We start from the raw sequence: 72,089 nt of genomic DNA, 5'->3' as shown, positions 1-72,089 counted from the left end.
GCCTCAGTGTGGCGCTACACCTGCTATTGCTGAAATTCTGTCTTGTCCCCATGTTAATTGCCTGATGAAGCGGGCTGGGCCTGCGAAACGCATTGCACTGTTTTGGGGTACTAATTAATAAATGTGACTACTATTCAGACAGTCTTTCGTGTCGGCTTTATGGAGGTAAGTCCACCGCTTCCTCCCAGCAAATTTTAAAGTTTTTATCCACTTTTATCCTGCTGGCCCCTCTGTTCTCCTACTGCCAAAATGTATAAGAGAGTGCGAGCTATGAAATGAACAACAAAATACGTTTTGGTCTCAATACCATGTACTGTATCACTGTTCTTTATGGCTCACACTATGTATGGTAGGCTTTATGTTGTTAGTCTTGATGTCTTTTTGTACTGCTTATAAAAAATTTCAAAATAAAAGAATCTTTAAAAAAAAAAAAAATACAAGACACAAAAGGGTGAGAGAACCCTGGCCTTGTGAGCTAACAATCTAAAGGGATGAGGAGAAACGAGGTGGGGAAGTATGCAGTATACATACAGGCGGTGCTTGTTTAGGTTATCTAGTAAGCAGCACTGTTTCTAGGGACGGGCCAGGAGGGCGACCGCACTGAGCACTGTGAGGGAGGGGCGAATGATGGAGGGGAGGAGCTGCAGCCTCACTGGTACTCGGCCGCGGGAAGGGGAGCCTGACTTCTCCCTCCACCCCTCCATGGTGCAGAGTAAGTGCAGCAGAAAGCCACATATCAGCAACTCATCTCCCATCCTGCACCGATCACCGATCGCTTGCCACTGGACTCCTCCATCTGCAAAGCCGCTTGTTTTTTGTGCTGCATCTGCATAGGCTTCCTATTCTTGGGGCACCCATACCTGACTACATAGACTGGGGGCGTAGTATGGGTTCAGGAGTCCACATGGAGTGGGGGGGGAACAATTTGTACACCCTCGCCCTGGGTATGATTTAGCCTAGAAACTGCCAAGCTAATGTGGAGTAAAAGTTGACAAGAGGTCAGAGGGGTAATGGCCTAAGTTATAGCATATGTTTGTCGGGAAAAGTGAGTTTTGAGGGAGCGTTTAAAGATTTGAAAGGTTGGAGAGTGACAGATGTTCTGTGGAAGGGCATTCCCAAGGAAGGGTGAGGCAGGTGAGAACATGTCATTTGAGGACATTAAATGAAGCAGAGTAAATTGTTGGGTGTTGTGTGATCATTCCAAATCGGGGGGGGGGGGGGGGGTCAGTGGAGGAAATCAAACCACACTGGCCCTTTCTATCCTGGTTCATTTTCCTTCATATTCACTTTTTAAAATTAGTCATAATATATCAATTTGAAGAATGGGAATAAAGTTTAGAGTCAATCAAACACATTTTTTACTAGAAATATAAATATTTACATAGAAAGAGGGACAAATGAGGAGGAAAGAGGGACAAAGGGACAGGGTTCCCAAAGAGGGCCTGTCCCTCCAAAAGAGGGACAGTTGGGAGGTATGCTAATAGTGCACCTCTGTGCGTTCATACATTTTTGGTCTCACTGTAGTGGTGCTCAAATACCCCTTTTCAAAATTCGAGTTAGGTCGAATTCGAATAGTAAATTATTCGAGATCAGTCGAATATTCGAGTCGAATAATTTTTACTATTCGATTCGACCTCGGAATTCGAGCTCACTATTCGAGTCGGTATTCGAGCTCATTATTCGAGCTGACTATTCGAAATGGCCTTAAATAGCTTCCAACACTTGTTTTGAGGGTGAATGATGCAAGAAACCTCTTTTTTTCCAAGTAACAACAGCAAGTGATTATGTGGGGATGTTCCTTTAAAAAAAAAAAGTTGAAAAGAGAAGTTGTGTCCAGAAATTTGTTCAGTACTGTATATACTTCTTCTTCTTCTTCTTTATCTTCTATATCTTCTTCTTCTTCTTCTTCTTCTTCTTCTTCTTCTATATCTTCTTCTTCTATATCTTCTTCTTCTATATCTTCTTCTTCTATATCTTCTTCTTCTATATCTTCTTCTATATCTTCTTCTTCTTTTATATTGTCTTCTTCTTCTTCTTCTTCTTCATCTTCTTCATCATCATCTTCTTCTTTTTCATCTTCTTTTTCATCATCTTCTTCATCTTCTTCTTCATCTTCTTCTTCATCTTCTTCTTCATCTTCTTCTTCATCTTCTTCTTCATCTTCTTCTTCATCTTCTTCATCTTCAACTTCTTCATCTTCTTCTTCTTCTTCATTTTCTTCATCTTCTTCATCTTCTTCTTCTTCTTCTTCTTCTTCATCTTCTTCATCATCATCTTCTTCTTCTTCATCTTCTTTTTCTTCATCTTCTTCATCTTCTTCTTCTTCATCTTCTTCATCTTCTTCTTCTTCATCTTCTTCATCTTCTTCATCTTCATCTTCTTCATCTTCTTCTTCTTCATCATCTTCATCTTCTTCATCTTCTTCTTCATCTTCTTCATCTTCATCTTCTTCATCTTCTTCATCTTCTTCATCTTCTTCATCTTCTTCTTCTTCATCTTCTTCATCTTCTTCTTCTTCATCTTCTTCATCTTCTTCATCTTCTTCATCTTCTTCTTCTTCATCTTCTTCATCTTCTTCATCTTCTTCATCTTCTTCTTCATCTTCTTCTTCATCTTCTTCTTCATCTTCTTCATCTTCTTCTTCTTCTTCTTCTTCATCTTCTTCATCTTCTTCATCTTCAACTTCTTCATCTTCTTCTTCTTCTTCATTTTCTTCATCTTCTTCATCTTCTTCTTCTTCTTCTTCATCTTCTTCATCATCATCTTCTTCTTCTTCATCTTCTTTTTCTTCATCTTCATCTTCTTCATCTTCTTCATCTTCTTCTTCTTCATCTTCTTCATCTTCTTCATCTTCATCTTCTTCATCTTCTTCTTCTTCATCATCTTCATCTTCATCTTCTTCATCTTCTTCTTCTTCTTCTTCATCTTCTTCTTCTTCATCTTCATCTTCTTCTCCTTCTTCTTCTTCATCTTCTTCTTCTTCATCTTCTTCTTCATCTTCATCTTCTTCATCTTCTTCTATATCGTCTTCTTCTTCACTTATTTCTCTTTTCAAATTTTTTTTTTTAAAGAAATGCAGCTATTTTTGAGCGTAACAAATAGCTGGTGGCGCACGCATGTTGGAAGCGCCATTGTATGTGCTCCCTGGCAGTGGAAACACACAGACAGCAGGAGGTAAATTCAGCAGCAGGAGGAGGAGGATGAGTGTGTGGCAGCAGGCAGTCAATGAGGCAGGCAGCGTGACATAATAGCCCTGGTACCTAGCGGTGATACCAGGGCTGTAAATAAACACAGCAGGCAGGAGGTCCCAGACAGCGGTCGTGCAGCCCACATTGTGTCCAATACACAACTGGGACAACACAGTTTTCAACCCGGGCACCTCAGAAAAATTAAACCTTTTTTTTTTTTTTTTTTATGGTTTTGTAGTTTTGGTTTTACAACCAATTACACAGACAGATATAGCTATTTTTTGACGTAATAGCTGGTGGCAGAGTGGCAGCAGAAGGTAAATCTGTGTACCCTGGCGTTGGGAAACACAGACAGACAGACAGCAGCAGCAGCAGCAGGAGGAATGGAGGAGTAATGTGAGCAGCTATTGTTTGACGTAATAGCTGGTGGCAGAGTGGCAGCAGAAGGTAAATCTGTGTACCCTGGCGTTGGGAAACACAGACAGACAGCAGCATCAGCAGGAGGAATGGAGGAGTAGTGTGAGTGTGGCAGCAGGCAGGCAGCGTGACATAATAGCCCTGGTACCTAGCGGTGATACCAGGCCGTAAATGAACACAACAGGAGGTCCCAGACAGCGGTCGTGCAGCCCACATTGTGTCCAATACACAACTGGGACAACACAGTTTTCAACCCGGGCACCTCAGAAAAATTAAACCTTTTTTTTTTTTTTTTATGGTTTTTTGGTTTTGTTTGTAAAACAAATTACACAGATATATAGCTATTGTTTGACGTAATAGCTGGTGGCAGAGTGGCAGCAGAAGGTAAATCTGTGTACCCTGGCGTTGGGAAACACAGACAGACAGCAGCATCAGCAGGAGGAATGGAGGAGTAGTGTGAGTGTGGCAGCAGGCAGGCAGCGTGACATAATAGCCCTGGTACCTAGCGGTGATACCAGGCCGTAAATGAACACAACAGGAGGTCCCAGACAGCGGTCGTGCAGCCCACATTGTGTCCAATACACAACTGGGACAACACAGTTTTCAACCCGGGCACCTCAGTCAAATTAAACCTTTTTTTTTTTTTTTTTATGGTTTTGTAGTTTTGGTTTTACAACCAATTACACAGACAGATATAGCTATTTTTTGACGTAATAGCTGGTGGCAGAGTGGCAGCAGAAGGTAAATCTGTGTACCCTGGCGTTGGGAAACACAGACAGACAGACAGCAGCAGCAGCAGCAGGAGGAATGGAGGAGTAATGTGAGCAGCTATTGTTTGACGTAATAGCTGGTGGCAGAGTGGCAGCAGAAGGTAAATCTGTGTACCCTGGCAGTGGGAAACACAGACAGACAGCAGCATCAGCAGGAGGAATGGAGGAGTAGTGTGAGTGTGGCAGCAGGCAGGCAGCGTGACATAATAGCCCTGGTACCTAGCGGTGATACCAGGCCGTAAATGAACACAACAGGAGGTCCCAGACAGCGGTCGTGCAGCCCACATTGTGTCCAATACACAACTGGGACAACACAGTTTTCAACCCGGGCACCTCAGAAAAATTAAACCTTTTTTTTTTTTTTTTTATGGTTTTTTGGTTTTGTTTGTAAAACAAATTACACAGATATATAGCTATTGTTTGACGTAATAGCTGGTGGCAGAGTGGCAGCAGAAGGTAAATCTGTGTACCCTGGCAGTGGGAAACACAGACAGACAGCAGAAGGGCAGTACACAGCAGCCCACTGTAGGTGTAAAATGTGTGGCTGCAGGCGACGTAATAGTCAAAGTGAACCAGGCTGGCTTAGTGAGCAGGAGCCAGGAGGTGGTAAAGGGTGGTAAGGCACATTAACGATGGTTCTTAGCCAGTTCATGTCCCCCTCTCGCCGACAACAGGGGCCAGGAACTCGCCTTCCACCCACGCCTGGTTCATCTTGAGAAACGTCAGTCTGTCCACAGACTTGTGAGACAGACGTGAGCGTTTCTCGGTGACCACACCACCAGCTGCACTGAAGCAGCGCTCGGACAGCACGCTGGAAGGGGGGCAGGACAGCACTTCCAGGGCGTACTGCGCCAGCTCGCTCCAGATCTCCAGGCGCTTGACCCAATACTCCATGGGATCAACAGGGGCATCGCTGTCAAGCCCGCTGTAGGACCCTATGTAGTCAGCCACCATGCGGGTCAGGCGCTGGCTGTGACCGGTGGAGGATGCTGCTGCATGCACCTCCTCTCTAGTCACTGCTGCCGGAGCCTCTACAGTCCTGTAGAGCTCGTGGCTGAGAGACAGCAGGTCTGTGGGGCGCTTGCTGCTGGATGCAGGCACCTGCTGCTGCCTCTGTGCTGGCTGCTGGACAGTGGGGGTGGAAGGCTGGGGGAAGGCTCCCTCCAAGCGCTCAACAAGGGCCTGCTGCAAGCTCCTTATTTGTTGCGCTGGGTCTCCTCCTGCAGGCGGCAGGAACTGGCTCAACTTCCCCTTGAGGCGTGGGTCCAACATCATGCTGATCCAGATGTCCTCCCTCTGCTTCATCTGGATCACCCTGGGGTCTCTGCGCAGGCACGTCAGCATGTGCGCTGCCATTGGGAAGAGGCTGGCCACGTCTGCTGGCACATCGACGGCAGTGCTGCTGTCCTCATCCTCCTCCTCTGCCTCGTCAGCCTCATCCTCTCTCCACCCCCGCACCAACTCAGCTGCACTGTGCTGCTCCCCCTCATCAGCAGCAAGGTCAGGGACCTCCACCAAGTCCTCCTCCTCCTCCCCCTCAGAGGTGGACTGTGCAGCTGCTTGCCGCTCCTGCTGGTCCAAGGCTGCCGTTCCCTGTTCCAGCAAAGCATCGAGGGCCCTGTTCAGCAGACAAACCAGGGGCACCCACTCGCAGACCATAGCATGGTCCCTGCTCACCATGTTAGTGGCCTGCAGAAAGGGAGCCAGCACTAAGCACACCTGCTGCATGTGCCTCCAGTCATCATCGGGGACGATGGACGGGATGTTGCTGGTCTTGTCCCTTCTCTGAGCGGCGGAAACAGTGGCCAGGGCAAGGTACTGTTTCGCCAGGGTGGAGTTCCAGCGAGTCGGAACGTCAAGGATCAGCCGATGGCGTGGCAGATCCAGCTCCTTTTGCACGTCTTCCAGGCTCGCACAGGCTGCAGCCGAGCGCCGGAAGTGACGCACAACGTTCCTTGCCGTTTCCAGCAGTTCGCCCATCCCCTGGTAGGTGCGCAAGAACTTCTGCACCACCAGGTTCAGCACGTGGGCAAGACAGGGGATGTGGGTCAGGTTTCCCCTGTCTATTGCGGCAACCAGATTGGCCCCATTGTCGGCCACCACCTCTCCGACTCTGAGGCCTCTGGGGGTCAGCCAAATCCTCTCCTGCTCCTGGAGTTTGGCCAACACATGGGTTGCCGTCAGCTTGGTCTTCCCAAGGCTGACCAAGTGCAGCAGCGCTTGGCAGTGGCGGGCCTTCACGCTGCTGCTGAGGCGGGGGGTTTGGCCAGGTGTGCCGGAGGATGGCAGAGGATCGGAGGAACCTGCTGCAGTTCCCCTGACCCTGCGGGGTGGCACCACCCACTGTGTTGCTGCTGCTGCTGTGCCCGCTGCTGCTCTCCCATCCTCACCCCCTTCCACCAAGCTGACCCAGTGGACAGTGAAGGACAGGTAGCGGCCTGTCCCGAAGCGGCTGCTCCAGGAGTCCATGGTGACGTGGACCCTTTCACCAACCGCGTGCTCCAGCCCTCGCTCCACATTGGCCATCACAAAGCGGTGCAGTGCAGGAATGGCCTTGCGGGAGAAAAAGTGTCTGCTGGGGAGCTGCCAGTCTGGGGCTGCGCAAGCAAGCAGCGCACGAATGTCGCTCCCCTCCTGCACGAGCGTGTACGGCAGGAGTTGGGAGCACATGGCCCACGCCAGCAAGCCGTTCAGCTGCCGCACGCGACGGCTGCTGGGAGGCAGAGCCCTAACCACCCCCTGGAAGGACTCGCTCAAAAGGCTCTGGCGTGGCCTTTTGCTGGCACGGGAATCAGCAGACACAGCGGAGGAGGCCACTGAGGACTGGCTGCCAGAACAGGCCTCAGTGTCGGCGGCAGGAGTTGCAGAGGGGGGAGGAGCAGTGCAATTCCGCACTCCTGCTGGTGCTGCTGGAGGAGCAGGAGGGCGGGTGGCTGCTGTTGCTGCTGCTGCTGAAGGCTGTGCAGTGATGGGTGTGGTGCCACTGCCAGCACCAGATGCCTTCAGCCTCTGGAACTCCTGATGCTGGTGTAAATGTTTCGCAGCAAGGTGGTTGATGAGCGAGCTGGTGCAGAACTTTAAGGGGTCTGCACCTCTGCTCAACTTCCGCTGACAGTGGTTGCAAGTGGCGTACTTGCTGTACACTGTGGGCATGGTGAAAAAGCGCCAGATTGGTGACAGAAACATCCCCCTACGGCATGGAAGCGCTGCTGCCTGTCTCCCTGTGGTGGTTGGGGGGGGGGCTTTGGGGGCTTGGGTGCGGCTGGTGGTGGTACTGGCAGATGCTGCTGCTGCTGCTGCTGCTGAGCCTGAGACACCAGCAGGCTGTGGGACCTGCCTACTGCTGCTGCCAATGCTTGCAATGATGCGCCTCCTTGCAAGGCCCACAAGAGCATCCTCCTCCTCAGAGCTGCTGAGGACGACATCCCCTGGAGGTGGTGGCACCCAGTCTCTGTCTGTCACCGGGTCATCAACATCCTCCCCCTCCTGAAACATGTCCTGCTGGGATGAGGACCCCCCAAACTCTCTCCTGATGCATGGATGGGCTGCTTGACTGTCGCCACAGTCTTGCTGTCCAATCCCTCATCCCCCAAAGTGCCCATCAGCATCTCCTCCTCAAGATCGCCAACAACAGCAGACAATTTACTCATGATGCCTGGGGTCAAAAGACTGCTGAATGACAGGTCGGCGAGTGACGGTGAACTGGCCTCCTCCCCAGACCCTGCTGGGCGGCTGCTGCGAACAGGGGTGGTGGTGGTGGTGGTGAGGGTGGAGGCCTCAGATGCAGAGCTGATGGCGGGCTGCTCATCCTCCGTCATGAGTTGCACCACAGTGTCTGCATGCTTTTCCTCAATGGGACGTTTCCGACCCGGCTGGAGGAAAATCGGAGCAGGTGCTACATGCTGCTGCTGCTGTGTCTCTGCAGCGTGAGTTGCAGATGCTCCTGCTGGGCGGCGCCCAAGGCGTCCACGGCCAGTGGCTATGGGAGGAATGTTAGCCACTGACGCTGCTGCTGCTGCTGTGGAACTGTGCATGGTGGCGCGCCCGCGCCCGCGGCTTGCCACAATGCTGCTCCCTCTCCTCCTGATTCCCTTGCTGCCCTTCCCCTTGCCCAAACCGCGCTGGCTGCCACTTCCAGACATCTTCGATGTTTTGGGCGTATAGACAAAAGTTTTTTAAAAGGGCGGGTGAAAAGTGGGGTACTTTAATGGAGTGGGTTGGTGGGTGAGGTGACTGAGTGAGTGTCCCTAGTACAGTAAGTAAGTAGTAACAGTCAGGAAGTACAACTAGCAGTTACAATAATCAGTAGTAATCACAAGTAAATTTAGTGTGTGTACACTACAGACAGTGAGTGCACGCACGCGCAAACACGCGCAGGAGCTAGCCTATGAACAGTGACTGAGTGAGTGTCCCTAGTACAGTAAGTAAGTAGTAACAGTCAGTAAGTACAACTAACTAATTACAATAATCAATCAGTTATCAGAAGGAAATAGAGTGTGTGTAGTGTGTACACAGACAGTGAGTGCACACACGCAGGAGCTAGTAGCCTATGAACAGTGACTGAGTGTCCTAGACTCCTAGTACAGTAAGTAGTAACAGTAAGTACAACTAACTAATTACAATAATCAATCAGTTATCAGAAGGAAATAGAGTGTGTGTAGTGTGTACACAGACAGTGAGTGCACACACGCAGGAGCTAGTAGCCTATGAACAGTGACTGAGTGTCCTAGACTCCTAGTACAGTAAGTAGTAACAGTAAGTACAACTAACTAATTACAATAATCAATCAGTTATCAGAAGGAAATAGAGTGTGTGTAGTGTGTACACAGACAGTGAGTGCACACACGCAGGAGCTAGTAGCCTATGAACAGTGACTGAGTGTCCTAGACTCCTAGTACAGTAAGTAGTAACAGTGAGTACAACTAACTAATTACAATATTCAATTACAATAATCAATCAGTTATCAGAACTTGGAAATAGAGTGTGTGTAGTGTGTACACAGACAGTGAGTGCACACACGCAGGAGCAGCTAGTAGCCTATGAACAGTGACAGTGAGTGTCCTAGTACAGTTACAGTATATAACTACAATACTAATACAATCAGTAGTAAAGGACAGCAGAAATACTGGTATAGAATAGAGAGAAATAAACAGAGGACAGGAGGACAGCTGCCCACACAGGCAGGCCCTGAGGCCTAAAGCTGTAAGCCTGCAGCAGCTGGCCTGTCTCTATGTAACACAAAAGCTACTAACTAAAATACAATGTCTAACTAACTAACAACAATATAGGTGTGTATAGGAGGTGTATGTGAGCAAAAACGCTAGGTAAATGACCACAATAAAGCTCTTGCTAAGCCAAAGCACAAAGGAGCAACTCTCTCTCTATGCAAGTCTCAGGCAAGGACGGAGAAACGTAACATGGCGGCCGCTATTTATAGGGTAGGGGCTGGCCAGGGTCCCCCTCTGTGATTGGCTGCCGTCAGAGGGCCTGGGAGCCCTCTGATTGGCTCTAAGGACATCAATCTGGGCTATGACGCTATTCGAGCTCGGTACCGAGCTCGAATAGCGCCGTTTGCTCGAATAGCTCGAATAGTGAATGGGCTATTCGAGTGTACGCGAATAGCCCATTCGAATAGCTACAGCTATTCGGAGCTCGAATACCGAGCTCGAATAGCTGGAAAAGAGCTCGAATATTCGAGCTACTCGAATATTCGAGCTCTGCTGAGCACCACTGTCTCACTTCCATCATTTCCCATGTGAGTGAGAGAACTACTAAATCTACAGATATCTATGTCTATAAAGCCCCATCTACACGATACGATTCTTTGTACGGTTCGATTACGATTCTATTTACGATTCGATTAAATCCGACATGTCCGATCGGGATTTGATTTGATTCAGTTCGATTTGCAATTGCAAAACAATGGCAAATCGAATTGCATCGAATCGAATCCCGATCGGACATGTCGGATTTAATCGAATCGTAAATAGAATCGTAATTGAACCGTACAAAGAATCGTATCGTGTAGATTGGGTTTTAAGTCCCATCTACACCATACAATTTTTTGTCTGATTTGATTAAATCCGATTCAATTCATTGATTCGATTCAATTCAATCCAACAATCGGGATTCAATTAAACTCGATTCAATTTCCCATTGTTTTGCAATGGCAAATTGAATTGAATCCCGATCGGACATGTCAGATTGAATCAAATCGAATCATTAAATCAAATCGAATTGAATCGAATCGGACAAAAAATTGTATGGTGTAGATGGGGCTTAAGAGAAAAGTTATTGCCGACAACCTGACTAGAAATATCAGTATAGCAATATAACAATCTGGTAATATCTACAAAAAACTAGAAACTGTGGAAACAAAGCGGAGAACTCATCTCTCCGCTTTCAATAAACTATAAACTAATCGCTGTGCAAACAAGTGTGCAAACAAAGTGGAAAAAGTCCTCTCTCCCTCCCTCTACCCCCCCCCCCCCCCCCCTCAGGGGGTTCCTTTCATCCTGGGTACAGCAGAGGCCTTTCTGCATTGTAAAGATCAGTACACTTCAACACAATGGCCTCAATTATGGTAGTGTTAAGGTACATAAACACGTCTGATATTTCTGAATAAAAAAAAAAAAAATCTATTAACCCTTCACACTCTCGCATGCAAATGTTCAAACAAATGCATTCACAGATTCACTCATCCAGGCACAACTGTTATCCCTACAGCTAAGTTAAAAGCCGGGGTTTTAGTTCACAGAAGAATGCATTCTTATGCTTAGTCACCTATACTGCGCAGAAGTACCCAGGTAAACATAGGTGTCCTAACTCTGGCCCTGTAACATGCATAGTGCAGACATGCAAACACATTCATTGCATGAAACCTATCAATGGATTAGGAGCACACATCCTGACGTCCTCTCCTGGGACAGACAGTGCATCTTACCAATCGCACAAGGGAGCTAACGTAATGTATCCATGCGCACCATGCACATACACCATTTATATAATGTCCTAACTAGAGGCGATGTGCCTGGATATATGTATTTTTTCTTGTTACTGACCCCTGTGGCTAGGGTCTAATTTAGAGCACTCCCTCCTTCCCCTGTATATGTTTGTCAGCATGCACACAGCTTATGCTGGTGTATGTGCATGGTGCACATGGACACATAACGTTAGCTCCCTTGTGCGATTGGTAAGATGCACCATCTGTCCCAGGAGAGGACGTCAGGATGTGTGCTCCTAATCCATTGATAGGTTTGATGCAATGAATGTGTTTGCATGTCTGCACTATGCATGTTACAGGGCCAGAGTTAGGACACCTATGTTTACCTGCGTACTTCTGCACAGTGTAGGTGACTAAGCATAAGAATGCATTCTTCTGTGAACTAAGACCCCGGCTTTTAACTTAGCTGTAGGGATAACAGTTGTGCCTGGATGAGTGAATCTGTGAATGCATTTGTTTGAACATTTGCATGCATGAGTGTGAGGGGTTAATATATTTTTTGCTGTTTTCTAGCCACACCCCCTTCAGCACCTCCCTTTCCTTAATAACTTATATAATGTCCTAACTAGAGGCGATGTGCCTGGATATATGTATTTTTTCTTGATATTTCTGAATGACTTGCCGTTCAAACCGGTCGTTTGAAGCACAGTTTGGGGTGTGTATGAATCATCGTTAGACTGATAGCAGCAGTTTTGACTGATCCGCTTGGCGGATCCGTGAACTAACTGTCATTCAAATGACAGTTAGGTCAGTACATGTGTACAAACGACTTGTTGTTTGAAAGTCTATTTGTTTGACACTATTCAAACAACAAGTCGTTTGATCAGTCATTTAATCTAGTCCATTGTTCTATCCAGTCCATTGTCCATTATCAAGTACATTAAACGACATGTAAATTAGGTAAATTAGCATATCAACAGACTTGTTGTTCAGTGTGTACATGATGTCAAATGATAAGTTGTTCGGAAATATCAGACATGCGTACGCACCTTTAGGCCTGATACACAATGTGAGCGCTTTTCAGATAATCAGCGCTGTCTGGGCGATTTTTAAAAAAATGCTCCCATTGTCTTGGATTAAAATCGTGGTAAAATAACTTCACAATTCTGATTTTTTAAAAATCGCGATCACAACGATTTTACCACAATTTTACCATGATTTTAGTGCAAGTCAATTGGAGCGTTTTTTTTTTAAAAAAAACACTCAGACAGCGCCGGTGGTCAGAAAAGCATTCAGAAAGAGCTCACAGTGTGTCTCAGGCCTAAGTATCCGTTTTACCGCATTTACGGTAATGCAGTGTGCAATGCTGATATTAGTCATAAATTACCTAATGCGATAAATCAGGTCAAAAAACGTATTTTGCATTATTTTACCGATAATCGATAACTCTCATGAAAAATAGGGGGCATTTTAGCAAATAATTTACCAATCTGTTTAAGACCCGCCTGTGCCTGGTGGTAAAGTCAGTTTGTAGGCATCTTGCAGTTTTTAGTGGAGTTCCTATTCCTGTTTTAGGGCGGGTGCACACCAGAGCGGTTCTGAACTGTTTTTTAAAACGCTTGCAGGGGGAAAACCGCTTGGCCAATGGAAGTGAATAGCATGGTGCACACCAGAGCGGGTTGTTTTTTCCACAAAAACTGCTGACGTTTTTAGATTTCTGAGGCGTTTCTGCCTCAATGTTAAAGTATAGGAAAGTGGAAAACCGCTCTGAAAAACGCTAGATCAGAGCGGTTTTCCAGGCGTTTTTGTCACAGAAACTGTTCAGTAACAGCTCTACTGTAACAATATATGTAATCTGCTACACAAAAACACTCCCAAAACGCTAGGCATGTTAGAAAATGTCTCTAAACATGCCTAGAATCGCTCTGAAATCTGCATCAAAAACCTCTAGCATTTTGCGGATCTGCTAGAGGTTTTTGGTGTGCACTGGGCCCAGGGCCGGATTTACCATAAGGCACAGTAGGCACGTGCCTAGAGGCGGACCTTATGAGGCAGGGGCGGGTCCTCGAATGTCCCCCTGTATGTCGAAAGCGGGGAGTGCAATTTCATGCGGTTGGTTCTCCTGGGCTCCCCTGTACTTGGCAGCGGCGCAGCAAGTGTCCTCGGCGGCTGCCATAGAAACCCACATGGCTTGCTATTGCACGCTGCTGTATAGCGTGTTACACCACAAACCCCTCCATCTCTCCCGCCCCCACGCACGAGTGTACACTCGCAGCGGCATCCCTGCACTGCAGTGTGCAGATAGGGGTCCCATAAAACTCCTGAATTGTGACCGCGGGAGGAGCCGGAGAAGTACTCACAGTACGGTGGCTCAGTGGCTGGAAGGCAGATCAGGCATGGAGAGAGCGAACTGCCTGTCTGCATAGACGCTGCAGCTGACGTCTTCCTGGGCTTGGCTCACAACTTCGGCGGTAGCATGTGGTAAAGTTTTTTCCTCTTTTCTTTCCTTTTGCTATCTGCGTGGTGTGGGTAATGGGTGTATTGAAGGGGAGGGGGCTGTGGCTGTGTGTTGGAGTTTGGGGGAAGGGGAGGAAGATCTGTTGCTGCTTGTTTAAAGTTTGGTGATTATTGAGGGGGGGGGGCTGTGCATTGGTGGTGTGAGTTTATTGGGGGAGGGAATTCTGTGGCTGTACATTGGTGGTGTGGGTTTATGGAGGGGGGGGGGGTTCTGTGGCTGTACATTGGTGGTATGGGTTTATGGAGGGGGGGAGTTATGTGGCTGTGCATTGGTGCTGTGGGTTTATGGAGGGGGGGGGGAGTTATGTGGCTGTGTATTGGTCGTGTGGGTTTATGGAGGTGGGGGGGGAGTTATGTGGCTGTGCATTGGTGCTGTGGGTTTATGGAGGGGGGGGGGGGAGTTATGTGGCTGTGTATTGGTCGTGTGGGTTTATGGAGGTGGGGGGGGAGTTATGTGGCTGTGCATTGGTGGTGTGGGTTTATGGAGGGGGGGAGTTATGTGGCTGTGCATTGGTGGTGTGGGTTTATGGAGGGGGGGAGTTATGTGGCTGTGCATTGGTGCTGTGGGTTTATGGAGGGGGGGGGGAGTTATGTGGCTGTGTATTGGTCGTGTGGGTTTATGGAGGGGGAGGGAGTTATGTGGCTGTGCATTGGTGGTGTGGGTTTATGGAGGGGGGGGGGGGGGTTCTGTGGCTGTACATTGGTGGTATGGGTTTATGGAGGGGGGGAGTTATGTGGCTGTACATTGGTGGTGAGGGTTTATGGAGGGGGGGAGTTATGTGGCTGTGCATTGGTGGTGTGGGTTTATGGAGGGGGGGGGGGAGTTATGTGGCTGTGTATTGATGGTATGGGTTTATGGAGGGGGGGAGTTATGTGGCTGTGCATTGGTGGTGTGGGTTTATGGAGGGGGGTGGAGTTATGTGGCTGTGCATTGGTGGTGTGGGTTTATGGAGGGGGGGGGTTCTGTGGCTGTACATTGATGGTATGGGTTTATGGAGGGGGGGAGTTATGTGGCCGTGCATTGGTGGTGTGGGTTTATGGAGGAGGGGGGGAGTTATGTGGCTGTGTATTGGTGGTGTGGGTTTATGGAGGGGGGGGGAGTTATGTCGCTGTGCATTGGTGGTGTGGGTTTATGGAGGGGGGGAGTTATGTGGCTGTGCATTGGTGGTGTGGGTTTATGGAGGGGGGGGGGGAGTTATGTGGCTGTGTATTGGTGGTGTGGGTTTATGGAGGTGGGGGGGGAGTTATGTGGCTGTGCATTGGTGGTGTGGGTTTATGGAGGGGGGGAGTTATGTGGCTGTGCATTGGTGGTGTGGGTTTATGGAGGGGGGGAGTTATGTGGCTGTGCATTGGTGGTGTGGGTTTATGGAGGGGGGGGGAGTTATGTGGCTGTGTATTGGTGGTGTGGGTTTATGGAGGTGGGGGGGGAGTTATGTGGCTGTGCATTGGTGGTGTGGGTTTATGGAGGGGGGGAGTTATGTGGCTGTGCATTGGTGGTGTGGGTTTATGGAGGGGGGGAGTTATGTGGCTGTGCATTGGTGGTGTGGGTTTATGGAGAGGGGGGAGTTATGTGGCTGTGTATTAATGGTGTGGGTTTATGGAGGGGGGGGGGAGTTATGTGGCTGTGCATTGGTGGTGTGGGTTTATGGAGGGGGGGGAGTTATGTGGCTGTGCATTGGTGGTGTGGGTTTATGTAGGGGGGGAGTTATGTGGCTGTGCATTGGTGCTGTGGGTTAATGGAGGTGGGAGGGGAGTTCTGTGGCTGTGCATTGGTGGTGTGGGGTTATTGGAGAGGGGGGTACTGTGGCTGTGCATTGGTGGTGTGGGTTTATTAGGGGGGGGGGAGTTCTGTGGCTGTGCATTGGAGGTGGGGGTTTATTGATGGTGTAGGTTTATTGGGGAAGAGGGTGGGTTCTGTGGCTGTGTATTGGGGTGGGTTCTTTGGCTGTGTACTGGTGGTGTGGGTTTATAGTGTAACTAGGAACAATCATTTATACTTACCTGTGACTTCCTCACCGTCCTTCCAAGCTTGTCTATTTCTCCCCTGTCTGGCATGGTTAAAGCCGCCATTGGGCGTAGTCGCTCTCCACTGTGCATGCGTAGTCAAGAGGTGTGCGCCCACAGCTCTGCATGCACAATATTCCCAAGCTACCAGGATGGACAGTGAAGGAACAGGATGGTGCTACAAGGGGCCCATAGCCTACAGAGGACTGGAGGAAGTCCCAGGTAAGTATAAATACTTGTAGTTAGAAAGTTTTAGTCTTCCTTTAAAAAGGCATGCTTTATGGGGGGAGGGTTGTATGGAATGATTATTGTGCAGACCGAAGTCTGCCTGAGGGGAGGGTGTTTCCTAGGCCAGGGGCTTCCCTGCCCTAAAAGTGCCTTAGTGGTGAATGGAGGAGTGGGGCCAAGTGAGCTTTGTGGGAGGGAGAGGTTCCTGTCTAGGCTTCAAGAGGACTTTATACAGGGTGGCGTGCAAAGGATCCCTGCTACCTGCCATGAGCACAAGTTTACATGCAGATTTTGGCTGGTCCCCATGCGCCTCTTGCTCAATCCCTGCTGCATGCGCCCTCTCCAGCTTTATTAAAGCCTGTCTGGCCTGTATTTGCTGCTCTATGGGTAACGCTCTCATATGCAAATGCAAGCGATACAGGCTTCAATAAACCCAGATAGGACACACACAGCAAGGAAAGAACTAGAGGCACATGAGGACCAGGGATGGTCGTAGTCGGCCAACTTCGCTACGCTAGAACTACGCGTATTTTTACGCAAATACGCTTTGCAAACTACGGCTACGAAATCAGAAACTTCGCTACGTTTGCATTCCGTAGACTACGCGTTAAAATACGCAAGCTTCGCGTAGTGCAAAGCGTAGTTGATGCGACCGCTTATGCCCTTATGCGGAAAAATTTCCGCAATAATCTGCTACCTATGTGCATATATAAGCGTACATTCCACCTTCCAATGCGGAATTGTATGCGTATAAAAGGGCAATAATATTTCTGCACATGAGCAATGGTCCATACAGATGCAGTTACCGCACGCGTAGTTGACTTCGCAATACATACGTAAACTACGCGTAGCGGGCGAAGCTTCGCATAGCGGGACTAAGACTACGTGGAAATGCGGATGTGTAGTTCTTAAACTTCGCCTACGAACTACGATGCGTAGTTGCGTACTGCGACGCGTAGATTCACGCTTGCGTAGTTTACGAGCAACCCTGATGAGGACAGGCTGGCCGGTGTTTTCCTTTATACTCGTGCTCATGACAGGCAGCTGCACCGGTCTTTTATGCGCTAACTTGTACTTACTTCATAAAGGCTGGGGGCGTGATTTGAGGGTGTGGCCTGACATGAGGGGCGGGGCTTAGGGCGCCAGAACTTTTGTGCCTATGGGCTCTTGAGCTGTAAATCCGGCCCTGACTGGGCCTCAGTGGAGTTCCAAATCAGGCTGTGTGATAGAGAAGAATAGTAGAAATAAAACTCCAAATATTTACTGGATTTCATTTTATACCAGTTGCCAGTAAATATATCTCCTCGCTTCCATAGAAAAAAAAAAAAAAAGAAAGAAAGGAAAAAAAAAACTTCCAAAGACTATCTTAACTTATGGAAGACAATTAAAGATTATTATTATTAACCGCATACATACCACTCAAGTGGAAAGAGGATGAAATCCGCACACCTCCGGGTTCAAAAGTCCAAAAGATATTTATATAGTTCTTAGACTTGTATAAGATGCAATAGTTACAAAAACACTTTTTAACTTTACTACAAAATATTCAGATACAAAAAAAGATAAAATAAGCTAAAACGATATCGGTATATAAAATGTAGGTCCCACCTCGCATTTAAACCTGCAGGGTTTCTAGTGCCCAACTGAAGGACTCCGGCACTTCCCTTGGGTGGGAGGTAGAGTGGTGGTTTTTTTTACTTATATACTTACCATTCAAATACCGCACTTTGACCGCATTTTCTGCACTTTTTACCGCACTTTTGGAAAATCAACTAAAAATGGTCGCATGCAGAAAAATCTTTCAGAATTGCCCCCAAAATCCGGAAAATACTGATTGCGATTTTCAACCCTCCCCCCCTCTCAAAAAAAATAAATACTGCACACAGCTACCAGAATTGAGGCCAATATAACGGCAATCGTATGAACCCTTCCAGTAACTTGAAGACTGATAATAAGGTCTTTCCTATTAGTTTCATGCTGTATTTAATGCTTTAGAGCATAGATGAAATTTGAGTTTCATGCCAATTAAACAGATGTTGTTTGCAATTAGTTAGATGCCTTTGTCATAAATTGTTATGTGTGTACATCCCTGCTAGGCCAGCACCACGTTAATGCTGCATACACACGTTGCGATTTCCCGCTTGATCCGCAGGATCGATCGGGATCGATCGATTATTTCCAGCATGTTTGATTCAGTTTCGTTTGATACAGCCTTCGATTTTGCATGATACGTATGCAAAATCGATGGATGTATCGAACGAAACCGAATCGAACATGCTGGAAATAATCGATCGATCCCGATCGATCCCGCGGATCAAGCAGGAAATCGCAACGTGTGTACCCAGCATAAGGCACACCGGAGTTAGTGTAAACAGATAACAAACACTCACACAATAACAACAACAACAAAACATTTGTAATGCGCTTTTCTCCCATAGGAACCAAAGCACATGAGCTTGTCTGAAATCAGAACATAGTAATGTGAAGCATGGTGGCGTGGTGGTTAGTGCTCTTGCCTTGCAGGCAGCGCTGGGTCCCTGGTTCGAAACCGCCCTTCTATTTACACTGTACAGCGCTGTGATCTATGGCAGCGCTGTACTGGGATCAGCTGTGTGACACGGCTGTCCCCCTGGGAGGCTCAGGAGCGATCGGCTCTCATAGGCTGATGTCGATGGCAGCCAATTGCTGTAATTGGCTGCTGGGAGAAGGGAGGGAGGGAGTAAAAAAAGACAAATAAATCTAAAAATACATAAACAGGCCGGCAGGTATCAGAGCCCACAACAGAAAACTCTGTTGGTGGGTAGAGAAGATGGGTGGATCACTTGTGCGCTGAGTTGTATGGCCCTGCAGCAAGGCCTTAAAGCTGCAGTGGCCTGAATTGCAAAAAATAGCCTGGTCACTAGGGGGGTGTAAGCCTTCGCCCTACGGTCCTGAAAAGGTTTAAATCACAACGCAGCATTACAATGCAACGCAAAAAAAAGTGGTAACGCACATTAATGCTGCATTAGTGTCACATACAGTAGGTACATTCATGCATACAGGCAATGAAAAGTATGCTTTACCTGTACCTGGTAACGTGTGGGTTTAGAGGTAACACACACTGCATCAGTGCCTTACCATAACACCACACGTTACAATACAACGCTAACGTGAACGCCCCATAGGATCATCATTGCAGTGCGGTAAGCTGCGTTCCACTGTGAAAGAAGCCTAAATTCTGAAACAAAAGGACTTTGAGTTTCTTAGATTTCCACACAAAAGAACATCTTCCCTCTAAACCTTTAAGTATTCATCTTTTGTTTTCCCGTTTATTTTACACTGTGCTACTGTCTCTATAATTGTTACTTTTAATAAATATATATATATATATATATATATATATATAATATATATATATATATATATATATATATATATATATATATATACATATATATATATACATATATATATATATATATATATAATATATATATATATATATATATATATATATATATACACATACATACATACATACATACATACATACATACATACATACATATATACATATATACATATATATATATATTATTGAAATTGCATTTACAATAAAAGACTTAAAGCGGATCCGAGATGAAAAACTAAATATAACAAGTGACTTGTCTAAATATCTTATCTAAAGTTTAGATAGTTTACACAGCAAATCTATCTTCAAACAGCTTCAACAGTATATTAATAATTTTTCCCTGTGATACAATGGGAGCAGACATGTTTTCTGCTTGTCACTATTACACAATCACACACACAGGCAAGCTTATCTGTATCTAGGCATGCTAATCTGCATATTCTGTGAAAACTCCACTCTTATCTTCTCCATTACACAGGCAACTGATCTGTATCTGCACTGCAGCTCTCAGATTGTGAAAACTCTGCCTCTGAAATCTATAGCTAGTAACACCTTTTTCACCTGCCCAGACTGAAATCCCACAATCCCTTGCAAGCGCCAAGGCACTCTGGAGAAGCTGTGGGTGTGGCTTGTTTAGTTTATAGGGAATTAGAGTATTAAAACAAAACAAAACAAGTATTTGGCTTGAGGAATGCCCTATAAACTATATGTAAGGAACACAATTATGCAAGGAGTAAAAGTTCATCTCGGATCCACTTTAAAGTAATTTTCTCAGATGCATACCAGCTTTCAGGGATGCTCGGATGTGCCTCATCCACGAATTCGGCAATCCGCGTGGTTGCAAAAAAAAATCCGCATTCGGCCCCGCCGCATGCGGATTTTCGTCCGCGTCCACGCAACCACGCGGATTTTTTCCCGTGAATGGCGTAATCACGCGTGGATTCCCGCCGGAGGCGGTTTTTCTTTTAACGTTAATAACAAAGCCCCCATACATGCTACAATCCCCCAAATTGCATGGATTATCGAGGTGATAAGGGGCAACATAACTTCAACATAAAAAATTCCAAAAGATTTTTTTTTTCTAGAGAAAATGGATTTTAAAGTGAAATCAACACTTTAAATGGGGCTATTAATTGGTAATAAGTGGTTTTAAAAAGGGATATACGCGTTAAGCAGTCAAAGAGGTGAAGGCGAGTTCCAATGGCACTTGGCGGTGAAGGTACCGCTGGAGGAGGATGAGTGGCTGACGGCAAAAAGGCCCCAGAGAGGTTTTTGTAATTTTTTTTGTTGTTTTTTCTGCAGCAATTAGCAATGACATCGCAGCAGAGTTGTCAGTGGACACAGGCAGTGTGAACGCAGAGTGCAGTGGTGGTAGCGACTGAGTCAGGAGAAGTTCAGCAGCACAGAAGGACCACGGCAACATACTGGTAGTAGTAGTAGCAGCACAGCGTCATAGTGCTGGCCAAAAAATTAAATGCACCCGGTGACCCGGGCAGTGATAACGCAGACAGAGTACATTGGTGGTACCGTGGTAGCGACTGAGTCAGGAGGAGGAGGAGGACAAAGCGGGCGTTCAGTTCAGCAGCACAGAAGGACCATGGCAACATACTGGTAGTAGTAGTAGCAGCACAGCGTCATAGTGCTGGCCAAAAAATTAAATGCACCCGGTGACCCGGGCAGTGATAACGCAGACAGAGTACATTGGTGGTACCGTGGTAGCGACTGAGTCAGGAGGAAGAGGAGGACAAAGCGGGCGTTCAGTTCAGCAGCAGCAGCAGCAGCACAGAAGGACCATGGCAACATACTGGTTGTAGTAGTAGCAGCACAGCGTCATAGTGCTGGCCAAAAAATTAAATGCACCCGGTGACCCGGGCAGTGATAACGCAGACAGAGTACATTGGTGGTACCGTGGTAGCGACTGAGTCAGGAGGAGGAGGAGGACAAAGCGGGCGTTCAGTTCAGCAGCACAGAAGGACCATGGCAACATACTGGTGGTAGTAGTAGTAGCACAGCGTCATAGTGCTGGCCAAAAAATTAAATGCACCCGGTGACCCGGGCAGTGATAACGCAGACAGAGTACATTGGTGGTACCGTGGTAGCGACTGAGTCAGGAGGAGGAGGAGGAAAAAGCGGGCGTTCAGTTCAGCAGCACAGAAGGACCATGGCAACATACTGGTGGTAGTAGTAGTAGCACAGCGTCATAGTGCTGGCCAAAAAATTAAATGCACCCGGTGATCCGGGCAGTGATAACGCAGACAGAGTACATTGGTGGTACCGTGGTAGCGACTGAGTCAGGAGGAGGAGGAGGACAAAGTGGGCGTTCAGTTCAGCAGCAGCAGCAGCACAGAAGGACCATGGCAACATACTGGTGGTAGTAGTAGCAGCACAGCGTCATAGTGCTGGCCAAAAAATTAAATGCACCCGGTGACCCGGGCAGTGTGAACGCAGAGTGTAGTAGCGGGAAGCGACTGAGTCAGGAGGAGGAGGACAATGCGGGCGGTCAGTTCAGCAGCACAGAAGGACCATGGCAACATACTGGTGGTAGTAGTAGTAGCACAGCGTCATAGTGCTGGCCAAAAAATTAAATGCACCCAGTGACCCGGGCAGTGTGAACGCAGAGTGTAGTAGCGACTGAGTCAGGAGGACAAAGCGGGCGGTCAGTTCAGCAGCTCAGAAGGAGGACCATGGCAACTTACTGGTAGTAGTACCATAACACCAAAAAATTAACCAAGGTAGGCACTAGGCAGGTAGTAACTGTCTTTATAAAGGCAGGCATAGTTAACAACAGCACATGCAGCAGCCACTTCATGTCCCCCTGTGTCCGACAATAGGGGCCAGGAACTCACCTTCCACCCAAGCCTGGTTGATTTTCAGGAAGGTGAGTTTGTCCACAGAGGCGTGGGAGAGCCGAGAGCGCTTCTCTGTGACCACGCCACCGGCCGCACTAAAGCATCTCTCTGAGAGGACACTGGAAGGAGGGCAGGATAGGAGTTCCAGGGCGTACTGGGAAAGCTCGCTCCAGATGTCCAGTCTCTTGACCCAGTACTCCAAGGGGTCCACGGGGCTGTCGTGTCATTGAGCCCGCTGGATGACCCCATATAGTCAGACACCATGGTGGTCAGTCGTTGCTTGTGCTGGTTGGTGGTGGATGCTGTGGCGGGCACCTCTGTTCTGGGCTGCTGCACTGCATACAGGCTCTTGCTTAGGCTCTTCAGGTCTCCGGGGCGCCAGTTGCTGCTGCTGCTGCTGGTGGTTGTTGTTGTGCTGCTAGTGGCAATGGCAGGCACCTCTTGCTGGCTTGGCAGAGCAGTTACAGTGGGGGTGGAAGGCTGGGGGAATGCTTCCAGTAGTCTGCGCACAAGGGCCTCCTTCAACTTCCTTGTGCGTTGCTCGGTGGTGGATGGCGTCATTAAGTCTCCCAGCTTCCCCTTCAGACGGGGATCAAGCATCAAGGTAATCCAGATGTCCTCCCTTGAACGCATCTGGATCACCCGGGGGTCCCTGCGAAGGCAGCGCAACATGTGCACAGCCATGGGAAACAAGTGGGCCCTGCCAGCAAGATCTTCCTCGTCCTCGCCATTGTCCCATAACGCATGCCTGTCCTCATCCTGTGCCGTGTCGTTGTCCTCCTCAAACCGCCATCCACGTACAACGCCTGCTGCACTCTGCTCCTCCTCCTCCTCAATCAGGTTAGGGACCTCCAACTCTTCCACTACCTGCTGTGAGCCCTCCTCTGAGCTGGACTGTGCTGCCATCTGCTCCTGTTCTTCCAACTGCCTCAGGGCTTCATCCCCACGCTCAATTAAATTGTCCATTGCCTGCTCCAGTAGACAAACCAAGGACACCCACTGGCACACAGAGGCCCGCTCCTCACTGACCATCTTGGTTGCCTCCAGGAAGGGACTCAGCACCAGGCATACTTGCTGCATCAGTGTCCACTGAGTGGCAGTAATCATGGGGACTTGCTGGTTGCTGGGGACACTTGGGTCTAGCATGTAGGCCCTAAGAGCCAGCCTGTGCTGACACAGCCACTCCAACATGGCCAGAGTCGAATTCCAGCAAACTGGCATGTCGATGATCATCCGGTGTTGTGGCCTTCCATACTGCTGCTGTAAGGTGGACAAGAGTGCAGAGGCAGTGGCTGACAGGCGGAAAAAGCGTACCACCCCCCGGGCATCCTGCAGCAGCTCGCTCATCCCCTGGTAGGTGCGCAAGAAGCGCTGCACCACAAGATTGAGCACGTGGGCCAAGTAGGGGATGTGCTGGAGGTTTCCCTGCTGCACTGCTGCCACCAGGTTGGCCCCGTTATCGGCTGCCACATACCCCACTTCCAGGCCTCTGGGGGTCAGCCACCTCCGCTCCTGCTTCCTGGGGGCGGCCAGGACGTTGGTGGCCGTAAGCCTCTCCTTCCCCAGGGTCACCAATTTTAAAAGGGCTTGGCAGTGCCGAGGCTTGGCGCTGCTGCTGCCGAGGCGGACTTGCTTTCCGGGTGCAGAGGGAGTGTCGTGACAGGACCCTTCTGCATCCCCCCTGATCCCGCGTGGTGGCACCACTAGCTGGGCTGATGCGCTCTTGTCCTGCCTCCCTTCCATCAGTGTCACCCAGTGGGCCGAAAGGACAGGTAGCGACCTGTCCCAAATCTGCTACTCCACGAGTCCATGGTCACGTGGACCCGCTTGCCCACAGAGTAGTCCAGGGAACGGGCCACGTTTTCCACCGCAAACTTGTGGAGTGCTGGGATCGCGCTCCTGCTGAAATAGTGGCGACTGGGGACTTGCCACTCGGGGATGCCAAATTGGAGCAGCGTCCGCATGGCGCTCCCCTCCTGCACCAGGGAGTAGGGAAGCAGCTGTGATGCCATGGCCCGGGCCAGCAAGCCATTTAGTTTCCGCCTGTGGCTTGGAGGCAGAGGCTTGGTCAGACCCTGAAAGGTGTCGCTCAGCAGGGTCTGACGACGCTGGGATGCAGGGGAGACAGAGGAGAGAGACGAACACTGGCTGCCAGCCTCAATGTCTGTGTCCTGAGTAACCGAGGTGGAAGAGCGCTTGCGTGCTACTACTGCTGCTGCTGTGGGGGATTCACGACCCTGAGGGAGGGATGATGCTGCTGCGCTGGTGGGCCTTCTGCTCTCAGGAACCCCTGCCAGCAGTGCCTGCTTCCTCTTAAAGTCCGCATACTCGCGGCAGTGGCGGCTTCTCAGGTGGCCCTGGAGGGATGAGGTACCCATCTTGCTCAGACTTTTCCCACGGCTCAATCTTTTGCTGAATAACCTGCACACCGCATACCTTTTGTCATCAGTACATTCCTCAAAGCAATCCCACACTGGTGACTTTAATTTACTGCGGCCCCCACTAGCAGAGGGTGCAGCGGAACAATGTGTGGTAGTAGTTGCCGGGGGTTGCATGGTGGTGGTGCCGGCTGAAGCAGTGTCCTGTCTACTTCCTCCACGCCCACTGCTGCCGATGCCCCTGCCTGACATATGGCGATATCCTTGCCTAGGCCGAGGTGACTCGTCATCCTGCTCTGACCATTCTTCCACGGACTCAGCAGGCTGCACATAGTTAGGGTCCACAACGTCGTCATCATCAGCAGCATCATCATAATCCAGCTCTTCCTCTGACTCCCCCGCCTCCTCTTCTGTCCCTACATCCCCAGACACAGACCCCTCTTCTTCATCACCAGAACTCAACAACGCTTGTGATTGTGGCCCGATCTCAATCTCTGCCACATCGGTCCCCAGTAAGTTCTGAGCTTCTTGCATCAGCAGGTTCCCAGAAGCCGGACTGAGGGACAGAACGCTGTCATCCTGGGAGGGCTGCTGACCAGTGGGTGCCGGGGTGGATGTCACAACAAGCGTGGGACGTTGGCTGCTGCTGCTGCTGCTGCTTGGAGTGGTGCTCACAGTCTGGGAGGAAGTCATGATGTCCATGAGTACGTCAGGTTCCATGTGCTCAACCACCACACGGGGACCAGAAACTTTAAAATATTTGGACAATGGCGTCCGCTGACTCGGCCCAGGCTTTGCTGCCCCCCTTTCTGCTGCATCACGACCACATACAGCTGGGCGTCCCCTCTCTGGACGTGGAGCAGTCCCAGAAGTGGCTGAGGCAATTGAACTCCCTTTCCTCTCACCCCGCGAAACCCTGCCAGACATGTAGCTAGTAATGAATCACTGGATGCAGTGGGCACAGTACAAGGTCACTGAAGGATGCACCAGGCACAGTACAACGGCACTGAAGGATGCAGTGGGCACAGTACAACGGCACTGAAGGATGCAGTGGGCACAGCAGTGGGCACTGGATATACAACTAGGTCACTGAAGGATGCAGTGGGCACAGTACAAGGTCACTGAAGGATGCAGTGGGCACAGCAGTAGGCACTGGATATACAACTAGGTCACTGAAGGATGCAGTGGGCACAGCATTGGGCACTGGATATACAACTAGGTCACTGAAGGATGCAGTGGGCACAGTACAAGGTCACTGAAGGATGCAGTGGGCACAGCAGTGGGCACTGGATATACAACTAGGTCACTGAAGGATGCAGTGGGCACAGTACAAGGTCACTGAAGAATGCAGTGGGCACAGCAGTGGGCACTGGATATACAACTAGGTCACTGAAGGATGCAGTGGGCACAGTACAAGGTCACTGAAGGATGCAGTGGGCACAGCAGTGGGCACTGGATATACAACTAGGTCACTGAAGGATGCAGTGGGCACACAAGGATGTCACACTGTGTAATGAGATGCTCATATGCCAGCGAGCGAGCAGTGGGCACTGGGCACGGCACAAGGTCACTGACAGAATGAATGAACAGCGCTGGCAGAGAGTGGCGGCGCCGGCGGTGTGACTGGCTGCCTGCAAATAGTACAAGTGTATAACTGTCACTGGAATATACAAGTGAACACTGCAGCTGCACTAACCTGCCTGCCTGCACTACACACAGATAATCCCCACTCCCACTACACTAACTACACTGCAGCACTGAACCTGCCTGCACTACACACAGTTAAATAATCACTAGACTCCCACACTCCCACTACACTACACTGACTACAACTAACTACAGCAATCACTGACTGACTAGCTAACTGTGTACAGTATAAGAGCAGTGTTAGCAAAAAAAACGCTTTGTTTTTAACACAATAAATGCACTTGCTCAAACAACAATGGCCTGGAGATAATCCTCTCAGCACCACAGTCTAGCAAGGACAGAGCTTTTCCATCATGGCCGCCGCTTTATATTCAGGAGGGGAGGGCATAGCTCCCCTCCTGTGATTGGTTGCTAGGGCCTGGCTGGGGCACTCTGCTTGGCCTGCAATGTGTCACTTCCGCATAGTTTGACGCATTTCCGCAAACCACGACTTCAGCGCCGGGTTTCACGAGCGTGAATGCGGATTTCTGTCCGCATTCTCGCGAAGCCCAAGTAGATTTTCGTGGTTGAAAATCTATTCACGGCTTAGCGTGTCCGAGGCGGAATGCGTCAAAATGGTCGTGAATCCACGCGTAAGCGTGATCACGACCTGGCGGTGAGCACCACTGCCAGCTTTAAGCAATGCAGAAAGAATCCTAGCCTTTCTGAAGATTCGCTACCGGAAGCATTGTATTGTTTTAGCCAGAGCAGAGTGATTAACAATTTTCATTAGCAGGTTTAGAATAGTCAGTCAGTAGACCCTCTGACCTTCTACAGAGGTGGTGGCAGCCCAGTACCTGAAATATTGTGTAGTAAAGTGTTTGTGTCGCTCGCACGCTCCCTCCTAGTCTGTCTGCTGCCCAATTCCAGCGGTTTCAGAGCACCGATTGCATCCACGAGGTTGAATAGTCTGTGTATTGAATTAGATTGGAAGATATTGAGCGGTCCAGCCAATAGGAGGCATGTATCAGTGTCATGTACTTCCTGCTTTCATGGAAGCAGACATAGGGGTAACATCCTGTGTTTACAAATGAGCTGCTCTGCCAAGGCAGCCAGCTGATACAGCTGAGAGATAAAATTACACTTGTGATTAGTTACAGATAAGGAGGGTCTGGGATTAGACAGGCTTAACTCTCTAAATACATACAGGGTGCATTTCTTCCTGTGCAAGTGTTGTACCATATAGCCTGTTTAAACATTAAAGATGAATGTCTTTTTCATCCTAACCTTTTCAAACTATTCATGTAACTGTGTTCAGAGCCGGGACAAGGTCCTCCAGCACCCAAGGCTGAGACACTAAAGTGCGCCCCCCATCCTTCCCACCCCAGCCATCACACTGATTGCTCTTAGACTAAGAGGCACCACAGGGCCCCCAACACCTTAATCTCTAGTTATCTGGCTTGTAGTCACTTCCGTGTATCTCCTTTTCTTATTTCTTTCTGCTTCAAACACAATTAGGAATGACAGCTGAATGAATTGTGCGCCCCCTCCTACACTGCGCCCTGAGGCTGGAGCCTCTCCAGCCTATGCCTCGGCCCGGCCCTGACTGTGTTGTAATGTAATAAAAGTCATTCTCTAAAGTGTACCAAAGACGATAAACAATAAAAGTTTTAGAGCTGCCGGAGAGATACGTAGATGGCGCTCTTCTCTTGCACAGACTGGCAGCGACTGGCCAAGGTTACGGGACCCGGTACCAGAGCAGGAGAGGGCTGAGGGTGGGGGAGTGATCTGTGCGGATGGGGCTGGGGGAAGCCTCAGGTATGTATCATCTCTGGTTTCCAATAAGCTTCTCTCTGGCCAGTTAATTTGTAACACCTGGAAGAAAGCGCTTAGTAGTAGTCTGAGAGCCAATGCCAGGAAACTGGGGCTTGTCATGCTCCTCATAACTCAAACAAGAGCACAAAGAAAACCAAAGCACTCCATAATTAATCGGAAAATGTTCCTGCACGGTAAACATGCGAAACACATGACTAAATCATTTCCTGATAGGCAAGACAAGGGAGAGACAGAAGCCCAACCGATGTTAGAGGGACGTATAATGCATACATGAGAATTGTAGGGACTGCTTGTTCTTAACATTTAACAAAATAGACTGAACAGCCAATGCATTTATTCCAAAAGCTGAGTAACACATTGTGGATCCGAGATGAAAAACTAACTATAACAATTAACGTGTCTATATATCGTATCTAAAGTTTAGATAGTTTACACAGAAAATCAAGCTGCAAATAGCTTCAATAGTATCTGATTACTTCTTCCTGTTAAACAATGACAGCAGCCACGTTCTGCTTGTAAACATTACACACAGGCAAGCTGATCTGCATCTTCACCTCTCAGCCCATGAAAACTTCATTCCCCTCTCCTCCTCCCTCCTCCCGTCTGCCTCTGAAATCTCTGACTAGTAACCTCCTCCTCTTCCTGCCCAGACTGAGCCTCTTGTATTTGTATCAGACCCTCCCAATTACCCCTCCTCCTGATCACTTTAAAGAACTCAGGGAACTTTTTGTCTCCTTTATCGCGAACCATAGCTCCCACACCCATTAAGTACCAAGTAGTGATGCTTCCTAAAGTTTAAAGAGACACTGTAACAAGAAAAACGTCCCCTGGGACGTACTCACCTCGGGAGGGGGAAGCCTCCGGACCCTAATGAGGCTTTCCCTGTCCTCCTCTGTCCCACGGGGGTCTCGCTGCAGCCCTTCAAAGCCGGCCCGACAGATCCGACAGCCTGTTCAATATTTACCTTTCCAGGCTCCAGCGGGGGCGCTGTTTCGACTCTTCTGACAGAGATAGGGCTTATGGGAGCTCATGAGTCTCAGAGTGCCTAGGCACTGGAGGAGCTGCGGGCGAGGCTTGTTTCGTTTTTAGGGAATTAGAGTATTAAAACAAAAAAAAAAGTATTTGGCTTGAGGAATCTATATATGTTACGGCCAGAACCTTGAAGTCTGGCCACTTCGGGTTCTGGCTGGTCAGAACGAGAAGTGGCCGCCTGATGCGGCCAATATGCAAAACGAGCGTTAATTGCGGACTTTGGCCGGCCAGAATGCGATGTGTCTAAATGTGGCCGGCCAAGTCCCGAAGTCCCGTGCAGCTGACTGCTTCCCGCCTCCTTCTACATGGCGGCTTCTGACTGCACCATGGCCAGTGCTCCAACAATCTAACCTACACTGTCCACCTGCCAAGTCCTGATCAGCTTACTGCTTCCAGCCTCCTTCTACCCGGCAGCTTCTTACTGTACGGCTTCCCATGGCCGGCCAAGTCGGGACGAGCAGCTCACCGCTTCCTGCCTCCATCTACTCGCCGGCTTCCGACAGCGCCGCTTGCCACCGCATCTGCCTTCTGACATTCCCCCTGCCTTCTGTCCGCACCGCTACCCGCTGCCTTCGGTCAGCTCTCCAGCTGCTCCCCAAGCAGATCGCCGCTCACCGCCGCCTCCCGTCTTGTCTCGCAGGGATCCAGGGATGCCTTTCCTGCTGCCGGCTGAAGCTGCTGTCTCCACCATGCCTTCTTTCTCCGGCTTCTTTCTTCTATCCATCTTCTCCCCGCCACCTTCTCTCCATCTTCTCTCCGCCGCCTTCCTTCTCTGCCTTCTGTCTTCTCTCTCAGGACCCGGGTCTGCCTGTCGGCTGCAGCTGCTTTCCCTGCACAGGACCTTACAGATTCGCCCAATTAAAGTGGACCTTAACTCTTGCACAGGACAGAAGTAAAACAAGAAATTCATGCCTGTATGTATTTAGAGAGTGTAGCATGTCTAATTAACCGCACCTGTAACTAATCACAAGTTGTAATTTGACCTCTCCCCTGTGTCACCTGACTGTCATGGCAGATACGCTTATTTGAAAGCAATGGATGTCAACACTTCAACACTACGCCTGCTTTCAAGGAACACTGCAGAATTATTGCAGGATTGGTAGAACTAAGAACTAAGAAATGCTATAACTGTAACTAATAAATGCTTTTCTTTATAAAGATTATTGTGCTGTATTTTTTAGAGCAGAGAGGAAGTTCCGAGTGCCATTCATGGTGCTGGACAGGACCCGGGATGTTCTGGGATTTGTGCGTTTTGCACTTTGGCCGACTGACTTTGGCCGTTTCTAGAACTGGCCGGCCAATGTCAGAAATTCCCAACATTTTGGACTTTGGCCGACGTCAAATCGGCCAGTTCTAGAAACGGCCGGCCAATTCTAGAATTGGCCGATTTTTGGTTTTGGCCTTAACATATATATAAAATCGGATGTATGTGTGTGTGTGTATGTGTGTATGTGCCGCGATCACGCGGAAACGGCTTGACCGATTTAAACGAAACTTGTTATACAGATCCTTTACTACCTGGGATGATATGTTCTGGGGGTCTCGCGTCCCCCCTGCACACCTGGGCGGAGCTACAACCAGCCAATCAGATTCCACCGATTCAAGTGAATGGAAAAAATGTAAAAGGCTGCCATTCTCACAGTAAACAAGCCAGAGTCCCCACACTTGGCACAGGTGGTCACTTGGTGACCGAGGTTACAAATCCAGGAAAAGTGGGTGGAGCATAAAACAGACAATTAAATTTCAGACATTCATTTTCAATGGAAAAATGTAAACTGCAGCCATTCTTAGACTGTTAATCGCAGGGTTCTCAAACTTGCCACACTTGGTCACTGGGTGAATGAGATTAATATTTAGGAAAGTGGGGGGAGCCTGCAACAGCCAATCAAAAGTCACCTATTGATTTTCAAGGGGAATATTAAAACTGCTGCCATTCTTACATTGTTAGTGGCAGAGGCTTCAAACTTGCTACAGTCGGTCATTGGGTGACTGGGGTCCAAATTCACTAAAGGGGCAGGGCCACATACAGCCAATCAGACTTTCTTAGTGGATAAACTGTTTCCATTCACACATTTTTGATGCCAGGAACCTGAAAGCTCACAAACTTGGTCATTGAGTGACTGTGTGTCAAGGTTACAAAAAGTGGGTAGAGCCAAAAATTAAGTTCACTAGGAAAATATAAACTGCAGCCATTCTTACACTGTTACTGGCAGGGTTCTCAAACTTTGCACAGTTGGTCACTGGGTGAATGGGATGAATATTCAAGAGAGTGGGTGGAGCCTACAACAGCCAATTAAAATTCACCTGTTGATTTTCATAGGGAATATTTACATTGCTGCCATTCTTACACTGTAAATAGCAGATGCTTCAAACCTGGTACTGTTAGTCACTGGGTGACTGGGGTTCAAATTCAGTAAGGCGGCGGAGCCACAATCAGATTTGTTTAATTTCAATGGGAATATACAAATTATTGATACCAAAAGCCCAAAACTCATAAACTTGCGTTATGTTACGGTTAGAAAAAGTGGGCGGAGCCAACAACTACATTTTATTTCAGGGGAAAATATAAACTACAGCCATTCTTACACTGTTAATGGCAGGGTTCCCAAACTTGACACAGTGGGCCACTGAATGACTGGGATTAATATTCAGAAATGTGGGTGGAGCCAACAACAGCCAATCAAATTTCACCTATTGATTTTCAAGGGGAATATTTACATTGCTACCATTCTTACACTGTTAATGGCAGAGGCCTCTTACCTGATGGGTGACTGGGGTCCAAATTCACTAAAGGGGGAGGAGGCACAAACAGCCAATCCGATTTGTTAGATTGATTTCAGCCATTCTGTTATTGGCAGGGTTCTCAAACGTGACACAGTTGGTCAATGTATGACTGGTATTAATATTCAGGAAAGTGGGTGGAACCTACAACAGCCAATCAAAATTCACCTATTGATTTTTAAGGGAAATATTGAAACTGCTGCCACTCTTACACTAATAATGGCAGAAGCCTCAAACCAGCTACAGTCAGTTATGAAGTGGCTGGGGTTCAAATCCACTAAAGGGGTGAAGCCACAAACAGCCAATCAGATTACTTTACTGGATAAACTGCTTCCATTCACACAATTTTGATGGCAGAAACCCAAAAGCTTAAAACTTGGTCACTGGGTGACTGGGATTAATATTCAGAAAAGTGGGTGGAGCCTAAAAAAAACAAAATTCACCTGTTGATTTTCAAGGGGAATATTTAAATTGCTGCCATTCTTGCACTGTTAATGGCACAAGCCTCAAACCTGGTACAGTTGGTCATTGGGTGACTGGGGTTCAAATTCAGAAAAGGGGTGGAGCTACAAACAACCAATCAGATTTGTTTCATTTCACTGGTAAATTACAAATGATTGATGCCAAGGACCCCAGAGCTCACAAACTTGGTCATTGATTGACTGTGTAATTAAAAACAATGGTGCATGAGCCAGCCTGGGGCCCCGGGAACTCTCACTGCCCGGGGCCCCAGAACCAGCATCTAACACCATATGTGAGCGCAGCCAAAACCTTGGAGCTGCCACCTCCAAGGCCTGTCTCCTACTGCTCTAAAACTTACCAAACACACAATTGGAGAACCTCACTCCCAAACAGTTCTCTGCTGCTTTATAAAGCCTGCAGGCTGCTTATAAGCCAATGAAAAGTGCACACATAATACACCTAGCTTGCAGTGATAATCAAGCAAAAGCTGAGCAAGTCAGCCAATTAGTAGGAGAGGGCTTCAGTTGCATATAGACAATGGCTATATGACCAGCAGGGGGCACCAGCGTGCAGGATATTCCCTCTCATCTGCCCCCCTCCTAACTAAACTGCATGGGATACTACAATAATTAAAAACAATGGTGCATGAGCCAGCCTGGGGCCCCGGGAACTCTCACTGCCCGGGGCCCCAGAACCAGCATCTAACACCATATGTGAGCGCAGCCAAAACCTTGGAGCTGCCACCTCCAAGGCCTGTCTCCTACTGCTCTAAAACTTACCAAACACACAATTGGAGAACCTCACTCCCAAACAGTTCTCTGCTGCTTTATAAAGCCTGCAGGCTGCTTATAAGCCAATGAAAAGTGCACAGTGTATTATGTGTGCACTTTTTGTGTGTTTGGCAAGTTTTAGAGCAGTAGGAGACAGGCCTTGGAGGTGGCAGCTCCAAGGTTTTGGCTGCGCTCACATATGGTGTTAGATGCTGGTTCTGGGGCCCCGGGCAGTGAGAGTTCCCGGGGCCCCAGGCTGGCTCATGCACCATTGTTTTTAATTATTGTAGTATCCCATGCAGTTTAGTTAGGAGGGGGGCAGATGAGAGGGCATATCCTGCACGCTGGTGCCCCCTGCTGGTCATAAAGCCATTGTCTATATGCAACTGAAGCCCTCTCCTACTAATTGGCTGACTTGCTCAGCTTTTGCTTGATTATCACTGCAAGCTAGGTGTATTATGTGTGCACTTTTCATTGGCTTATAAGCAGCCTGCAGGCTTTATAAAGCAGCAGAGAACTGTTTGGGAGTGAGGTTCTCCAATTGTGTGTTTGGTAATTGATTGACTGTGTGTCAAGGTTTCAAAAAGTGGGCGGAGGCAAAACAAATTTCAGTAGGAAAATATAAACTGCAGCCATTCTTACACTGTTAACGGCAAGGGTTCTCAAACTTTGCCCAGATGGTCACTGGGTGACTGAGATTAATATTATGGGAAGTGGGTGGAGCCTATAATAGCCAATCAAAATTCACCTGTTGATTTTCAAGGGGAATATTTAAATTGCTTCCATTTTTGCTCTGTTAATAACAAATGCCTCAAACCTGCTACAGTTGGTCATTGGGTGACTGGGGTTCAAATGCCGGGGCAGAGGGGCAGAGCCACAAACAGCCAATATGATTTGTTTAATTTCTATGGGAATATACAAATTATTGATGACAAAGACCCCAAAGCTCACAAACTTGATCATTGAGTATTTGTGTGTTAGGGTTAGAAAAAGTGGCCGGAGCTAACACCAGCCAAATACATACCCGGGCAACGCCGATTCATCAGCTATTATTCATAAAAGTGGATGGAGCCTACAAAAGCCAATCAAAATTCATCTATTGATTTTCAAGGGAAATATTTCATTACTGCATTTCTTGCACTGTTAATGGAACATGCCCCAAACTGAGTTACAGTTATTTATTGGGTGACTGGGGTTCAAATTCAGAGAAGGGGTGGAGACACAAACAACCCATCAGATTTGTTTCATTTCAATGCAAATGATTGATGCCAAAGACCGCAAAGCTCACAAATTTGGTCATTGAGTAATTAAGTAATTGTCTGTTACTGTTACAAAAAGTGGGCATAGCCAACACCAGCCAAATACATACCCAGGCAATGCTGGGTCATCAGTGGGCGGAGACAAATACAAATTTTACTGGGAAAATGTAAACTGCAGCCATTCTTACACTGTTAATGGCAGAGTTCTCAAACTTTGCACAGTTGGTCACTGGGTGACTTGGATTAATATTCATAAAAGAGGGTGGAGCCTACAAAAGCCAATCCAAATTCATGTATTGCTTTTCAAGGGGAATATTCAATTGCTGCCATTCTTGCACTGTTAAGGACACACGCTTAAAACCTGGTACAGTTGGTCATTGGGTGACTGGGGTTCAAATTCAGAAAAGAGGGTGGAGCCACAGCTAATCAGATTTGTTTCATTCCAATGCAAATTACTGATGCCAAACAATACAAAGCTCACAAACTAGGTCATTGAGTCATGGTCTATATGCAAATCACTTTTTCTCCTGAGTTTTCTCCTAGGTGATAATATTTCATCTTCTTTTTAACCACTTCGCATCCAGACCTTGTTTTCCCTTATTGACCAGAGCAGTTTTGACACTTTAGCGGTGTCCCTTTTTAATCAGCCATAACTTTATCCTTACTCATGACACCTAAATGATCTAGGTATCGTTTTTTTCAGGACAAACTAGACTTTCATTGGTGGGTATTTTATCCCTAGACCAAAAAAGTTTTCTATGCATTTTAATGGGAAAAAGAGGGGGAAAATGAAAAAAATGCATTTTTTCTCAGTTTTTATAAATTCCAGTTTAAAAATAGAAAGTACCACAGGAGATAAAAACATGTCACTAGTATTATGTCCCCCAGTATAGATAGCAAAATGTGTCCCGAGTATCAGACCCCCCCCTTATAGCCAGATGTGTCCCCAATATCAGTCACCCCCAGTATAGCCCGATGTGTCCTCTGTGTTTGGCACCTCCCAGCATAGATAGATAGATGTATCCCCAGGATTACTGCCCCTCATGTGTCCATATGTGTCCCCAGGAATAGTGGTCCCCCATTATAGCCAGATGCGCCCTCAGGATTAGCGGGTGCACCCTGGATTAGGGCCCCCCACCATTATAGCCAGATCTGCCCCCAGTGTAAAATTATACACATAAAATAAAATTGTACCCCCTCTTATTTTATTGTCCCCCTCCCCAGCTGCACATTTCACCCCCCACCAGGGGTCCACGCACCCCCATAGGAGCCAGCCATATGCCCCACCCCCCACCCAGGCAGCCCCCTCGGTGGCCAGATCTGTTAAAAAAAAGGATTAGAAAGCAGCCTGACTCACCTTATCTCATTCCAGCGATCAGCCTGCAGCCCAAGCCTCCGATCGCCGCTCTGCACGCAGCCCTGTGATGCCGGTTACCGGGTCCCAGCTTGATGACGTCATCAAGCCGGGACTCGGCTATTCAGCATGACAGGGCTGCGTGCAGAGCAGAGATCGGAGGCTCGGGCTGCAGGCTGATCGCTGGAACAGGAAAAGGTGAGTCAGGCTGCTTTCTAATCCTTTTTTTTAGCAGATCCGACCACGGAGGGGGAGAGATGAATGATCACGCTGTTTGCTACAGCAGTGATCGTTCATCCGCGGGGGGGTCACTAATTGGCTACAAGGGAACATTTTCCCTTTCACCAATTAGTATTGCAGCTGTTAGTGCCAGGAGGTGCGCTCTGAAGCGCACCTGTTCCTGCACAACAGGGCTGCAAGCAGATCAGTATATCTACGTCGCTGTGGCTTGGAGAGAGCTACAGCTGACGTAGATATACTGTAGCAAAGGACAAAGTGGTTAAAATAGCTTTCCAGCACTTTTCAACTGAAAAAGTACTGAGAAGTAAGTACAAAAGTATTATCAAAATTATTTTTAGTATTCTCTTGCTTGCTGCTGGTGGCTTAGCAGGCATTTTATTGACAATTTAAAAAAATATCACTCAGGTGAAAAAGTGAATTGCATATGGCCCATTGTGTGTTAGGGTTAGAAAAGTGGGCGGAGCCAACACCAGCTAAATACATACCCGGCAACGCCGGGCAATCAGCTAGTGCCCTATAAAATATATGTAACTAGCCGACCCGCGGCGTAGCATATGCCGCATAAGAGGGTAGAGGGCAGGAAGGTGGTATTGGGCACAGCGGCGTGGAGGGGGGTTGGACCCCCCCTCACCTGGGTCCCTCATGTGTGCTCTACCTCCAGCTTAAGCTCAGCAGGAACCCTCCCCCCCCCCTCCTGCTTAAGCACAGCAGCAGCCGCCACTATTAGTAAGAGGCAGCGGACGGGGATGACTCACCTCTTCCGTGTTCCATCGTGCGTAGAGTTGAGCTGAAATTTTCGTAATTTCGCATTACTATAATTACGCATGCGAAATTTGCGATTACGATGCGAAATTAGCGTAGCGAAATTGCCATTAAAATCGTAATTGAAAATACCGTAAGCGTAATTTTCAACGCGAAATTTCGCGTTTCGTATCATGCCGTAATTTCGCATTAAACGCTACCGTAATTTCGCGTTAAACCGTAACGCTCCGTATAATATAAAAAAGCCGCCGACTTTAAGGGTTAATAGCAAAGCCCCCTTAAATGTTAAGAGCCTCAAATTTGGAGAATATATTAAGGAGATCAGGAGGAATAAGAGGAAAAAAATTTTTTTCAAAAAGACCTTATAGTTTTTGAGAAAATCGATGTTAAAGTTTCAAAGGAAAAATGTAAACATTTAAAAACCCGCCGACTTTAACGGTTAATAGCAAAGCCTGCTTAAAGTTTAGGAACACCAAATTCCCAGGGTATATTAAGGGGATCAGTGGGAATAAGAGGAAAAAAATTTTTTTCAAAAAGACCTTATAGTTTTTGAGAAAATCGATTTTTAAGTTTCAAGGGCGAAAATGTCTTTTAAATGTGGAAAATGTCAGTTTTTTTTGCACAGGTAACAATAGTGTATTATTTTCATAGATTCCCCCAAGTGGGAAGAGTTTTACTTACTTCGTTCTGAGTGTGGGAAATATAAAAAAAAAACGACGTGGGGTCCCCCCTCCCAGACCTCTTTAACCCCTTGTCCCCCATGCAGGCTGGGATAGCCAGAATGCGGAGCACCGGCCGCGTGGGGCTCCGCACCCTGACTATACCAGCCCGCATGGTCCATGGATTGGGGGGTCTCGGAAGGGGAGGGGCAGCCAAGCTTTCCCCTCCCCCTCCGAGCCCTTGTCCAATCCAAGGACAAGGGGCTCTTCTCCACCTCCGATGGGCGGTGGAGGTGGAGGCCGCGATTTCCTGGGGGGGAGGTTCATGGTGGAATCTGGGAGTCCGCTTTAAAAAGGGGTCCCCCAGATGCCCACCCCCCCTCCCAGGAGAAATGAGTATAGAGGTACTTGTACCCCATACCCATTTCCTTTAAGAGTTAAAGTAAATAAACACACAGACACTTAGAAAAAGTATTTTAATTGAACAAAAAACATAACCACGAAAAAAGTCCTTTAATATTCTTAATTAACCATTAATACTTACCTGTCCCTTTAAATAAATGATCCCTCGCAATATCCTCGGAAATGTTCTATCAGTTACAATGTAACAAAGTTATTACAATGTATCAACTTTGTTACATTGTAACTACGCCGCACCCGACGTCACTCACCGCCGCCGCCGCCGCCGCGTCTGCGCTGCAGGACCCGACAGAGCTCTGAGCTATAGCTCAGAGCTCTCTAAGCATCTTTGTATTTGGGCTCCAAGGAGCCCCATTGGTCCTTAGCAGACCAATGGGGTTCCTTCTGATTTGAAGGAACCCCATTGGTCTGCTAAGGACCAATGGGGCTCCTTGGAGCCCAAATACAAAGATGCTTTAGAGAGCTCTGAGCTATAGCTCAGAGCTCTGTCGGGTCCGTGCAGGACGCTAAGTCCCCGCCGGCTCCGCTGCCCTCCCCGCCTCTCCCACATGTCACCCACATGTCACCCACATGTGGGTGACATGTGGGTGACAGATGTGGGCGGGGTGGACAGCGGGAGCTGCGGGGACTTAGCGTCCTGCACGGACGCGTATGCGGCGGCTGAGCGGCGAGTGGCGTCGGGTGCGGCGTAGTTACAATGTAACAAAGTTGATACATTGTAATAACTTTGTTACATTGTAACTGATAGAACATTTCCGAGGCTATTGCGAGGGATCATTTATTTAAAGGGACAGGTAAGTATTAATGGTTAATTAAGAATATTAAAGGACTTTTTTCGTGGTTATGTTTTTTGTTCAATTAAAATACTTTTTCTAAGTGTCTGTGTGTTTATTTACTTTAACTCTTAAAGGAAATGGGTATGGGGTACAAGTACCTCTATACTCATTTCTCCTGGGAGGGGGGGTGGGCATCTGGGGGACCCCTTTTTAAAGGGGACTCCCAGATTCCACCATGAACCTCCCCCCCAGGAAATTGCGGCCTCCACCTCCACCGCCCATCGGAGGTGGAGAAGAGCCCCTTGTCCTTGGATTGGACAAGGGCTCGGAGGGGGAGGGGAAAGCTTGGCTGCCCCTCCCCTTCCGAGACCCCCCAATCCATGGACCATGCGGGCTGGTATAGTCAGGGTGCGGAGCCCCACGCGGCCGGTGCTCCGCATTCTGGCTATCCCAGCCTGCATGGGGGACAAGGGGTTAAAGAGGTCTGGGAGGGGGGACCCCACGTCGTTTTTTTTTTATATTTCCCACACTCAGAACGAAGTAAGTAAAACTCTTCCCACTTGGGGGAATCTATGAAAATAATACACTATTGTTACCTGTGCAAAAAAAACTGACATTTTCCACATTTAAAAGACATTTTCGCCCTTGAAACTTAAAAATCGATTTTCTCAAAAACTATAAGGTCTTTTTGAAAAAAAATTTTTTCCTCTTATTCCCACTGATCCCCTTAATATACCCTGGGAATTTGGTGTTCCTAAACTTTAAGCAGGCTTTGCTATTAACCGTTAAAGTCGGCGGGTTTTTAAATGTTTACATTTTTCCTTTGAAACTTTAACATCGATTTTCTCAAAAACTATAAGGTCTTTTTGAAAAAAAAATTTTTCCTCTTATTCCTCCTGATCTCCTTAATATATTCTCCAAATTTGAGGCTCTTAACATTTAAGGGGGCTTTGCTATTAACCCTTAAAGTCGGCGGCTTTTTTATATTATACGGAGCGTTACGGTTTAACGCGAAATTACGGTAGCGTTTAATGCGAAATTACGGCATGATACGACTGTAATGCGAAAATTACGCGAAAATTACGCTTACGCGAAATTTCGCGAAATCCTTCTTCATTACGATTATGTACTTACGGCCATAATCGTAATTACACTAATTACGCGAAATTTCGCAAAATCGTAATTAGGTCATTACGCTCATCTCTAATCGTGCGTTCCACTGTTGTCACTTCCTGCAATGCCGCACACTGTATTGGTGTAATTTGCCTTTTTAAAACAGAAGGAAATCTGCAATAATTCAGCTATAAGTGAACATTTGTTGTTACCCACAATGCACTGCTACTAAATATGCAAATTACCCCTTTTCCCCCTTGGTAAGCCACGCAAGCATCCAGAGCCGCTGGTGTATAGCAAGCATATAGCTTTAAATTTTACACAGTCATATCAAACCCACATGTGACAGCCTGTTTCAGACTTTTGGTCCTCATCAATACATGGCAGGGATTGATATGGCTGTGTGAGATAGGGCTTGGACCAGTACAACAGAGTAACCAAGCAGCTCAGGGTGACCCAAACCAATCGGAATGTATAGTGGGGTAAAAAGGACCAAAAACACCTTCTACTAAAAAATAGTGTTGTCCGGATCATGAACGATTCAGATCTTTGATCCAAATCTCTTTTGTGAGTCGACTCATCCGAATCATCAAAATGAGTGATTCGGATCGCAAAGGGGGCGTGACCAGGAACGGCACTCCCCCCTTTCAGCGGACAGCGGGGTCCTGGAAGCAGAGCACAGATGGATCGCTCTGTTGGAGGGGAGCCAGCCTTGCAGGGTCAGGTAGATGAGAGAGAGGGGACATGGGTGCCACTGCCAGATATGTGTAGAGCACACATACTGGCTACAATGTGCTGCTTATTTTATGCTGTCTGTTCCGTAGTTGTGCACAGTGAACAAATTGGAAACTTTTGGCTCAGAAGCACAGCTCAGTAACTTTGTAGACAGAGTGCTGGGCTAGAAGAGCAGGCACTGTGATTGCTGTGCAATATGATCCTCCTGCACTGCTCTAAACAGCTGCACTTCACTTCTGGGAATGCTTTGGGGATTTCTTTCTTTCACTGTGCGACGTTTGCATTCAAAGTATACAGATGAACATATAGTTGAAATATATGTAAAGCATATGATTGCAGCATGTGGGTATTGTGTGCAAACAAACATTTCTGCTCTCTGCTCGTCCCTCCTCCCTTCTCTGTCCACTCCCTGCCCATCTAAGTTCACCATCTTCCCTTCTCTGTGTGTCCACCCCCCTCCCCTTCTCTGTCCAAGGTAGGGAAAGTCCTGTCCTGCTAGTCATTTCACCCCCGAATGCTTCCCTAGTAAAATTATCCGAGATTCGGATCAAAGATCCGAATCATTGAAAAGATCCAAACTTCCCATCTCTACAAATAAAAAATCAAAGCTTGGTGTAATTTGCCTTCCTAAAACAGAAGGAAATATGCAATAATTCTGCTATAAGTGAACATTTGTGATTTTCCACAATGCACTGCTACTAAATATGCAAATTATTCCTTTTCTCCCTTAGTAAGTCAAGCAAGCCTATAGCTTTAAATTTTACACAGTCATATCAAACCCACATATGACAGCCTGTTTCAGACGTTTGGTCCTCATCAGTATATAGCAGGGATTGATATGGCTGTATGAGATAGGGCTTTGACCAGCACAACAGAGTAACCAAGCAGCTCAGGGTGACCCAAACTGCTAAGAATGTATAAGAGGATAAAAGAGACCAAAAAGCCCTCCTACTAAAAAAAAAAGCAAAGCTTGGTGTAATTTTCCTTCTTAAAACAGAAGCAAATCTGCAATAATTCAGCTATAAGTGAACATTTGTGGTTACCCACAATGCACTGCTACTGAATATGCAAATTATCCCTCTTTGCCCTTGGTTTGATATGACACTACTTCTTCTTCTTGCTTGGACCAGCCCCTTCTTCTTGCTTGGACCAGCCCTGGGGGCGGGGCGCTACTTCTTCTTCTTGCTCGAAGGTTGAGGCACTTACTCTATTATATATATAGATAGATAGATGCTTGGAATACACGGGTCGATTCTGGTACTTGATTTTGCGTCCGATTGTTTTGCCCGCATGATTCTCTTATCTTCCACTCGTTTTTCTTATCTTTTTTCAATTAACTTCAATGGTAAATCGAGCTGCAAAATGATCGATCGGACATGTCAGAAATGATCTATCGAGCCACCCTAATGGCTCAAAATCGAGCCGTGTATGCGCAGCATAAGGGGAACAATTATGCAATGAGTAAAAGTTTATCTTGGATCCACTTTAAATACACACCGCAAAGTACCTTATCAGCAATGTGTAAAGGCAATAAGCCTTTTACAGAGTTCAAAAGATAGACAAAAAGGTCAACTCTATCAGGGGATTCATAGTGTGAATCTTAAAGCAAACCCAAAGAAAATATAAACTTTTTTTTTATAGACTCTTTATAAGATTTTCATAAGAAACAAACATTAAACAAACATGCAAATGAACGTTATTGATAAACAGAGGAAACCCCCCTGAGCGACCAGTGCCCAGAGAGCAGCGTAATACAAAATAAATAAAAATATCAATAGCAAAGCAATCAAAAAGTGCAGCAATGACCCCTTAGCTCAAATATCCTGTAATCACAGCCTAGGACACGCCTAGTGACACCCACACATAGGCATTAAGATGGCAACCTGGAGAAAACAACTGGTTATCAGGGCCGGCCCTAGACTTTTTTGCCGCCTGAGGCAAATTTAGGAGAAAGCTGCTGCCGCCGCCTCCCCCACCCACTCACCTTTTCCGCGTTCCATCGTGCGCTCCACTGACGTCACTTCCTGCATCGCCGTCCACTTACAATACAGTGGGCGGCGATGCAGGAAGTGACGTCAGTGGAGCGCTCGCTGGAACGCAGAAAAGGTGAGTCCTCCCCGCCCGTGCCTCTTACGACCTGGCAGCGGCTGCTTCCTAATTACAGGCTGGAGGAGAGCGCAGATCGGGGGACCCAGGCGAGGGAGGGGGGATCCGACCCCCCTCCCCACCGCTAGGCCCGATACCCCCGACCTGCCCGCTACCCCTCCGGCTCGGCGGCCGCCCCCCTCCCCCCCCCCCCCCCGGGCGGGTGCCGCCCCTAGAAGTTTGCCGCCTGAGGCAAATGTTTCACCCCGCCTCATGAGCGGGCCGGCCCTGCTGGTTATCCAGTACCAGTACCAGTGGAGTAGGCTATGGTGAGAGATCATGAGAGCTATTGTATTTTGCTAAGACTTTCAAGGCAGAGTTACTAGAAACAATATTTGAGGTTGGACAGCTAGATGACCAGGGCAAAAGTTTTAAACTGACAGAAGCGAAGTCCCCTTCAACTTGAACCCATCGCTTCTGCAAGTGATGCCTATGCCAATCTATCCCGTGGACCAGGCTTTCTGCAGCATGGTATTTAGTGTTATATGGGACCGCTAGTCCTCCCTAAAGTTTAGAAGTTTAAAGTGATCAGGAGGAGGGGTAATTGGGAGGGTCTGATACACATACAAGAGGCGTGGCATGACGTTCATTTTAATGATGTTTATATGGCCAAACCAAGTGAAGTACGGTTGATTCCATCTAGTTAAGTCTTGTTTGAGGAGTTTTAGTAAGGGGTGTGGGGGGAAGGGGGGGGGGGGGGGGTTCAATCTTTATAAACTCTCAACATTACTTGGGATCTGAACTCCCAAATATGTAATGGCATCTGAGGCCCATTTAGATGGAAAGTTACTTGTAAAAAGTTCACAGTGTGGTTGCGGCAACAGAACACTAAGCGACTGACATTTGTCCAAATTTCTTTTATAGTTAGAGAGCAGCAAATATAAACTTATGAGATAATGAATATAATGAGTTGTATGTCTAGTACAAGAAATAGAACATTAGTAGCAAAGAAAAATATCATATTGTTTTCCAGTACAGGAAGAAAAAGGAAAAAAAAACAAAAACTTATCTATGCAAAAGAGCTTCTCTGAGCTCTCCGACACACTTGGTCAAATACAGTCCTGTTTTCTGAAGCAGTTAAACAGCCAAGAAACAGTGAGAGGCAGCTTGATGTAAGGTTTTACTGCAGGACAGTTCAAAAGGTCATTATTTCTGCTTTGTTTTATAGCTTAAAAGACAGAGTGTGGTTTAAAAACTGCAGCCTGACAGCTGTTTCACGACAAGCGTAGCTTCTTCAGAGGAAGTAGAACAAATAACACAAAAAGCATGAGCCTTAAATAGCCAGCAGAGATCGCCATCACACTCACCGCAATTCTGGTTTGCCTGGAAAGCAGATGGCGGCGGTGAACTTTCTGGATTATCTCCTCTTCATTGTCTGCGGGGTCACGTGCACTGCGGATCTTCCCACCCATAACTCATGTCGTCATAGGGGTCGGGTTCCACACTTGTATGCCTGGAGGGTTGTTGGTGCAGGCAGGGAGAGTGCGGGTAACCATGGACACCAGCAGGCGTGTCCAAGCACTTAGTTACCCACCTGAGAGAGGGTTCAGCTTCTCCTTCCTCCATTGTGGAAACCAGGAGGGCTGTAATTTTCCAATCAATCGTGGGTTTGCCCGCCCTTAGCTCTGGTCCCACTGTGGTCATTAGGGAAAGTGAGATCCCTCCTCCTCTCAGAATACAAAGGATTGATGTGGTGAACCTTCAGCGTTCTGTGGATAAAAAGGAGAATAAACGTATAAAAAAAATATGCATACAGAAGCATGAGGCATAAATACAATTGTTTAACTCGTGCTGAAGATAGGAAGAAAAACACGGTTAATTATGATTATCAAATTAGCAACAAACAGACATATATAACATACCATACATTTTACAAAGACAGTTCTACAAAAACAGTTTTCACCATGGGTAAACAAGCATTATGGCGACATTGTCATTGTGCTGTAGAGGCGCTCACACACTTTATGGACCTGAACCAGTTTTATATGCTCCTATACTGCCTGATGAAGCGGGACTGCTGACCGCGAAACGCGTTGCGATTTTATGGAGCTGTGAATAAATTGTATATTTTTTACTCTGCATTTGAGTATATGTCCACTACCAGAGGGAGGTAAGTCCACCTCGACTTCCCTCTTTTTATCATTTTTAGAACATTGTTTTACTCTGCTTGGCGCCTCTGTTCGTACATATTACAGCACGATTATGGAGGGGTTCTTTCCCCATTTTCCTATCTACAGAGAGCGACTTTTATACCTGGGTGGAGTCAGGTACTACTAATACTCCCCACCTGCCTGTCAAGTAGTTACCTGATTGTAACCCACCTTTGTGAGTATAAGAACCTTTGACATTACATTATATATTGAGCTTACCAGACAATATTGCACTATTGGGCTCTTGCAGGGGTGGAGTCCTGCGTGGACGCAGGTGAACGGCGTTCACCCACTTTTTCTTCAGAGTGAACGCCGTTCACCCTGGCTTGTGTGGAGGGAGCAGAGCAGAGAAGGCGAGCTATGGGGACAGTGGGGATGGGCGGACATCTCCCCCCCCCCCCATCCCTCACCTTTGTGCTCCCCTTCCTGCCTCTCTCCCCTCCAGCATTGTTAAGTGTTGGGCCGGCGGCGAAAGTGGGCGGAGACTTTCCGCCTTCTTCCAGCCGCAAGGGACGGATCGCTCTGTGCGCTCTGTGTGCGGCTAGAAGACCAGACTAGCCGCACACAGAGCGGAGCGTCCCTTGCGTCTGGAACGAGGTAAGTCTCCACCCACTTTCACCGCCGGCCCGACACTTAACAATGCTGGAGTGGAGAGAGGCAGGAAGGGGAGCACAAAGGTGAGGGATGGGGGGGGGAGATGTCCGCCCATCCCCACTGTCCCCATAGCTCGCCTTCTCTGCTCTGCTCCCTCCGGGTGGGGGGCTGGGGGCACACCTGGGCACATATACACCTGCCTACCTATACTGGGGACATATACACCTGCCTACCTATACTGGGGACATATACACCTGCCTACCTATACTGGGGACATATACCCCTGCCTACATATACTGGGGACATATACACCTGCCTACATATACTGGGGACATATACCCCTGCCTACATATACTGGGGACATATACCCCTGGCTACCTGGGCACATATACCCCTGCCTACATATACTGGGGACATATACACCTGCCTACATATACTGGGCATATATACCCTGGTTGAACTCGATGGACGTATGTCTTTTTTCAACCAAAATAACTATGTAACTATGTAACTATGTAACCCCTGCCTACATATACTGGGCATATATACCCCTGGCTACATATACTGGGCACATATACCCCTGCCTACATATATTGGGCACATATACCCCTGGCTACATATACTGGGCATATATACCCCTGGCTACATATACTGGGCATATATACCCCTGGCTACATATACTGGGCATATATACCCCTGGCGACATATACTGGGCATATATACCCCTGGCGACATATACTGGGCACATATACCCCTGGCTATATATACTGGGCACATATACCCCTGACTACTTATACTGTGGACATATCCCACTGGCTACATATACTGGGCACATATACCCCTGGCTACATATACTAGGCAACTATACCTCTGGCTACATATACTGGGGACTACTATACTCATGGCTACTTATACTGGGGACACCTATAGACCTGGCTACCTGGGGGTACATATTTTATGGGAACTGCTGTCAGATTATCTGCATTTTTTGTGGAACCGCTGTTATGTATTTTGGGGAACAGCTGCCAAATTATGTGTATGTTAGGGGAACGGCTGCTGCCAAATTACGTGTATTTTAGGGAACTGCTGCCAGATTGTGTATGTTTGGGGGACTACTACTGCCAGATTATATGTCCTTTGGGTGTTACGTGTATTTTGGGTGATCCGCTGCCAGGTTTCGCGTATTTTGGGGAACTGCTTCCAAATTATGTGTATGTTGGTGGAACTGCTGCTGCCACATTGTCTATTTTGGGGGAACCACTTCCATATTATCTGTATTTTGGAGGAACTTCTACCAGATTATGTGTCTTTTTGGTGAAATGCTGTCAGATTACATCTATTTTTGGGGGATACACTACGGCAGAGCTCAAACTTCCTCGGCAGACCTTTTGCATCACTGCTAAGGTCATGTATATTTGGCCCCACCCATGACCACGCCCACGGGGTGCTTGACCACGCCCATTTGTTGGCGCGCCGCACTACGCGCGGCACAGGAATTCTCCGAGTTAGTCCACTCACTTATTTTCCCAGGACTAGACCCCTGGGCTCTTGGTGTCCTCTGTTTTGTTTTTATAAGACATTATTGTCATTAGCAATTCAAGAAACCATGTAGCTCGTTCCTTCATTCATTCCAACCGGTTTTGTTTAAAAGGAAATAAATATGGCAGCCTCCGTATTCTTCTCACTTTAGTTGTCCTTTCAGTCAGATAAGGAGCCTGATGCATGAAAGGCTAGTTAGGCCTTGTTCATATTATAAATCGACAGGACTATTGCAAGCGCTGAGCGATTTATAGAGTCATTTTGAAAGCGCTTTACTAAGCGCTTTTAGAGAGATTTTTGCTTAGAAAAGAGCTTTTCTAAGTGCTTTTGTGTAGCGTTTTTTTGTTTTGTTTATTTATTTTTTTACTTCCTGACGTGAGTCAGGAAGTGAACTCTTTGCCCCGGAGATAAATAAATACAATGTGCTTATTCATTAAAAGCACTCGGGAAATCATTTTTCAAAGCGCTTTTTCAAGAGCTTAGCGATTTCCCTATCCTTTCTATTGAATCGAAAATGGTCTGAAAATGGTGCAGGAGGTGCGATTATGATTGGATAGAAATCTCAGCACTCATGTGAGCACACTCACATAAGCTAACATTGCACAAGGGCTTAAAAATAAGTGAAATCGCTTATAATGTGAACACGCCCTAAAATTGCAGTGCACAGGCAGATTTCTTGAGGAAATCTATAGGCAGTGTAGGTGGAGGGATCAGATTTCGCTCACAGAAGGATCAATCTCTTTGCCATATTGATTGGTAATCTATGAATGTACTTGCAACACGGTTTTATCAGCTGGAACTGGTTCTTAGAGAGAGTTCAGAGGCGTGGTTATACATCAGAGAGTTGATGCTTATACATCCCGACATATTTTGGCCTGACCGACATTCTGAATTGATAATTTTATCCAATTGGAAGAGAATTGACTACTGTAACATGGCCAACTAATTGAACTTTCAACCGATTTCAATCTGAAATCGGTCAAAAGGATTGATTGGACGCAGACCCAGGACAAGGTCCTCCAGCACCCAAGGCTGAGACACCAAAGTGCGCCCCTCCATCCCTCCCACCCCAGCCATCACAGAGATTGCTATTAGACTAAGAGGCGCCCCAGGGCCCCCAACCCCGCCAACACCTTAATCTCTAGTTATCTGGTCTGCAGTCACTGCCATGTATCACCTTTTCTTATTTCCCTCTGTTTCAAACACAATAAGGGAATGATAGCTGAGTGAGTTGTGCCCCCTCCTGCACTGTGCCCTGAGGCTGGAGCCTCTCTTGCCTCACGCCCGGCCCTGATTGGACTTGCTGGAAAATCTCAGTCACAAGGGCTGAATTGGGCTCAGGTAACTGTGTTTCTGCCGCGGCCTCTCTGCATATCAATGCCGCTGGCACCATCTCTTAGATTTCCCCACCTGAATCACATTTATCACGCACTTTTTGACTTCATAAATACGTTTGCAGCGTGAAAAAACTCTAACGCTGCTATCTTCCTGAATTGTAGATATAACCCGTGGGAGAGGGATAGAAGAATATGGTCAGGCACGTGCCCCTGGTGCCTCCCACGCTGGTACTCTGGACTGCGTATAGAAACGGAAACCATCAAAACACCGGACCGACGTCTGAGTGTGCGCCATCTGCTGGAGTATCGCAGGACTGCAAGCCTTCTAAGGACAGCGGGTAAGTGTTAATAAAGTTCGTTTGTCAGCCATTAAATCAAATTCCATTCGCCCACTGCTCTGTGCTTATTATGTAGTCTACAGCCTGACCCTGCATTGCAAGCATTCCAATATAATAATAAATGTTTCTGCTGTAATATATCTTCTCTCAGTCAGCCAGGCTCTATTTGGATTTTAGTGTATCACAAAGCAATGTGCACGATGTGAAGGGACCCTTATATTAGACACAGGCTGGCCATGAATGGATTGATCTAAACAGTGGTTATAAAGCTTTCGTCTTTGCATTACAATGGCTGCACCATATGAATTTTTATTTGGGACTTAGTTGTAATCTAAACTAGCAATCAGTCATCAATGCACTGTCTGTGTGCACATCACACTGATCATCAGACCTGATATGCAGACAACGGGTCATAAATATATGAGTTACCTAACACTTCCTGTTCACAGAGGAAGTCCTTCTAAAGCAGCCCATACACTCAGCCGATTTTCTGGCCGACCGATCGATCGCGATCGATCGATCGATCGATCGCAAATCGGTTGGCCAATCGACCGATCGACGGCCGATTTCGATCGATTTCGATGGATTTCCATCGAACTAGCAGGGTGGAAAATTTAGGTCGATCTGATGAGATTGCTTATCAGTTTGCATTGGCCTTAATGGAAATCTGATGGCAAAAAAATGCCATCAGATCGAATTTCAACAGATTTCAAACTGAAATCTATTGGAATTCTATCCTGGTAAAAAATGTTCTAAAAACGCATCAGATAGATCATCAGATGCATTTCTTATCTGTCTGCTGCCAATCTGACGAGTGTATGGGCACCTTAAGGCTCTAAGCCAACAGAGATGCCGATTTAGATATACAGCACTGGGAGAGTAATAAAACACACACACACAGTAGCTCACACAAAGATTTTATCATATCTTTTCATTGAACAACACTGAAGATATGAGACTTTGACACAATGTTGAGCAATCAGTGCTTATCTTGTATAACAATGTAAATCTGCTGTCCCATCAAAATAACTCAACACACAGCCAAACTGCTGGCAACAAAAGTGAGTACAGTGTCTCTTTACTATATATATTATATATATATATATATATATATATATATATATATATATATATATATATATATATATATATATATATATATATATATACACAATATATACAATACAATAACATTTCTATAGCGCTTTTCTCCCATAGGACTCAAAGCGCTTAGGCTCTCTCAGATTCAGTAGTTAGTAGGATGAAGTATTCACACAACAAAAGTTATATTTCTGCAAATGCCAGACTGAACAGGTGGGTTTTCAGTCTGGATTTAAACACATGGGATGGGGCTGTCCTGATCTGTTGAGGTAAGGAGTTCCAAAACATAGGGGCAGCATGACAGAAGGCTCTGGGACCAAAAGTTTCCAAGTGGACTCTGGGTATGACTAGATTATTAGAACCTGTGGATCTGAGAATGTGGGGATTGCTACGCAGCTGTAACATATCTTTCAAGTATCCAGGGCCTAGATTATTCAGGGATTTAAATGTCAGTAGGCCGATCTTGAATAGGACCCTCCATTCTATAGGTAGCCAGTGAAGGAAATGCAGGACTGGCATTATGTGGCAGTGACGGGGTTGGTTGGTTAGCAGTCTGGCAGCAGTATTCTGTATCAGCTGTAGGCGGTACAAGACCTTTTTTGGAAGGCCAGTGTAGAGAGCATTGCAGTAGTCCAGTCGGGATGTGATGAAGGCGTGGACTAAGGTTGGCAGATCTTCTGGGAGTATGAGGTGCTTGATTTTTGCAATGTTCTTCAGGTGAAAATAGGATGATTTCACCACAGCAGAGATTTGAGTTCTGAAGTTTAAATCCCCATCAATTAGAACTCCCAGGCTACGCACATGATCAGAGCTGTGTAGATCCGTGCCTCCTATTCCCAGTGGTGAAGACTGCAAGTTAAGTTGTTTTGTTATCATGCTCTGCCCTCCAATCAGAAGGACTTCAGTTTTGTCTGCATTTAGTTTCAGCCAGTTGTCATTCATCCATTGCTGTAGTTCACATAAGCAGGCGTTTATAGTTAGAGTTGGGTCTGTCACACCAGGCTTGAAGGAAAGATATAGTTGGGTGTCGTCTGCGTAGCAGTGGTATGTCAGGCCATGTTTTTGGATTAGTTTTCCCAACGGTAGCATGTAAATCGTGAAAAGCAGGGGAGAGAGGATTGAGCCCTGGGGCACCCCATACTTAAGTGTTACAGGGGTGGACAGGAAGGGCCCCATAGACACTTTGTGGGTTCTGCCACTCAAGAAGGATTGGAACCACTGAAGTACTATGCCATCAATGCCGCAGTATTCCTGTAGCCTGTTTATCAAGATGTCATGGTCAACTGTATCAAAGGCTGCAGAAAGGTCTAGCAGTATGAGGATGGAGCACTCTCCTCTGTCTCTTGCCATGAGCAGGTGGTTGCATATTTGGATGAGGGCAGTTTCAGTGCTGTGGTGTTTCCTGAAGCCAGACTGGAATGGGTCATAACTGTTATTTTGTAGGATTCTGGCTTCTAGCTGGAGGTATACAGCTTTTTCATATATATATATAGTCCATACTTTTTTTCTTTAAAGAGGAGCTGACAGCCATACTATTTCAGAAAAACCCCACATATGTATATATGTAGATAAATACTTTCTCTACTTACATAACACATGTATTGCACTGTCCACATTTTGATTTAAGTGATTTTTCTATAGTAAAAAAAAGACAAACCCCTACTTAGGATTTTTCATTTTGACTCAGCCAATCAGGTTGCATTAGTTATGTCTGAGGGGAAAATATAGAAGGAAAAAAAAAAGAAAACCCAGCATGCCTTGCAACTTCCTTTGTGCGGCAGATGTACCTAATAAGAGCCAGGGAAACTGGGGAAGGATGTTTTATGGAGAAGAAAAGTAAGAGTGATTTTTTACTTTTGGGTTGCCTGGTTAGCATCCTTACTACTTGTGTAACGATCGGTGAAGCACAGAGAGGATCTGATTACCAGTGATCTGCAGTATCACTGGGAATACAGATGTATACCAGATTATACGTGATCTGCAGTATCACCGATAATCCGACATACCAGCTAACCTCTGTCCACCTGAGTAGAGAGTAGTGTTTGGTGTAACAGTAACACTAGGAGGACTAGGCCTCAGTGCAGTGAGGAGTACTACACGGCTTCCTTCCGAAGACCTGAGCTCTCCAAGGCGGGAGGAGCCAGGCTGAAAGTAGGAAGGTTAGTCTGAAAGTGACACTCAGGAGGAAGTGTCACTAACAGAATGGGGAACCGCCTCCAATAGCAAGGTCGGTTCTCGAGGTCGGACAAGCCAGTTCGTAACACACGGACAGATAAAGTACAGATTCAGAAGGCAGAGGCGGAGTCTCAGGGTATCAGAAATATCGAGGTACAAGATCAGGAGGCAGAAGCAGAGTCTAAGGACGAGCCGGGGTTCGGCAACAGAGCATCAGAATTACAAGGTACAAGATCAGAGTTCAGGAGAATAGTCAGGCAGGCAAAAGGGTCATAACAGATAATCACAATCAAACTAGTACTTTAAGCTATCAACAGAATCTAGCTAAGTGTAGGATTACAGCTCCAGCTGGTCCCAGCACACTTAAGGATCTGACTACAGGTCTGAGTGCTCCCACGCCAGACAACCAGCAACTGAACAGCCAGCAGTATATATACCAGAACACTCTCCAGGCCCCTCCCTAATTGCTGGACCAATGAGAGTTGTAGAAAATGTCAGTTGACCAGCCTGGTCAGCTGACTCACTTCTGGCTGTTATATAAGCTCTGCCTCTGTGCGCGCGCGCGTGTCACTCTGAATCTTGGTGGACTATCAGTCCCAGCCACACCAGTACTGTTTTGCAATGTATCCAGTGAACCGAGCGTGGGAGCCGCCGTACCGCTCACTACACCAGCGGCGGCTTCCCCATGCTCAACCCCTTTGCCAGGGACACTGCCATGCGGCAAGTTCGCCGCCTCCAATGCGGATTCCGCCGCTCCCAATGCGGATTCCGCCGTTCCCAATGCGGATTCTGCCGCTCTGCCTATGCGGCATGCGGCGTCTTTTCCGCGTTGTGACGCCATGCTGGACGCGGAAACAGCCGCCTCACCTTGAGAGACGGCGGCTTTTCCGCGTTTCATCACAACTTGTTTTGTTTACCAGATAAAAATAAAGAATTGATTTTTGATTTCATGCCCGACAGTTACACTTTAAAAGTGCATTGTCTTCTGGATGATGAAATACATTTGAAAGCTCCCAACCCCCACATGTCTTTCCCACTACACCCACCACTTCCTGTTTAGGCTTTACCTCAAAGAGGAACTTTATTATTATTATTATTATTATTATTTAGTATTTATATAGCGCCAACATATTACGCAGCGCTGTACAGTGTATATATATTGTCTTGTCACTAACTGTCCCTCAAAGGAGCTCACAATCTAATCCCTACCATTGCCATATGTCTATATTATGTAGTGTAAGTACTGTAGTCTAGGGCCAATTTTAGTGGGAGCCAATTAACTTATCTGTAGGTTTTTGGAATGTGGGAGGAAACCGGAGAGCCCGGAGGAAACCCACACAGACACGGAGAGAACATACAAACTCTTTGCAGATAGTGCCCTGGCTGGGATTCGAACCAGGGACCCAGCGCTGCAAGGCGAGAGAGCTAACCACTACGCCACCGTGCTGCCCCTTAACCCAGGATTGGCTTAGATCACACATAAGTTAGGAGATTTAAATAAGGTATTAAGAAGGTGATAAAGGGGGTGTGGCCAGAAAAAAATAAACCAAAAAAAAACTTTTAACCCTTTACACACTCACATGCAAATGTTCAAACAAATGCATTCACAGGTATCAATCATCCAGGCACCGCTGTTATCCCTACAGCTAAGTTACAAAATAGTTAATTCCCTTGTGTAGTCACCTACACTGCGCAGAAGTACCCAGGTATTCGCAGGTGTCCTAATTCTGGCCCTGTAACATGCATAGTGCAGACATGCAAAGATTTATTGCATCAAACCTATCTAAAAGATTAGGAGCACACATCCTGAAGTCCTCTCTTGGGCCAGATAATGCATCAAACTAAACCTCACAAGGGAGCTAACGAAATATACTGTATATTCATGTACACCATGCACACACCAGCATAAATTGTGTGCGTACTGACAATAGACAGGGGAAGGAGGGAGCGCACCAGATTAAACTCTGGCCACAAGGGGCCGTTACAAGAAGCCAGTTAGGACACCTATGAATACCTGGGTACTTCTGCACAGTGTAGGTGACTATGTAAGGGAATGTACTCGTTTGTAGCTAAGACCATTTGTTTGAACATTTGCATGTAAGTGTGCAAAGGGTTAACGGTTTTTAGATCATGAGGCGGCACACCACTGGCTGCAAATATGCTTGTATTAAGAAACAGAAGCACTACATGTTACGGAAAATCCTTCATCAGGTGCATAACAATGTCTCACACCACCAACAAACAAATAAAGACTGGGGTAAGCGCACCACACCCGAGTCCATCTCGTGGCTCCGCCCAGCTGATTGACTCACAGTGTTAACCCTATAAATACCATATACAAACACAATATATAAATACATACAAAAATGTGCAAAAATGTGCGGCTTATGCAAATAGTCCAATGTTCAATTGAAAGGCACTCCTTCGGGCTACCCATAATATAATAATCACTGACCGAGATTCTGGGCACTCCCATTACAGTCTGCCCTCTCGCAAGAACAACCTATAAAAATAAAAAATGCATAATAATACAAATGTGCATTAAAATCAAGTTTCACACTATTGCACCACCCATCAAGATTAACACATTACACATTATTGCACCAAGGCTAATAATCCCCATAGTTATAAATTGCATGTGGGCTGAATACTTGAAGCTATCTCGTTTCACACTACTGCACTGCTACATTTAGACTAACTTTCATAAGAAGCATTTCAACGGCAGCCTCTCGTTCATGCCTCTTGGATGAACTACATCTAGGTCATGAATCCATTTGGATTCTTTCCTTTTTAATTTCTTCTCCCAATCACCTCCATCATCTGACCTTTGCATAGCCTCCAACACACACCATTTTAATTGCGCTGCATTGTGGCCTTTTTCTTTGAAGTGTCTTGACACTGATGTTTCATAATCACTTTCCCCTTTGGAAAACCTAGTTATATCTCTTTTATGTTCTTGTATACGCTTTTTTACCATTCTGGTCGTTTCTCCTACATACATAAGGCCGCAAGGACATTTGAGGCCGTATATCACCCACGCAGTTGTGCAGTAATATCTGCCCTTAATTTTAACTTTCTGGCCAGTGTGTGGATGACAAATAGCATCTCCTTTGATGATGGCATTACACACATTGCAATTTAAACACGGATGGGTACCCATTCTACCGGTGGTCACTTGTTTCACCACAGGTGCTGTGTCCACTTTTCTCACATAATCTTGGATGGTTTTTCCCCGTCTTAAGGAGAACACAGGCTCATTCTGAAAACAAGTTCCAATCTCCTTGTCCGTGCTTAATACTGGCCAGAATTTGCGCACAGCGTTTTTTATCCTTGCGGTATTTTTTCCTAAACCCATCACGAAAGGAACCCCTTTGCGTTCAGTGGGTCTACTGTTCCTCTCTAACAACGTAGCTCTATCAATAGCACCAACCTGTTGCCTCACTTCCTCAATTTTTTGTCGTTTATAGCCTTTCTGTTCAAATTTGTTCATGAGTTCCAGGCTGGTTTTGACGTAATCCGCTTTTTTCGTGCAGATTCGTCTGGCTCTGAGGAACTGACCCCTGGGAATGGCTTTAACTACATGGCCATGATGGTAGCTGTCAAAACGTAACAGATTGTTCCGGTCCGTGGGCTTCCGGAACAATCTAGTGACGAGGCGTCCCTCAACTCGTTTAATAGTCACGTCGAGAAAATTAACCTCCTCTCTGGAAGTCTCCAGGGAGAACTTGATGGTAGGATGTACATTGTTCGCCGCCTCTACCATTTCCATGAGCAATTCCTCAGAGCCATTCCACAACACCAATATGTCATCGACAAAACGGTAATAGCCGAACACATTGGGCTTATATTTGGGATTGTTTAAGAACGCTGTTCTCTCTAGGGATTCTACAAAAATGTTAGCTATGGAGGGGGCTGCTGGAGAACCCATACTCGCTCCTTGTCGCTGGAAGTAAATGTCAGTGTGAAACCTAAAATAATTCGATTTTAGTATTAATTCCAGACTATCCAGTAAAAAGTACACTAAACCGTTTGGCAGGTTCGTCTCCAGTAGCCTATCCTCAATGATAGTAATAGCCTCATCTTGGGGTATGGAAGTAAACAGACTCTGTATGTCTAGACTACAAAATATAAGATCTTCTGGTAGTTCAGTTATTGATTCCAATCTGTTCAGGAGGTCGGTGGTGTCCCTTAAACAATGTTGAAATGTTGACACAATGTCCTGTAAATGCACATCGAAAAAGCCAGCCAGGGGATACAGTACTGACCCCCTACTGGCGACAATGGGACGTCCTGGTGGATTGTGTAGCTGTTTGTGTATCTTCGGGAGGAGGTACATGAGGGGGACTTTGGGGTGATTTATCATCAATCCCTTGGCTGTCTTAGAGTCCAGGACTTCATCTTCAATGGCAGAACTGAGTAACCTGTCCACTTTCTCTTTAATAGATGTAGTGGGGGAGAGGAGGTGCACCCGGAGATTACAGAGAGTCGGACAACTCAGACTCCATGACGGATGACTCAGATTATTCAACCCCGCAGGATTTTCAAGAGGCCCGCGCTCCCATTTGCAGAGGGGGCGCGTCAGGAGAGGCAGGTCAGCGAAGGGGCATAAAAGGATTCCGCAAACCCGGGCAATACCACCAGAGGAGGGAATACAATCTGAGGAAGAGACACCAGTAAAGGTGAGCAATGTGATTAATATCTCACAATATGTGCCAGACCAGATTGAGCTCTCTGTACTGGAGAAGGGGTTGGGGTTTGTGCCCACACACAGCGACTCTGTCTTTGATTGGGAGATTGACTTTTTTAAGTTTATCCGGAGACTTAAGTTAAAAGCACACTTTAGGGACCATGCACATGATGTGGGGGACAATAGAGTGCAAAGATATCTGCAAAGATCCGATTGGATTCCAGATGAAAGGTTTAAAGCTATTGAAACTTTTGAGAAGGCAGTGAGATCTGAGGTATTGAGAGAGTGGGATAACAGCAGGCACTCACATCGCAATATCTCGTCTGCCGAGCAACAAGCGCTCATTCGTTTGAGTAAGAACCCCCATATAATCATCACCAAGGCAGACAAGGGGGGGGCTACTGTCATTCAGAACATCACTAGTTACTTGGAGGAAGGACATAAACATGTCCAGAACAGCGACCATTACATCAAATGTGACAATGACCCCACTACATCTATTAAAGAGAAAGTGGACAGGTTACTCAGTTCTGCCATTGAAGATGAAGTCCTGGACTCTAAGACAGCCAAGGGATTGATGATAAATCACCCCAAAGTCCCCCTCATGTACCTCCTCCCGAAGATACACAAACAGCTACACAATCCACCAGGACGTCCCATTGTCGCCAGTAGGGGGTCAGTACTGTATCCCCTGGCTGGCTTTTTAGATGTGCATTTACAGGACATTGTGTCAACATTTCAACATTGTTTAAGGGACACCACCGACCTCCTGAACAGATTGGAATCAATAACTGAACTACCAGAAGATCTTATATTTTGTAGTCTAGACATACAGAGTCTGTTTACTTCCATACCCCAAGATGAGGCTATTACTATCATTGAGGATAGGCTACTGGAGACGAACCTGCCAAACGGTTTAGTGTACTTTTTACTGGATAGTCTGGAATTAATACTAAAATCGAATTATTTTAGGTTTCACACTGACATTTACTTCCAGCGACAAGGAGCGAGTATGGGTTCTCCAGCAGCCCCCTCCATAGCTAACATTTTTGTAGAATCCCTAGAGAGAACAGCGTTCTTAAACAATCCCAAATATAAGCCCAATGTGTTCGGCTATTACCGTTTTGTCGATGACATATTGGTGTTGTGGAATGGCTCTGAGGAATTGCTCATGGAAATGGTAGAGGCGGCGAACAATGTACATCCTACCATCAAGTTCTCCCTGGAGACTTCCAGAGAGGAGGTTAATTTTCTCGACGTGACTATTAAACGAGTTGAGGGACGCCTCGTCACTAGATTGTTCCGGAAGCCCACGGACCGGAACAATCTGTTACGTTTTGACAGCTACCATCATGGCCATGTAGTTAAAGCCATTCCCAGGGGTCAGTTCCTCAGAGCCAGACGAATCTGCACGAAAAAAGCGGATTACGTCAAAACCAGCCTGGAACTCATGAACAAATTTGAACAGAAAGGCTATAAACGACAAAAAATTGAGGAAGTGAGGCAACAGGTTGGTGCTATTGATAGAGCTACGTTGTTAGAGAGGAACAGTAGACCCACTGAACGCAAAGGGGTTCCTTTCGTGATGGGTTTAGGAAAAAATACCGCAAGGATAAAAAACGCTGTGCGCAAATTCTGGCCAGTATTAAGCACGGACAAGGAGATTGGAACTTGTTTTCAGAATGAGCCTGTGTTCTCCTTAAGACGGGGAAAAACCATCCAAGATTATGTGAGAAAAGTGGACACAGCACCTGTGGTGAAACAAGTGACCACCGGTAGAATGGGTACCCATCCGTGTTTAAATTGCAATGTGTGTAATGCCATCATCAAAGGAGATGCTATTTGTCATCCACACACTGGCCAGAAAGTTAAAATTAAGGGCAGATATTACTGCACAACTGCGTGGGTGATATACGGCCTCAAATGTCCTTGCGGCCTTATGTATGTAGGAGAAACGACCAGAATGGTAAAAAAGCGTATACAAGAACATAAAAGAGATATAACTAGGTTTTCCAAAGGGGAAAGTGATTATGAAACATCAGTGTCAAAACACTTCAAAGAAAAAGGCCACAATGCAGCGCAATTAAAATGGTGTGTGTTGGAGGCTATGCAAAGGTCAGATGATGGAGGTGATTGGGAGAAGAAATTAAAAAGGAAAGAATCCAAATGGATTCATGACCTAGATGTAGTTCATCCAAGAGGCATGAACGAGAGGCTGCCGTTGAAATGCTTCTTATGAAAGTTAGTCTAAATGTAGCAGTGCAGTAGTGTGAAACGAGATAGCTTCAAGTATTCAGCCCACATGCAATTTATAACTATGGGGATTATTAGCCTTGGTGCAATAATGTGTAATGTGTTAATCTTGATGGGTGGTGCAATAGTGTGAAACTTGATTTTAATGCACATTTGTATTATTATGCATTTTTTATTTTTATAGGTTGTTCTTGCGAGAGGGCAGACTGTAATGGGAGTGCCCAGAATCTTGGTCAGTGATTATTATATTATGGGTAGCCCGAAGGAGTGCCTTTCAATTGAACATTGGACTATTTGCATAAGCCGCACATTTTTGCACATTTTTGTATGTATTTATATATTGTGTTTGTATATGGTATTTATAGGGTTAACACTGTGAGTCAATCAGCTGGGCGGAGCCACGAGATGGACTCGGGTGTGGTGCGCTTACCCCAGTCTTTATTTGTTTGTTGGTGGTGTGAGACATTGTTATGCACCTGATGAAGGATTTTCCGTAACATGTAGTGCTTCTGTTTCTTAATACAAGCATATTTGCAGCCAGTGGTGTGCCGCCTCATGATTTATTTTGGGTGTCACTAGGAGACCGTGTGAGCAATCCGGTCGAGGCTCGGCACCGGCAAACTACAGGATACATAGTACCTGGCACTGCTACCGTTTTAACGGTTTTTAGATCCTCCAGTAGATGCCCCATTATCTTCACCAGTCGAAACCAGTCGGTGCATGTGCCGTCCGGCTGCACGCGCTCCCCTGCCGTGCTCGTTGTGGCTAAGATAACGGGGAATCTACCGAAGGATCTAGGCAGTGGAGAAGGAGAGCGAGGGACCGATTAGCCTGGAGGAAGCCCCAGGTATGTAGAATTTTTTTATATTTGTTTATCTCAGGTTTACTTTAAGGTAATTACATAAGAGATCAAAGCACTGAACACCACCATAAAATAATCTGACCATACCTTTAGCAATATTATGGTGTCAATTCATCAAGCATTACCGCATTCGGTAATGCTGAAAACAGCTTATTTTACTGAGCACTTGTCAATTCTTTTCCCGTTACCGAATGGCAAGCAGAAATTATCAAGCAGTGAGGTAAATTACCAACTTGTTCGGTAAATACCTCAACCAATGTCAGTAAATGTCAATTCATCAAGGCTGCAGCATGTGGTAAAACACAGTTCCATTATCGACAGTTATCCTCTGTCGATATCAGTGGGAGGACTCACAGAACTCACAGAAGCAGAGACGATTACCTATGACTGACAGGAGCAGAAGCCAATAGGAATAGACCCTGTCTCCTGCAAGTGATTTTGATTGGACCCAAAGCCTTCTCCTGCTTTCCTACCCCCCTGGCAGAAAGCAGAGAGAGATGGGACAAAACAGGTTTCCCCTGCCTCCCTTTGGCAGTTTAACCTCTTAGGTTCTTGTTTGAAGATGTGGATGAGCTAGTGGGCAAATCACCTAAGCATGGCATGTGTAAAGTATCCTGGAAGTTCATCTAAGTTGTGGCAATTAAATAAAATGTTAAGAAAGATTCAAGGACAGATTCAAATCGAGCAGAGGCAGTATAACAAATAGTATAACAAAACATGTACAGCTAAAGGGATGCCGGTATGCCTCTTAGTATTGTAATGCTGTCTCTGCACACACTATTCTCCTGTTACCGACAATGGGCTTTGGTAAATTACAGAACTTCTACCTCACCTGTGAAAATATTGATAAATTAGCACACAAAAGTCGAAAATACCGAATGCGGTATTTTCTCAGCCTGTTTTTTATTTATCGAACAGCCTTGATGAATGATGCCAATAGTGTAAAGGGCTGATCTGATTTTTCACATAGGCCAACAAGGAATTGGTGTTGTGTTAGCAGATTGCTGCTTCTTTATAAACAGACCATTACAAGTGCTCCTAATCGCAATCATATGAGCATTAGCAATGTGTAGGTGAGAATGTACAACTTCTCAAAGTTCCTATTTCGTGTGCATCTTCTCCCTACCTTCTTCATGGGATTTCATGGAGCTATTGGGCAGAATAGCTGTTAGATAAGGAGTCACACAGTTATTATTTATCAAAATCAATAGGAAGTGCATTTAATTGGCCCAGTTTATCCACTTTATCCCGTGGGTTGTTTTCACCTAAGCAATTTTCACATTTCAGTGCTCCTCCCATTCATTCACCAATAACTTTATGACTACTTATCACACCTAAATGATCTATAACTTGTTTTTTTTTTGCCACAAGTACAAGTTAGGCTTTTGGGGGTGATACTTTTTGTTTACTAATTATTTTATTCTCTTTGCATTTTAAAGGGAAAAAGAGAAAAATACACTATTTTTCCATTTTGGTCCACGATGGTTCTAAAATAAACAATGCTACTCTAGATAAAATCCACACATTAATTTGCCCATTTATCCTGGTTATTCCAACATTAAAATTAAGTCCCTAGTTCAATGTAGGGAGATAATATATTATTTGGAAATAAAGGTGTATTTTTTCTATATTGTGATTTTCGTTTTCTGATTGTACCCTAGCTATAATTTCAAGCCCTTATTTTCAAAAGATAACAGTGATATACCCTCATGGCATACATATTTAAAAAGCTGTGTCCCTAAGGTAATAATTTGTGTACTCCATTTTAAATTCTGTCAGTTTGTTTTGTTTTTGCAAGCTTTTTATTTTGGTACAAAATATGTGAAAATAAACATGTTATTGCTTTTGATTCAGCTTGTTACAGTTTGTCTCTAAAAATAATTCACAAAACATAGACCTCAGCCCTAAAAGCTATTCTTCAACTTATCACGGCTATAATAATACCACATATCACTCAGTTAACGGCTAGTTGGGCATCTAGCAGGCCATTAACTCAGAAGTGTGAATGTGGCTTTGTACAGGACTACTTTCTTCCACAAAATATTTCAGCGCCATACTTGGTTTGCAGAGCCCCAGAAGAGTCTGAACAGCAGAAAAAGGCTACAAATGTCACAATTATGGAAAGCTAAAAGCCAGGGCTATTTAATGAGGTGTGTTTTGTAAGCTACCCACTCGTGTAGTTTTGCTGCAATTTTCCCAAGTTTGATCATAATTCTGAAAATGACATATTTTTTGAATGATAGATTGAGTTTGTCCCTACCTCATTTTTATGTGACAGGGATCCAAGCTATAAAACACATTAAAATGTATTCTATAACTTATTATGATTAAAAAGTTGTTTGATTCACATGACCCCTCACAGAAGACAGATCTCATGTAACACAGAACTGCTTTGATAGAGGCACCGTTAAAGAGAGGCCACACTTGTGTCTGCTGAAAACACTGCCGTTTTAGCGTGGACAATTTTTTGAATCCTTAGGGCCCATTTACACTTAATCAGTTGGTATGCATTAGTGCGCGTTAGTATGCGTTTTTTCCAAAGCAGTGCATTGGGAAGAAGATTTCAGTGAAAATGTGTTAAGTGTAAAAGAGGCCATAGGTAAACATGGGAATTACTTTGAAAATCTGTTTTCTTTCAGTTATAACTGAAAGCAACTGCTTAAGCGTAAAAGGGCCCTTAAAGGGGAACTTCAGCCTAAACAAACATACTGTCATTCAGTTACATTAGTAAGTTAATTAAAATAGATAGGTAATATAATCTCTTACCCACCCTGTTTTAAAAGAACAGGCAAATGTTTGATTTCATGATGGCAGCCATCTTTTTGGTTGAAAGGAGGTGACAGGGAGCATGAGACACAGTTCCAACTGTCCTGTGTCCTAATCACCCCTCCCAGCTGCTAGGCAATGAGAACAACAACATCAGAAATCCCATCATGCTTTTCACAGCATTAGGGGAAAAATGCCCGGGCAGTTTTCTTTGATGGGGCAGAGCTTAGCTTTTGTGCAGCTAAAAATGAGGCTTATGTAAGAAAAACAAAGTTCTGATGCTGTGAACCTGTTAAGGAAACACCAAGGGCCCGTTTCCACTAGTGCGGTGCGGAATCGCCGCATATCACCGTTGACAAAATCGCATGCGGGTGCGATTCCGCATGCGTTTTTTGCCGCGATTTCGCATGCGATTTCGCATAGGCTGGGTATATGCGATTTTAACCATGTCACTGCCTGTGTCAATTTACATTACTTTCAATGCGAAATTGCACGCGAAATCGCGGGAAAAAACGCATGCAAAAAACCCATGCGATTTCCCTATTAAATACATTACCTGTGAATCGCCTGCATTCCACACGCAGGCGAATTCTGCAGGGTCTACCGTGCAGAAAAATCCTGCACATAAAAACGCAAATGAAAACTGACAAGTGGAAACAGTCCCATCCACTTGTATTGCCTATGCGAATCCGCATGCGTTGTCTGCATGCGAATTCGCGCTAGTGGAAACGGGCCCCAAGCCTTTTCAGTGCTGCTGAGTAGATTTTTAGTCTGGAGGTTCACTTTAATCAATCATAGACTGCCAGCACCTGCAAGCCAGTCTATGGGAATCATACATGCGTTGCGATTTCATGCACCAGTGAATCCGGTTTTTGTTATGAGTGAATCGCGGCCGAATGAAAAGCATTGCACATGATTTCGCATTGAATGACACTGCACATGCATTACTCTTTACATAACATTGTTGTTTTTATGATTGACTACTGTTACTGGCTCTATCTGTCATCATGCAAGTATAAGATAAGTACCCACAAGAAGATGGATCGAGGTGGATTAGTGGCGACCAGCGATCGTGCCCCGATCCATTTTCACTACCACAATAATGACAGCATGCGAACAATAATTTAAATTACTGTGTAAATGATCACGGTAAAATGATCACAGCGGGCACTTGTCCCCTCCTACCAATCCTATCTGCTTCAGGGGCCGTTGGGAGTGCGCATGTGTGGCTGTAGCAGCCGCAGGCATGGACGTGATTATATCACATCCGTGCAATTTGCACCGGACTTGCATGCAAACAATATACTGTATATACTCGCATATAAGCCTCATTTTTCTGCATAAAAAATGTGCTGAAAAGTTACCCCCTCTGCTTATATGCGAGTCAGTGGAGCAAAACAGATGGTGGAGCCAGTTTTGTTACTGGCAGAGGAGTGTAAGGATTGTGCACTAGTGATCCTGCTTTTACCAACTTGCACCCTGCTGTGTCCGTGCCCTCCATCCCCTGCAGCATGGTGTGCAGAGTGCACTGCCCAAGTCTACCTGTGTCCCCTGGCTTGTGGAGCGGAGCATGCAAGCAACGTGTTAGCGGTGCAATGATTAGGGATTGTATCTCATATCTATGACGTCACCTAGTGGCTTCTTAAAAAACAGCTGTATGATCCTGGGGCACATCTGGCTATGGGAAAGGGGGTCTGACTTGTACTGGGCGAACATCTGGCTACTGTGGAGAGGCCTATATTGGGGAGTGGGCTTATACACAAGTCAATCACTTTCCCCGGTTTCTGAAGGAAAAGTGGCTACCTCGGCCTATACACGGGTCGGCTTATATGCGAGTATACATGGGCACGTGTTTTTTATTTCTAGGTTAGCATGAGTTTCACTTGTTCTTCTAGTGCCTAAAGAACCTCTTAGTGCCTCTTTCATAATTTGTATAAGCGTCTACTTTATCCATGTCCATGAGATTTCGTAATTCCTCCGTTACGTCCCGTATTGACTGGAAACCGTTGAGTAAATCCATCGATTGTATATGACTTTGCATGCCGCTATGAGGATAATATGTACTATGTCCGGTTGTCACCCCTTTCCTTCTCCATCAAATTAAACAATAGCATTAATGGTTCTATAGTTAGATCTGCTTTGCTCACAATCTTAAAGGGAAGGTTCACGCTGCACATTAAAAAAAAAACTGCACTCACCTGGGGCTTCTTCCAGCTCCTAGCAGTCGATCGATGCCCTCGCAGTAGCTCCTCTCCCTCCGGGCGTCCAGCGGTGAAGAAGCCGACCTCGCCAGGTCGGCTTCTGTGCGCTCGACGGCGGGGGGTCACGTGGTGTAGGGACACCATCGGGTCTCTACTGCGCAGGCGCAGAACTACTGCGCCTGCGCAGTAGAGGCCCAATGACGTCACGTACACCACGTGACCCCCCGCCGTGGAACGCACATGACGCCGACCCAGAAGCCGACCTGGCGAGGTCGGCTTCTTCACCGCTGGACGCCGGGAGGGAGAGGAGCTGCTGCGAGGGCATCGATCGACTACCAGGAGCTGGAAGAAGCCCCAGGTGAGTGCAGCTTTTTTTTTTTTATGTGCAGCGCGGATCTTCCCTTTAATAAAGGCAACAACTTGGGACCAATAACGCTGAATTTTCAAACAGGACCATATACAGTGCACCATGTTGGCGCTAGGTTCTGACTTTTTCCTTCTATGTTTTCTCCTAGGTGATATTTTTACACCTACTCAATAAAATGTCCCGGACACAATTCACTTTTTCTCCTGAGTTATATCCTGGGTCTAGGAGATAATGTTCATCTTCTCTTTGAAGTAACTTTTAAGCATTTTGCAAATTAATAACTACCCAAAAGTTGGTGAAAAAGTACTATGAAAATTAGTTTTTTCTTGCCTACTGGTGGCTGAAAAAAACATTTTATCACAAGTTGTGAAAATATCACTTGGGAGAAATCTAAGGAGACATAGTGAATTGCATGTGGGCAAATGGTGCACATGCAATTAACTTTTTCTCTTAAAGCTAATGGGAACCCATATGTAAATAAAAAAAAGTCAGATACTCACCTAAGGAGAGGGAAGGCTCGGTCCTAATGAGCTATCCCTCTCCTCTCCCGGTGCTCCCGGTGCTGCGCTGGCTCCCCCGTTCACATCCCCCGCCGAGGGAACTTCAGAAGTCTTCGGGAGCGGAGTCCTCCCAAAGACAGGTGGCTCCACACTGCATATGCACGAGTGCGTCATAGAGGGCGCTTGCGCGTGCACGGTGTACAGTGGCCCGTCTTCGGGAGTACTCGGGCTCCCGAAGCCTTTCCGAAGCCTCCCTTCGGCGGGGAAACAGCACTATTTGACCGAAACGGTCGAATACCGCTATGGGGAGCCAGCGCAACAGCGGGGGCCGGGAGAGGAGAGGGAATGCTCTACGGGACCCAGAGCATCCCTCTCCTTAGGTGAGTATCTGACTTTTTTATTTAAAAACGGGTTCCCATTCACTTTAAGTATTCTCCCAGGAGATAATTTTTCATCTTCTATTTAATTTAACTTTTCAGAATTTTGCAGTTAAAGAAGTACCAAAAAGTAAAAAAAAAAAAAAAACTACTATAAAAATGATTTTGAGTATATCTGTGCTTACTGGTGATTTATAAATGCATTTTATTTAGAAGTTATGAAATTATCACTTTGGTGAAAAAGTAAATTGCTTATGGGCCAATATATTTTTAAGAACAAGTGACCCCCATGCTAACCTAGAAATACATATATAAGTAGATAAATACTAGTTCTATTTACATAACAGATGTATTGCACTGTCCGCGTTATGATTCCTGTGAATTTCATAAAGGAACAGCAGAGAATCCTATTCTAGACAGTTTCCATCTTGGTTACCTTTGAATTAAGCTAATCCTGACATCATTTCCTCCCTCACTCTTTTTTCTCCTCTTGCTAATTGTGTATTCGTTACCCGCCCTCCTCCCAGAGTCTTCAAACACTCCCACGTCTATATACTAAGAAGTGCAGTGTCTTATGTCATTAGAAGGATATTATAGATAAAATACCCCCCCCCCCCCCCGCATGCAACTGTTTTGCCAGCCGATGACAATGGCAATTAAAGGGCCAGTGCTCCTAAGGTATGTGATAACTCCAAACCTTAGCAGAAGAAAAAGTTTTGAAAGTTTTGAATGCAGGATTAGCATCTTTATCACTTAATACACTCAGACTAGTTGCTGTTGAACTGTGATTTTTTTTTTATGGTGACAATCCCGCTATATAGCTACCAGCAAGAAAGAAAATACTCTGAATAATTCTGACAGTACTTTTTCACTTTTTGGTTTCTCTTTTTAGTTTAAGAGAAAATTTAGGAGTAATAGTGAATTGGACGGGCCCGTTTGTCTACCACCAGCATCTCACTATCTGTATTGTGTGTTTTCCTTGCAGCAGAGGCTGTTGTCAGACGCTGAAGGCATGAAGATTCCCCAGAGACACCGTACTTTGATATTGATGGCTGCGTCAGAGCTTGCCAGATGCAGAGGAAATGACATCACTACAGAGACACCGTACAGCGTTATGAAAAAGCTTGGCATAGTTGGTTCCTTGTCTCCAGCACACCGGGTGTCTCCTCTGTGGTTTTTGTTCGCATTGTTCTATCAAACAAACTCTATACTTATAAATGAATGGAAAACTGGATGAGAGCATTCAACACTTTCCCGGAGAGTTACATTTGCACTGTGAACATATTTATTAAGTTTTGCACTAAACTACAAAGGCGAAAAGAAAAAAAAGATGCCTTTTCTTTTTAACCTCCCTGGCGGTTCATTTCTGTCTGGATTTATAGGTCTAAAAGCGGTACATTTTTTTCTAGAATTTTAGGCCTCCAATTCTTAAGTCATAACTCACCAAAATATGTCAGAATAAAGGTCTTGTAGACACCCCACTCATTATAAAAGACTAGAACACAAAATTGTTCTGACTTTTTTCTCCTTTGCTATTAGTCTTTGGCGGCAGGCAGAGAGCAGTCAAAATCTAGGCAAAAATCGGTAACAGTAAAGCAGATTAGCAGAAGCACTTGGGAAACTCATGGCTATATTGACATCCTGTGCTTTCAAATGAGCTTATCTGCCATGGCAGTCAGGTGACATGGGGAGAGATCAAATTACAATTTGTGATTAGAGACAAATGAGGAGGAATTAGGCTAAACTCTCCGCAAACATACACAGGGCACATTTCTCTCTGGTTCCTGTCTGTCCCGTGCCAGCGGTCGGCTCCAGAAGACAGGCTAAACTCTCTGCATAAAGACAGGGTTCTTCTTCTCTTCCTGTCCTGTGCGAGAGATCGGGTCTACTTTAAATTTAGGCGCCGCCCCCAATGACGTCACGCCGCTCCGCATCCCGGTGGCCGGGGAGAGACACCTGGAGTCCTGCAGGACAGCGCCAACCGCGCGCGGGACCCAGGTAAGGCACAAAGCCATAGAATTTAGCTACCCTGAGCTGAGCTCGGGATTACCGCTCCTAGCTATTTTTTCTTACCCCGAGCTCAGCTCGAAGTTACCGCTAGGAAGGTTGAAGTGAACCCAAGGAGAAAATAAACTGATGAAATAAACAAGCTTGCAAAGGATGAGAAAAAGAGAGAACACCAAGAGCCCAATATAGTGTAGTATGTACTGGTAAGGTATAATTGATAGAGTAATAATATTAATTTAATACTCACAAACCAGGGTTACCAAGTAGGCAACCACTGTCAAAGCAGGTGGGGAGATTGTCCTGACCCCACTCAGGATTAAAAAGTCGCTCTCTGTAGTTGAAGAAGGAAGGGTACAACCCTCCACCAAGGGTGGACTTGATGTAGATAATAGGATAACAGAGGCGCCAATAGGATAAAAAACACTAAAAGAACTTAAAAACCCATTTTGGTAATAGAGGAGGCAGTGGTGGACTCACCCCCTCCAAGCAGAACACACGACTGTGGATTTTCAGTCAAAACAATTTTATTGGATACTCCAAATAAAGTGCAACGCGTTTCACGGGATACAAACCCGCTTCATCAGGCAATAACAGATAGGAGTAAACAGCATCTGCCAGTATCATCAACACTGAGCGCCTCTGTCTGATGAAATAAACAATTGCTTTTATACTCCTACGCCTAAAAATTACGTTTTTTAGATATCCCATGGTTTCATTGTTATTTTATTTTTTTACATTTACAAAGTAGATTGAATGTTTTGTTGCCTCTGCTCAGTCAGTGGCAGCCTATTAATGTGTACCAGAGACCTCCGTATAGAAAGATTCAATACTACCCCGGGGCATGTTACCTTAAGCATTGATGTTAAACTTCTAGTTAAAGTTATTTGTATGTTCTTAATTCTCATAATAAATTACCATGGACTTTAACTGTTTATTTCACATTTATAATAGAGTGTTGTTATTGTTGTTGGGGGTCTGGAGTGCAGCCTACGGCGAGATAGGTCATGTGGGAGCTGCGGGGTTTACATTGTAATCCGGGTGTCGGGGGGACTCAAAGGGGCATAGAGGAGGACATAGGGGGGGCAAGGGGGACAGAGGAGGACACAAGGGGGACAGAGGAGGACACAAGGGGCACAGAAGAGGAAACAATGGGGACAGGGGAGGACATAGGGGGGCAAGGGGGACAGAGGAGGAAACGAGGGACAGAGGAGGAAACAAGGGGGACAGAGGAGGATACAGGGGGACACAAGGGGACAGAGGAGGAAACAAGAGGGACAGAAGAGGAAACAAGGGGACGGAGGAGGACACAGGGGGACAAGGGGGACAGAGGAGGAAACAAGGGGGAAACAAGGGGGACAGGGGTGGACATAGGGGGCAAGGGGGACAGAGGAGGAAACGAGGGACAGAGGAGGAAACAAGGGGGACAGAGGAGGACACAGGGGGACACAAGGGGACAGAAGAGGAAACAAGAGGGACAGAAGAGGAAACAAGGCAACGGAGGAGGACACAGGGGGACAGAGGGGGACAGAGGAGGACACAGGGAGACACATGAGGTACAAGGGGGCATAATCCACAAGATGCTCCTTCAATATGGATGCACCAGGTTTAGTTTATATTTTTTTCACCCTGATTTTTGTCCCCTAAACCTTTGTGTGTCTTACAGTCTAAAAAATATGATATATTATGTAATACAATAACACGATAACATTTGTTTTTTTCTTTTTTTCGTTCTTTATTTTTTTTTTTTTTACGAACCTCAGCTCAATTTAATGCCCAGCCGATTAGATGCACTTCACTGCAATGCTCCTGTGGCTTTGGGCCCAAGTTTTTCATCATAGTCCGCATAACTTTAATAAAATATATAAAACAGAACACTCAAACGTACAAAGCATACTCCCGTACACTTCTGAAACATAATACACACAAAACTCCATACATCCGAACTTTCATCCTACTATCTATCCTCCCCCCCGAAACAGGGACCAAAAGGCATGTATCGCTATGCTTTCCATCCCTCTTCAATCGAATCAGACTCCAGAGTGCTAATCAATTGAGCTGCAGGACCAACAAGGGAAAATCATTAGAGAAAGGAGGTAGGTATTTTACACGGTACCATCCCTCCGTACATACAGCAATTCCTCCCATATGTCTCTATAATCTTTGTACTATACGTGTTTCCCCTATTACTGCATCTTCATATGATGTCAAAGTTTCACCCATGCGACTGTACCACTCTCCTCAGTATAGGTAGCCAAGCTAAGGCGCTCCCCATATAGGCAGTCAGGAAAAACCTAGGTATAGGTAGCCAGGCATATGTGCCCCCAGTATAGGTAGCCAGGTATAGGTGGATACAGTATATGTAGTTAGGCATAGGTACCCCCAGTATAGATATCCAAGCATATGTGCCCCCAGTATAGGTAGCCAGGTATAGGTGGTTCCAGTATAGGTAGGTAGCCAGGCATAGGTGGCCCCAGTATATGTAGTTAGGCATAGGTACCCCCAGTATAGGTATCCAAGCATAGGTGCCCCCAGTATAGGTAGCCAGGCATAGGTGCCCCCAGTATAGGTAGCCAGGTATAGGTGCCCCCTGTATAGGAAGCCAGGCATAGGTGCCCCCAGTATAGGTAGCCAGGCATAGGTGCCCCCAGTATAGGTAGCCAGGCATAGGTGCCCCCAGTATAGGTAGCCAGGCATAGGTCCCCCCAGTATAGGTAGCCAGGCATAGGTGCCCCCAGTATAGGTAGCCAGGCATAGGTGCCCCCAGTATAGGTAGCCAGGCATAGGTACCCCCAGTATAGGTATCCAAGCATAGGTGCCCCCAGTATAGGTAGCCAGGCATAGGTGCCCCCAGTATAGGTAGCCAGGTATAGGTCCCCACAGTAAAGGTTGTCAAACATAGGTGCCGAATGTAGAAATGTTCACACCGGACTCAACCCAATCACGGATAAAAATCCAACTTCTTTGATGCATATCAGTGCGGATCTTTTGAGAGAGGTGTGATGGACCCCTCATCTCACTAGGACTCCCCGTGAATAAGATTTACCTGAGGCCGGCTGACTTTCTGGTCTTTACTCAAACATAGGTGCCCCCAGTATAGGTAGCCTGGCATAGGTGCCACTGTATAGGTTGCCAGGCATAGATGCCCCCAGTATAGGTAACCACATATGGGTCCCCACAGTATAAGTAGTCAGGCATAGGTGCCGCCAGTATAGATAGCCTGGAATAGTTGACCCCGTTATAGGTTAGCCAGGTATAGGTGACCCCAGTATAGGTAGCCAGGCATAGGTGTACCCAGTATAGGTAGCCAAGTATAGGTGCAGCCAGTATAGGTAGCCAGGCATAGGTGCCCCCAGTATAGGTAGCCAGGCATAGGTGCCCCAGTATAGGTAGACAGGCATAGGTGTACCCAGTATAGGTAGCCAAGCATAAGTGTACCCAGTATAGGTAGCCAGGCATAGGTGCCCCCAATCAAAGAAAAGAGACGGCACTCCACTGACTGCAATTCAAATTGCTATATTCAGGAACAAGACATTTCTTGCAATTTGAATTGCAGCCAGTGGAGTGCCATCTCTTTTCTTTGTTTGGAGGTTACCTCAAAACCGTGTGAGCAGTCCGGTTTGAGACTTGGCACCGGCAAATTATCAGGTTGAGTACACCTGAAATAGCTGTAGTCGTGGCAACTACACACAATAGGTGCCCCCAATATAGGTAGCCAGGCATAGGTGTACCCAGTATAGGTAGCCAAGTATAGGTGCCCCAGTATAGGTAGCCAGGCATAGGTGCCCCCAGTATAGGTAGCTAGGCATAGGTGTATCCAGTATAGGTAGCCAGGCATAGGTGCCCCCAATATAGGTAGCCAGGCATAGGTTTACCCAGTATAGGTAGCCAAGTATAGGTGCAGCCAGTATAGGTAGCCAGGCATAGGTGCCCCCAGTATAGGTAGCCAGGCATAGGTGCCCCAGTATAGGTAGACAGGCATAGGTGTACCCAGTATAGGTAGCCAAGCATAAGTGTACCCAGTATAGGTAGCCAGGCATAGGTGCCCCCAATCAAAGAAAAGAGACGGCACTCCACTGACTGCAATTCAAATTGCTATATTCAGGAACAAGACATTTTTTGTTCCTGAATATAGCAATTTGAATTGCAGCCAGTGGAGTGCCATCTCTTTTCTTTGTTTGGA

The 72,089-nt window shown here is 46.3% G+C and overlaps 1 long non-coding RNA gene across 1 annotated transcript; it reads left to right on the top strand.

The window, feature by feature from the left end:
- The first annotated feature begins 44,153 nt into the window (after nucleotides 1–44,153).
- Nucleotides 44,154–66,995, top strand: LOC137523051 (uncharacterized). The gene is made up of 3 exons (XR_011022503.1): nucleotides 44,154–44,388; nucleotides 48,438–48,613; nucleotides 66,888–66,995. It is a non-coding gene; the product is annotated as an uncharacterized lncRNA (long non-coding RNA).
- The last annotated feature ends 5,094 nt before the right edge of the window (nucleotides 66,996–72,089 follow it).

Source organism: Hyperolius riggenbachi, chromosome 6, assembly GCF_040937935.1.
Source record: "Hyperolius riggenbachi isolate aHypRig1 chromosome 6, aHypRig1.pri, whole genome shotgun sequence".
Taxonomy (NCBI): domain Eukaryota; kingdom Metazoa; phylum Chordata; class Amphibia; order Anura; family Hyperoliidae; genus Hyperolius; species Hyperolius riggenbachi.
This window is presented reverse-complemented; position numbering and strand designations above follow the sequence as displayed.